The sequence below is a fragment of the Ptychodera flava genome, chromosome 2, assembly GCF_041260155.1.
Source record: "Ptychodera flava strain L36383 chromosome 2, AS_Pfla_20210202, whole genome shotgun sequence".
NCBI classification, from domain to species: Eukaryota; Metazoa; Hemichordata; class Enteropneusta; family Ptychoderidae; genus Ptychodera; species Ptychodera flava.
This window is the reverse complement of record NC_091929.1, coordinates 9,598,236-9,659,183: the sequence shown is the minus strand read 5'-3', so window position 1 is coordinate 9,659,183 and position 60,948 is coordinate 9,598,236. Positions and strand designations below refer to the sequence as shown.

At 38.3% G+C, this 60,948-nt stretch overlaps 3 protein-coding genes across 5 annotated transcripts; all 3 read right to left on the bottom strand.

Annotated features, from left to right (window-relative positions):
- Window positions 1-261: 261 nt before the first annotated feature.
- Window positions 262-16,383, bottom strand: LOC139152841 (ileal sodium/bile acid cotransporter-like). Of its 3 annotated transcripts, none has more exons than XM_070726209.1 (4): window positions 16,324-16,383; window positions 4,461-4,970; window positions 2,766-2,970; window positions 262-2,169 (listed from the first exon to the last, which is right to left on the bottom strand). In XM_070726209.1, the coding sequence occupies exons 2-4, from the start codon at window positions 4,946-4,948 to the stop codon at window positions 1,627-1,629; spliced, it is 1,236 nt and encodes a 411-aa protein (XP_070582310.1). In that variant the 5' UTR covers window positions 4,949-4,970; window positions 16,324-16,383; the 3' UTR covers window positions 262-1,626. The 3 variants fall into 3 exon arrangements, with proteins under 3 accessions (XP_070582310.1, XP_070582302.1, XP_070582298.1); XM_070726201.1 differs by lacking the exon at window positions 16,324-16,383 and adding an exon at window positions 12,880-13,075; XM_070726197.1 differs by lacking the exon at window positions 16,324-16,383 and having other exon boundaries at window positions 4,461-5,588.
- An 11,711-nt stretch (window positions 16,384-28,094) lies between these two features.
- LOC139152833 (ileal sodium/bile acid cotransporter-like) lies at window positions 28,095-32,456 on the bottom strand. Its single transcript, XM_070726187.1, has 3 exons — window positions 31,896-32,456; window positions 31,040-31,250; window positions 28,095-29,908 (listed from the first exon to the last, which is right to left on the bottom strand). The coding sequence occupies exons 1-3, from the start codon at window positions 32,303-32,305 to the stop codon at window positions 29,330-29,332; spliced, it is 1,200 nt and encodes a 399-aa protein (XP_070582288.1). The 5' UTR covers window positions 32,306-32,456; the 3' UTR covers window positions 28,095-29,329.
- Window positions 32,457-49,034: 16,578 nt separating this feature from the next.
- LOC139124288 (uncharacterized) lies at window positions 49,035-60,436 on the bottom strand. Its single transcript, XM_070690433.1, has 7 exons — window positions 59,681-60,436; window positions 56,270-56,477; window positions 52,720-52,752; window positions 51,828-52,418; window positions 50,427-50,459; window positions 49,902-50,144; window positions 49,035-49,623 (listed from the first exon to the last, which is right to left on the bottom strand). The coding sequence occupies exons 1-7, from the start codon at window positions 60,434-60,436 to the stop codon at window positions 49,403-49,405; spliced, it is 2,085 nt and encodes a 694-aa protein (XP_070546534.1). The 3' UTR covers window positions 49,035-49,402.
- Window positions 60,437-60,948: the final 512 nt, after the last annotated feature.

The window sequence follows — 60,948 nt, the reverse complement described above, 5'->3', positions numbered from 1 at the left end:
TGAATGAATACTAATTTAGTCGAATGTGATGTAATAGAGTACTCGCGATTTTTTTTCAATCATACCACGACGTAGTGCAGTTATCACGAGATTCACTGTGACCTAGCGAGAAACTCAGACTGCCGATCGCGTTCACTCCACGCATGCGTGCAAATCCACCTCTCAGAGTTTTCATTTCACACAAGCGAGAAGACCGTCGAAGGATCGTATAATTGTAGCATCTCAGTCACACCATTTCAAATACAAAGTAACATCAATGCATTTAAGTCTTGCTGAAATGACTTTATTTTACACAATTGCTGACTTGAGCCAAGTCTCACTATCAATTTATAATTGAACATCCCTTTGGTTATATTGAGTGCAAAAAAAACCCACATCAATGTTTTCCACAATTATACACTCTGTTCTACACGCATTCTTGCGTCAAATCTTACGTAATACTGATTCTAAAAGCGACAGAAAGATCAATATGTGAAGATTCAAAGCCTTTCAGCCTTTCATACTCCTTAAAACTTTACAGCTTTTCTGCAAATCGCCACACGTGACTCGGGGATATCCACAGGAAAAAAGTAAATTAAACAGTTTAACTGCGATGCACAAGAACAAACCTTGGAATCGAACGATCGAAGTGGGACAGAAGATGACCAACAATCATTTTATGACATGTATTCTGAGTCGAATCGGGACGAATTTACATGTATAGTTTTAAAACAACAAGATGTTCTTTAAAATAAACTTTTTTATGAACGATTTTACAATTTAAGAACCTTTCTCAATACAAAATAAATTAATTTCAACTTATTATTTCAATACGCTGTAGTCGAAATCTTAGCACTTAAAGTTCGCAACACGAAGTTTAATTAAGTCAAATTTTCATATACAAAATATTTTCGTGGCTTCATACGGTCTCAAGAGGATGACAGAGAGTGACAAGAAAGAAAGAAAGAAAAAAATGTCGCTCTGGCGGAGTTTGATCTTAGCGATCTGAAAACAAGGATCATCATCATCGTCGTCGCCGTCGTCGTCATCATCATTATCATCATCATCATCACATCATTATCATCATAATCATCATCATCATCATCATCATCATCATCATCATCATCATCATCATCATCATCATCATCATCATCATCATCATCATCATCATCATCATCATCGTCATCATCATCAATTATTATCAAGAGAGTCATATACGCAAAACCCGATAAAAGCTCATTCTGCTGCTGTCATACATACCACACATATAACACGCCATCTCGCCGATTTCAGAATCAATTAAAATGACAGACACGACTTTGTCCACGGTATCCTTGTACCCTCAAGAAACTCAGCAAACCTTTCTAAATATACCGCAATATTTCTAAAAATAACCTTCTCTTAAAAATCACTCTGATCGCTTTCAGAGCAGATCTGTGAATGTTCATCCCACTTTACAGAAACTGGTAAATTAATGCACCCAAGTAATTAAAATGTTTCATGATATTTCAATTTGTTTTGACATTCGATGTTTTCTAAGAAGAGACAACTAACTAGTTTACTATATGTCAATAATTATTATCTCAAATTCTAGCAATCAATCAGTAGCCGGGCAAGTTATAGCCTTGTCAATATTTCATCTGAAGTCTAAATGTTCGACTCGTTCAATAGTCGTTCAGTTTTTTCTTCATTGTTTTTTTCAAGGTCATTGTCGTGTTCCTTGACAAGAGAGCTGTAGATGATTGGCTCTTCTGGGTCAGCTTTGTGTCCAATATCTCCATTTGCTTCTTCCTTATTACCGGCCTCGTTTTCATCCTTCACCGGGGAGTAGCCGAGTTTCTTCGAGAAGAAGATTCCCACTGGAACCAGTAGGTAGATGGAGCTTGACTGAAGGGCTGCGTAGATGGTGATGAACGCGCCGATGCGCCCTTTATCGGCGGGGAAAGACAAGACTATGAGCGTAAAGGCGACGCCGATGTTCTGCAAACTCGTCTCCAGTGCAACGGTCCGTCTTTGTCGTGCAGGCATTCTGGTCACACAGGAAACCGCGTAGCTTAATACCGCCCCCACAGTCGGAAGAATGAAACCAATGGCCCACAATTCTGGATGCATGGTGAATACATGTGAATGCATGATAGCATCGAACGCAAGATTCATCCCTATGCCAATAATAGCGATAATGGCCAGACCCTGAAAGCAAACAATCATAGCATCACTTCGTTAACTATCGATAAAAAGAGTGTTGTTCTGCTATCACTCTGTCTAGCAAAAATGCTACACGATGATATCGTTTGGGCTACATACAAAATTGTATTCCATTATGCTACCTGTATTAATGATATTATGATGATATGCAAAACCTGATGACAATAATGAAAAATCACTTTCTGCGAATCTTTCATGTGGAAAAGTGTGTTCATTCTGTCAAAAATTTCAACCCCTACAACAAACAACCCACTGCATGGGACTGGGCAACCCGTCACTTGAGGGCGCTCGCTACGCCTCCCCTACCCGTGAGCGACATATTTTCCAGTCCAGTAATGTACAAGTCCAATTAAGAAAATTCTTTCCTTGTACACTTCTTCAGTAGAACCACCGACGTTGCTTTAAGTGATAGCTTTCGTAAATTAATGTTCCACTTATCAAAATGTCAAAACTGTTACTTTTACGAGGACAAAAACTATAACACTCAACTCCGATTGGGAGTGTGTTCAGATAACGACAGTTCTCGGTTGCCCCTCCCATCTCCGATTTCTTCGACACGAATAATCTATGAGGCTACCTACCCTGCTTATTTTATCAGCCGTTGGTTTAGACTTGTGTCGGATGAGGACTCCACAGACCACCGGGACAAGGATCATCACCAGGGTTATTATGATCTGAGTGTAAGGGATGACGGCGGATTCGTTGGTCCAACTGCGAGTGTATATGAACAACAACAGCGGCATCATTCCGAACGCCACCACAGTTGAACACGTGGTCATACAAATGCTGTGAGAAAGACATACAAAGAACAGTTTCATATGAAAAACAATATCAAGACTTTTTTAAACCAAATTATCTTTAAAAAATTTGAGAGAGAGAGAGAGAGAGAGAGAGAGAGAGAGAGAGAGAGAGAGAGAGAGAGAGAGAGAGAGAGAGAGAGAGAGAGAGAGAGAGAGAGATGATTGAAGATGGATGATTCAAATTAATAAACGAATAACATATGACAGAGCCTAGAGGGGGACCCAAAAGATTTACAATTATTGTGGAAAACATGCGAATTGTACTGATTTAGTGAACACAACGTTACCAGTCACGAAAATATGTTTTTAGACTAATCTGGGCATATTTAGGTAAACGCACTTTGTGAAATGTGACAAAGAATGTGTTGATTAGAAGTTTAATCTGCGCGAACCGCCGTTAAAATATTATTTCTTAGATAAACATAAATGCAGGGCGTTAATCACTGCAACTTACAAATATTACTATGTTCAGTGGACTGATTTCCAAGAATCCATTATCCATGAATTTGAAACTATCTGACCATTACGCAAATAGATCAAGACACGGTAATATAACAGCACTGATTGAAGATAATCGTCTTGACACTTTGGGAGACATTCTAGGCCCATGAAGTTACGGCTGGTATGAGTATACTGTATTCTTGGTGAAACACACAAATATTGACTATTTTAAAGTCTGACCGATTTACTGACAATGCACTGGGCCGACCCAGTTCTCTACCGCTACAGCACATACATGCTGAACACCCATTTGTTACAACCTACATACTCGAGTGAAGGCAAATTTGGAATCGCAAATGTAAAAATGTCTCCATACAATTTAGAATAATTACAACAATTACCGACTAAGTGGCAAATACTGAACAACTGGAAGTTCAGTTGTTGCACGCGTGCGCAGAGTATGATTGGTTCCTCAGGTACGATGCGTCAAGAATAGGTAATTGGTATTTGTCGAATTATCTAACTCACTGTACTCATTTCCACTACTCCATTCTGTGTGGCTGTTTATGTATTCACGACCAGGCCCTCGTTGCACCCACTCCGCCCCATGTCGGTGGTGTGCGGGTTAATAGGTGTTGCATGAACTTTCTCTACTTTATATTATACCGTGGCTCTCTTTTGTGGGCCAATGAAGCATTCGTCTTTAAAGCGCACTCATGAAAGCACACCATGAAATCACTTTCAAATGGTATCTCTTTAATCTGAGCACAATGTTTATGAGCCACGGAGCATTAAACTAGATAGAATATGATAGCCGATATGAAAAACGAAACAAAAGACCAAAAAAAAAACCACAAAGAAAACAAACAAATAAACTGGTACCGTACCAATTACGCTAAAATGTCTCAGAGAGAATACTTAATCTTATTTCGCGATTAGCTTTGTTTTAAATATCTTGACGAGTAGATGTGATCTTATTTTTCAAAGATGTATGTCTTTTGTGGATATTTAGAGCAATAGAAGACTTGTACTTACCTTAGGGACACATCACCATTGAGCCAATATGTCAAAATGTTTGATGTTGTACCACCAGGACAGCATGACATAATGAGGACCCCGAGAGCATAAGTAGCTTCAAGACGAAATGCGTGACAGAGGGCGAATGCTGTCAGTGGAAGAATGCCATACTGGCACATAAAACCGATGAAGATGCCGAAGGGTCGCCGAAGATGAGAGATGGTTTCTTTCACCGTGATAACACACCCCATGGCTACCATCATTGACAGGGTTATGATGATGGTCGTGACGCGTTTCGTCAGCTTGATTCTCTTGTAAGCCGTTAACGACAAGAAGCCGTCAGAGGCGGTTTCGTTGTCGGTGGCATTGCCGGTCACGTTGACCAGTGCCGTGGATAAATTGCCCAACACACCAGCCGCTAAGCTGACGGATACGTTATTCATACCATCGGCGTCGACCAAACCGTAAACTTCTCCTCCGTCTTGTGTAACATTCAAAAACTCCATGATTACCGTCGTTGATTTTCGCCTAAAATGAGACGTAAAAAATTAATATCTGGTGTCTAGTACCAAGCTTTGTAGTTCAGATCGTCGTCTACAGCGGTTGTCGTCCCGTAAAAGAGCAGCAAGTCCTTTGCCAGCGAAAATAAAATCAGTCACTTTCAATTTCTAGGGAGTTTGTAAGCAACACTCTAGCCAACTGCACCTCTCTCAGTCGAGAGCTTGGAAGCAGTAAACACGCTGGAGTTTAGTGCGATGTTTAAAACCACGTGACAAACTGTAGTAATTCGAAATTAGGTTCGATGATTATTTGATGACAATCCTTGGAAAATGTACTGGTTAGTGACCAATATCAAATAAATCAGAGGGTCAGTCAAATGTTCAATGCAGACTACGTGTACACAACCCCGTATTTAGCTCTGTCAAAGTTCATCTCTGCTCTTTGTACTTGTTTCTCTGCCATTGTTAAAAATGTTGGTCCACTCTGAATTGGACAACATTCATACAACAAAATAAGCGTTATGCGTTAGATGGTTTGTTTTATGAATCTCCTCAAAAAACAACAACTGCCATCGAAAAACTAAAACATTTTCTCTCAAGGAAATATCATAAAGTATATGTGTTTATCATCTGATAAACATCGACTGTAGTATATGACGTGAGTTCAGTGCTATATATATTTTGTTGTTTTGAACGGTATGTCAACTGTTCAACTTTCTGATTTTTATTACACTTTTTCTAGGGGGTCAAAAGATACACAAGCTATAAACAATCAAAGGGAATCTCCCTAATCGCCTACAAATATACTTGAAATCGGACTGTCCGCGAACTTGAAGGTAAGCCAATGTCATCACTATGGAGCCAGGCTAAATTTCTCCATGGCACCAAATCTGTGATTTTTTTTCGCGTTTACGTGAAGGTCAGTCGGAGCTGAGCTTTGACTTCAATCTGTCAACTCAAGTAAACAATGCTTGTATAAATTAAAGGTAGTTATGTACCATGCATAGTAATTGCAACCCTTTTTAAATATATGATGGTATCGGGTTATCTACAGCATAAAATCAATTCCAATAGCATATCGAGTGTGTACGCCATGAAACAAGTATAGTGCATTAACATTTAAACTTTTATCACCTATAGCTATGTTAAGTAGCGGTACGGCGTCACCAAAAGCTACAAATCAAATATCAAAATTTCAAAGTACGCGTTATCTATATGAAAAACGTGACTGCATAAAATTATCTGTCACCCACAAGAGAGCATTACTACAATCCCTTTTCCACAAAATTAACAGCAAATATGAACGAACGACGCTGGCAAGCCTATAGACCCAAATACCAACAAGAAAACGCGACAACACGTTTTTGAAGGTTGTGACTTGCAGAGAGAGATAAAGAGATCTTTTGTACTTTACTATCGAATACAAGTCTAAATTATTTAGATAATACGCGATCTGAAAAACAAAGGTCGAATAAATATTGCTTTGATGTGCTAGAGAGTACAGTCTAATATATATGATTGGATAATCAAACATCAGTACAACATGTCTCACACGTCGAAGTGCCATTTTCCTCTGACTTCACCTGAATGCCGACACTTCTAAACGAAAAATACAATAGCTCTCACAGCAGAGGTCATGTTCTCTTCGACCTCTTTACTGTTTACGTTTTTGTAATGACGTATCACTGACGTCACACGGTATTGTTCTCATGGTGACTTCCGCACTGACGCACAGTTAATGAGTCAAATGATTGACCGTTTTGATGTATGTATGTATGTATGTATGTATGTATGTATGTATGTATGTATGTATGTATGTATGTATGTATGTATGTATGTATGTATGTATGTATGTATGTATGTATGTATGTATGTATGTATGTGTGTGTGTGTGTGTGTGTGTGTGTGTGTGTGTGTGTATGTATGTATGTATGTATGTATGTATGTATGTATGTATGTATGTATGTTTTATGTATATATGCATTTATGTATTTATCATGCATACACACTTTAATTTATAAGATTTCGTCTATTTCGTCAATGTTTGTATGGTTATTGCTGGTCAGGCATCGATTCATCCAAGACATACAAGTACAGAAATAATATTCTGCCTTGTTAGAACAAAAACTGCCCGGCTGTCAAAGTCGATCAGACTAAGGCAACTGCATACCGAAACGATGAAGTACCTAAAATAGGAAAGAAATCCCAAACAAATGCACTCCGTCCACAATATTCCATAACTGATAAGGTTTCCATCACAATGGTCACGTAATACGAAACTTATCAACGGACATTGCGTAATATTCATGACTGATTAATGTATTAACAATCGTTTATTTCCTTTACCCGTACATGCTGGCAGGGAACGAACACTCTCATACATACACCGACATCCGATATCCCGTCTTTTTACCGGTATTATATTTGAGTGTAGGCAGACGAGGTCATTTCGTGACGTAACAGTACTGTCTGCGATACTTTCCAAATCGCAACAATTGCAGACATTGACGTAATTGTGGATTACCGGGGCTTTGAGGTTTTGTTTCTTTTGCAAAATTATGAAATGAATCGAAGAAGTACTCGTTTCTATAAACCATCTGTTACCCATTCCTTTGCATTGTAGTTTGTTATAACAGCCGCACATTTACTTTGGGTTTCGCTCATTTAGTTTTTGCTGAGTCACTTCAAGGGATACAGTCGTCGGAACTGCGCTCAAAGGTCGTATTGGACCCATACGACCAATGTAAACACTGTATCCAGTGTATGATTGTGATTGATGAAAGTTAAAACATATCTATAACAATCTACATAGTATAATTTAAATGTTGCAGCTATGATGATGAGGTGCATCTAGATACCGTGCACGAATTAAATAAATTGTTTGTAAAAATGAAACTCAAACAGGCGCAGTTCCGACGACTGTTTCCCTTTAACGTTAAAGTTGATTTAAAAAGAACATTAAAGCCTCACGAATTTAAATAAGTTTGAGAGAATGTATTAACTCAGGGGTTTGTATAAATTTATAATTAACTACCAGCTGGGAAATTTTGAACATGATAACGATTTATTTACACTGCGATTACATGAGTGCCCACTCATAAAATCGCAGTCACAGTGCGCAAAAGGCAAAAATCGTGGATACTGTACATACCTGCACTGGAATCTTCACAGAAATTGCACAGAGTACATCCTTGTAATGCATAGGGCTGAATGTTTTACACTGTGACATTGTATGTTCTTTTTCTTTTGTAATATTACCAATATTTGAAGAAATCAAAGTTTACACTTAAATTTGAAATTGCTTTTCCAGTGTTTCACAAAGAAATGATTTTAGTAATGAAGCAAAATCCTACATCCCTACAGACGGTAGAATTCAGAGAAAACCAGAGCAAATAGGTAGATATTTTGAGCTCAACAAATTTCAAGAGTTACAGCTAGTTGGGCTGTAATGTAAAATAACGGTTTAATGGTATAATTGCTAGACTTATTGGTATGTATACCCGTGCTGCAATATATGTTTATTCTTTTCCTTGAATAATTGAATTTTGACTGCGATGACTAGGCAAAAACGAAATGAATGAAACCCAAAATAAATGAGCAGGTGTTTTATCTGTAATTGTCGTGCCCGAATTAATAAGACCGGTTCGCGACCACACGATAGGCCCCCGGCGGTAACACGCATACGACGCTTAGGTACCCATGCTTGTTCCGCAAAATGTGAAAGCAACACTTATCCTGGAATTTTCAACTAAAAAGACATCCTTGTTTGAGAAATATGGGAGAACATTCGACCGAGAATCATCCCCTTATTTTGCCAAATCTAGGAGAGGGAGAGATAATTTCAAAATAGAGATATAAAGCCATGTCAGTGATGCATAGAGCATTGAGATTGTTTTAACGCATCAATGTAGTCAAATGTTATCGTCTGCACCAACTTATCTTCATTACAGTCTGAAGCAACATGGTAACTTTCTGAAGAAATAGCATATATACACTATTTCGAATCCTTCGACCCTTAAATTTGTTCAGCATTTTTGCTTTAAATCAACAATAATTTTCAGATTTGGCCGTTAATTATGGGTTGTACCATACCATTTAAAGAAAAATTTCCCGGGACCGACGCACTCGATTTCCTGAAAGCATGATAACGGAAACAGTGATACTTTTGGCATTTTGATAATCTGTTCACTTAATGCGTACACCAAGTCAGAACCAATCGTATGTGCCGACTAAACGTAGCTTGGACAAAGACGGTGAGCACTGACAGGGTGTGACCAGTGATTGAAAATCTGACATGACCAGCAAGGTGAAGAACATCTCGCTTTGGACCTAAATTACCTACATTAACAGGATACCAATCACAGAGACAAATCTGGACCTAGTGCCGTCTTTCATGTTATATGAATCAGTGGTATTTTATGGCCAAAAGATATATCCGTTCCAAACAGATATATCGACATGTATGAAGTTGCTGAATTCGTATATCACTTTGTTTGGAAATGTGATTTCACTGAAGTGACACTGTGCATTCGAGTTCCCGTTTTTAGCCCGGCAGATTTATCCGTCTTCAGAATGTCATATCATTCAATCGGGCGGGCATTTGGTCGAGGGGTGCTGAGGGTTTACTTTAGGTGATATGATGTGACGGGGGGAGGGGTTAAAACCTTCAAAGTGTTAAGGATTGGTTAACTCCATGTTACCAGAGCCCTGTTCTTGTTGGTAACTGTGTTCATTGTCATGTGCATTTTCCTAATATATGGTTCCATTACTGTAAGTTGAAGCCATTTTCAAGTTCAGACCACGTTAAAACGAAGGCGGAATAGAATGTACGGCGACAAATTTTAGATTTTTGCGATAAATTATCTTCAGTCACATGATTAAATTTGATTAGTCATAACAAACGGACTGTTTGTTACCATGAATATCATGCGTCGGCCGCTCTCTCGTCATCCCAACAAACTCTGAGCGCACCATAAGTGATTATTTTGTAGTAAAAATGTGGACATAGAGAGCAAAAAAAACACGACGCGAGAAATTTTCTTCGGAAAGCAATAACTGTAGAGTTTGACGGGATTGGTCAAGTGTAATGCTATACCCTCAGCAACTGTAGACAATAATTGGATAATTATTACATCAACACCCGCCTGAAGGGCGGAAAAGTGATAGTGATAAAACACGTTAAAGAGGTTTCCAACAACAGCTTACTGAGATAGGGAAAATATTATCGGATGTGAATCTAATAGGGTCTTTGTGTCATCTGGTATTGTACTATATTACCATGTCAACGAACTTGTCAATATTCATAGTAATCGATCTGCGTGTGATTAGAGAAACACATCGCGCGCTTACATCTGTAATCTTGACCCCTACTTTCCATTTACTAAGGTAGTTCGCGCCTCGAAGGTTAAATACTTGAACCTGTGCTCATATTTTCCTCAAGCAAACTTGAAACCAATCTCTCTCAAAACCAAGAATAAAAATCGTTGGTCACCGTAGAAATTCTGGTACAACGTTAGAAGTAAATTATCCAATGTTTAAGCTTACCGATATTTGAAATTCAAAATGGCTGCCATCCCTGTATCTCCACGGGGAAAACAAATTCCTGATTTTCACTAAACTAATTATAACCACTTGAAAACTTTATTTACTCCATAAACTTCAGAATGAAACCCAACAAGTGGTGGGGCCAAAAATATTGTAAAAAAATAGGATGTCCGAATATCTGTCCTCGAGGCATATTAAAATTTATTTGGAAACGCTTGTTCTGTCACACAGCGTGATTTGGTGTATTGAGTCTGCCTTCATGCACCTCTCAAACATGTTTGTAAGCTTAGACGAATCGGTGTAGATGAAACACGCCTTGTTGTCACCAACCCATTTTGCTCATACCAGCTTGCCCTGTCCTGTGTTGATGGCCACCGGCATGATAGAGTTACGGGTACTCATTTATCCGGTACCCTCTGAAGACACCAACCATTAATTATCATCGCTGATCATACATAATTAATTGATTGGTCATACCAAAGACCCGTGCAGGACAAAGGGTGGTATATTAACCTAATTACGTAACGTAATGGAGATAATCGACCCACTCATCACAGATTGTGTCAGTGTAATCCTTTGTAGTCATACACGTGAATATTGGAACCGCGGCAAACCGTGGCTGGTTCTTACAAGGTCGCAATTTAGTTACATTGAAATGAATGCCAGCATATAGCAATAGCCGCACAATGCCATTGTAATATCTTCCTATGTAATGAGTGAAGATGAAGCATGCGTTGTTGCCACCGCCCCACTTTGGTGACACCCGCTTTTCATGTGTTGACCAGGGCGACCGGCGTCAACATATGAAGATACAACTCGTGAATGATTCAGTAACGTGGCCTTTGACCATCCCGTTGAACAGTCTACACTTTCCAATATTCCCATCGATACTGAGCTTCATTGCTTTGTTATATTTTGTTTAAAGTTTGCTCAAAATTTCTATCAATAACCTGTCGTTGCCAAGCAAGCGTCAAACAACGAATAAAAACGTCGTTCTTTCCATTTGAAACGTAAATGTCAAAGGTGATGAGTTTAACTTCTCTTTCAGACGTGACTGCTGTATTGCGATTTTTCTACCATTTAGGTTTCAATTGTTTTATCATTTAGACAAGATCAGTAAGATGAGAGCACGACATGTTTGCTGATATGAATTTGGGGAAAACCACAGGCACATGGAGATTCCCTTTTGGTATGTCCGGGAAAAATGGAAGGTATAGCACGGTTTGCCTTTCAGACCGCGACTCTCATACAGAATGGCGTGTACGATTGAATAAAGAGTCTACAATGTATGTTGGTAGCTGTATTCCTCTTGTGTTATTAAATGTCTAAGTTTGAAATGTGCCGCCTGGGATTTAGTCATAGTGTCGGCTCAAGACAGTTTCTGTACGACTGTTGCATGCGCACGTATGTCAGAGTAGCGTATTACGAGCAAACAGGAGTTTTTGGTAAAAAATGGAACTAAATTGCCATTAGCATGAGTCACACTAGGATACTAGATATTTATCTATCGGTGGATAGTGGCTATTTAGCTGTACAGCAAGTAATGGAATACGTCGTCTTCCACTGGCTTTACGGTCAAGGTGCCAAAACCATGTCATGCCTTCCCTTTTACGTTCCTGTACACTGAAGACTACGAGCACCTGTGGGGGACCAGTCTACGCATGCACCTACCGACATGATGATAGTCTACTACGACAACCCGCAAAGTGGCTCCCGTTAACTGATAGCGATGATCACAATAAGTGCATCGATGAAAGCACACATATCCATGAATGCAATATAATTTTTCTCTGAGTCTATCGTTTGTTATGATGGTTCAAATGTACGTATAATGCAACAGATAGCTATAGTTTTGGTATTTCCCAAACTGTTAATAGCAGTTTCATTCTAGACTATTACTAACATTTGTCGAGACGACAAACTTGAAAACTTATCCGTTCAGTTTTTACACTACATCCTCGATTCATTTCTGACCACCAGGGATTTAACGAACATGGCAGAATTTGTGTTTTGTAGCACTTCTTAGTGAAAGACTGGTTTTCAACTAAACTAATTGATGAAACTAAAGCCAACTTCTGATACAAACTATCATTGCCAGTGGATACACCGTACCTTGTGATTATGTTTGGTAATATGATTATTATTATTTTTCTTTGTCAGGACATGACTCTTATAACAGACGCAATAGTAATTCGTCTGGGCCATAATCATATGCATTGTTTTAACGGGACAAATAAAAGGTTCTGAAACGCGTTTAAAGAAGAAAATCGTCAATATGAAGTTAATGAACTGAACAATGTTGCCGAAAAAAAATGTGAGGGAATACGGGGATTCAATCTTCATTATAAGAAAGACAAGCACACAAACAAACGAAATATTACTATAGGACTCACCTATCTTATTTCGGAAATCACGAAATGCATTGACTTCATAAAATCTTAACCCTGATGACCAATGTCCATTCTGGATGAATTCGGCCGCGATCTGAAGTAAAAATCCTTTAACGAGCATCAAAGTGATTATCATCAATGTCTTGAGCCATTATAAAACCGTCTCATGTTTTTTAATGTTTTATTTAAAACTTTCTGTTTAAGGGGAGAGCGTGATTTGGTTGAGTTGCTTGGATGGAAATCGGATAAAATTAGCTGCATCTCATTTGGCCGACTGCGCAGACTCAGTGTATGTACAACCGGTCGAGCTGAAATTAGCTTACCGTGTCTCCTAAAAGATAAACATTTTCATATAAAATATGAAAGCTAACATTACACTATTGGAGACTCGGGCTATATTGAGATGATATTTACTCCGCTCTAGATAACATAGAAACATATTCTAAAATTCGGCCAGCATTTTGCTGCATGATTCGACACCTCGTTCGCGCATTGTCTGGCGAGCTCGAAAAGGCGGGATATCCGGTTGGTGGGCCCTGCTTTCGTAACCTGCACTTTGTGCGGGTACTTTACCTCACTAAGTTTGGAAGAGTGGACGATAGGCCGTGCAGTGTCACGACAATCCTTGCATCAATATTATTCCAAAGACCAATACTGGGCGTAGCAAACCTGCATCTTCTATGGAAAATATTTTTATAGCCGTTGGATGACACCTTTCATTTCCAGTGAGATACAGGAAGAGCATTTCCACCTGTATTACGGTTAGATTTCCGCTATTTCAGCTTTTCCTTTCGTGATAACATTTGATTAATTATTAAAATGAGAAAAGACTGATGTGCCAATTGATAGGACATCGAGCATAATAACACGATCAACTCTCCAAGTTGACATGAGGGATATTTAGTTTCTAGTTCAAGACCCGAGATTCTTGACCTCATAAAGTGACTTGCTTTCACACCTAGATACTGGACAGGGCTGTATGTAATGCAACCTACGAAGCGGGATAGTAATATGGCCCTCCACAGTTTGGCAAAATACAGCTCTTCAAAGTGCCAATCCCAAACCTGCGAGACATGGGTTCCGCATTGGCGTAAAATATTAACATTAAATTATGAATCACACAGGTGAGTCGGTAATAACCGGAAGTTCATTGACATTAATCTGTATTGTTCTGACCAATTAGGATATTACCTTTCAGAGCCAGTCTCCTAAACGTATAAAATGCATGCAGGTACTGGTATAAATTTTGTTTAGATATGTAGTGATGACGTCACATATTTCCGTTTGTATTGTTTAAACAGTATATGAAGGGTTTCACTCTGTTACTAGAAATCGGTTCGTGTTCTAAGTTGCAATAATGAGTATTATTCATCAAACTTTACCTGTTTACACAAGGAGAAACAAAATGCAAGCAATTCTTGGGAGATTTGTCCATATTTTAGATGAATGAAGCCTCTAAATACGCGATACTTGCAGTAGAGCGCCACTAAACTGGATTTTTTTTCAACTTTTTTCTCACACTTTTCGCAGAGAAACGTTAAACTATTTTCTCTTACAATCAAGAAAACCATCATTGTCGATGTGTATGGTTTCAGAAAGGAGAAACAATCCAAATTTTACCACTACCTGAAATTCAAGCCCAGGTGTCAAGTTTATGTTGAAAAATTAAATGTCTGGTTTTCGCTAACCAGTAGACTGTACAGTCAAGCTTAATAAGGATTTCATAGAAGCAGCAGGCCCGCAAGTATTGTAATTATAAACGTTTTGAGTGACAAAATTCCTGGCTCTGCATTTAACCTCGATTATTTTTTATGTCCTTACAGTACAAATTTTCATTCCTTTCGCTGAATGTTCCTATCTCTGTAATACTTTCATGTTCAAATTTTTCTCTTATTTCAATTTTTTTATTTCTCTATTCACTTCATCTCAAAGACACGTAAACCTAGTTTATCTGTCGATGTCGCTGCATCTATTTCATTTATGCACCTGAAATGTCTTGGAATATTCTTAAGGAACGAGATATTTCTTCACAGATTTTTGAGCCCAGGGTAGCAATGTTTACTCTCGTCCATTCAAATAAAAGTCAATAACGATAAAAGCATTAAATTTTATTCGTAAACAGCAATCCGCTAAAAATTGAGTGGTTATAGGTCACTAGTCAATGGGACATCCAATGCCTCTGTGATTTTGAATATTTAAACACGCTAAAATGTCTCTTGCTATGACGAAAATGGGTAAGCGCTACATTGTGTTTATCATCGTCTCTTTACCTATGACTTAAAGCTTTCTCCGTTCAGAAACTTTGAACCCAAATTCATAAACAGATTTTGTCTCTTTTCTTAAAACAAAAGTTATCGGTTACATGCGTGCAGAAATCTGTCCATGGTTTGTATATTGTAGAGAGAATACGTGAAAAGAAATCGGTCTCTCTTCTCTGTGATTTACATCATTGTAAACTATTGTGCTGCGATAGTCGATATGATCTCTCAACTGTCGTGTTATTTATGCCCGCCAGTGCGAAGATCAATTCCACGTTTTCGAAGACAAGCTCTATGAAACAATTAACATTTTTATGTAGAGAGAAGAACACAGACAGACAGACAGACGCAGGCACAGACAGGCACAATACATCCCAACCTCCCTACACACATATACACACACAAATATATATATAATTTTTTTAATATATATATATTATATATGTAATTTGATATATATATATATATATATATATATATATATATATATATGTGTGTGTCTGTGTCTGTGTCTGTGTCTGTGTCTGTGTCTGTGTGTAAGTTGATTTATAGTAATATTAATTTATAATATATATAATTTATAATATATATATATATATATATATAATATATATATATATATATATATATATATATATATATATATATATATATATATATATATATATGTAGTGGAACAGTATTGCCTTTAGTATTTTTACTTTATAAAGAAACTGTACTTTAGAACCCACTGAGAAGGAACTTGCTTTGGCGTCTACAACGAAACTTTGTAGTAATGTAGCTGCTTTTTTGTAGTTAGAACTTATTTATACGCAACAGGACGTCTAAGTTGATTTATAGTAATATTAATTTAACGCCAAAATAGTACTGTATTGCATAAGGAATGCCCATATCTTACTGTCTTTCTTAGTAGATTCATAAAATACGCAATCATATAAATAAAAATAACAATTCCATGGATTACTATTAGCTCTAAATAAAGTCTGAACGACAACCTTTCGGGGACGAAAAAAGATCAGCTGTACCAATAATATCAGCTATAAAATTATTTTTTGTACGTGTTATTAATTAAACATTTGCCAAATACCTATTCTATAAGAGAATGTCTGAGTAAACAATTCTTAAACTTTCTGAGAAATACCATGTGCATCATGCCTAAACCGTTACGGCAATCTCAAAGTTTGCATACCTTTCACATTTACAGAGATCAAGTCGACTGCGTTAGTTACGCCCTCTTGTGCACTGAGTCAAATCAATGTTAACATTAGACGTCGCCCTCATAGTTGGCGTTACATGGTTTACCTGTCCGTCGTTGTCTTGACATTTTAGAATTAAAAACAAACTATTGGAACGACAGTAATGATGACTTGAAGCAAATCTGATGAAAAGCAAGTGTGTCAGACAAAATTTAAGAGTGGTCCTATGATAAGCGTGCCAACCCCAACTCCCAACCCCCTAGATTTCAATATGTCATTCTTTCACTGGCAAGTTCCTGGGCGCCCTCAACGCCCATGTGGAAGTCACTGATCGCACTGAGATTTATAATTACCCGCGATTGTTTTCTACCTTCTTGCCGGTTTTAATGGTGACGGAGTGGGATTCGCGTTGGACGACGACTCTAAAAGCTAATGAATAAGAGATTGTTACCAAAGTGACAATGATCAGACAAAAGTGGATAACACTAATCAAGAAATCGTGATAGAAGTGCTACAAAAATGACAAATGTTTGTTGATACGAATTCATGCCTCCAACAACGCCACAGCGCTAGTAATTGTAAATATAAAAGCACGCAGACAGACGTCGTGGTTAAGAACATTCACAGTACAAAAATCCATAGATGGTGTATAGATACACAGAAAGACCGGCAGACGGCCAGACAGACCGTGCAGACAAACAAACAGACAGACAGACGGACGGATAGACGGATAGATATATAGATAGATAGATAGATAGATAGATAGATAGATAGATAGATAGATAGATAGATAGATAGATAGATAGATAGATAGATAGATAGATAGATAGATAAATAGAAAGATAGATAGATAGATAGATAGATAGATAGATAGATAGATAGATAGATAGATAGATAGATAGATAGATAGATAGATAGATAGATCGATAGATAGATAGATAGATAGTGGAGAGAGAGATAGATGGAGAGATAGACAGATAGATGGATAGATAGATAGATAGATAGATAGATAGATAGATAGATAGATAGATAGATAGTTAAATGGATGGATGGATAGATATATGGTATCGTAGCAAGAAAAGGAAGTACGTGCGTGGCAGAACACCGCGTGACTGAAGGACAATATTTTATGATGTGTTTTATGGTGACGCTGGCCTTTGAAGAATATGCTGGTGCACTCATTTGGGTCGGATCAGTTCGTTGCGTTATCCTGGTACTCCATCGTTCTGAACACCGCTGGTTCTCTAACGTACTTTTGTATTGCGGAGTTTACAGGACATTGTGTACTATTAGGCGTTTGTTCCTATAGTGCCTGCCCACAATCAGTAAAACTTTGGATCCCATCTGTCTTTTCAATTACATATTTAAGCAATAAAGAACACCAAGCGACGGTATAACATGAAATTTTGACCAGTTTATGACATATATGTACGAGCGATAGCTAGTGCACATATGAAGTGAACTGGTAAAAATCGAGTGGAATACCGTCGCTGGGCGTGACTTGTTGCTATTATATCATAACAGTATATTGAAATTCTGGCATGTATCGTCAAGAAAGGATTTTTGCTCTTGCCCAGAGCTCGCCCGTGTACCAGCCGTGGTATATCGCGAATATACCAATCAGATCGCTGCACCAATATACTGGTATGATATAATTCATAATATAAATAAACTCAAACGACTAATGAAGGAACGACTCAGGGTCCGAAACGAAACCGTCAAAGGATAACATTTTCTCAGACATAACCGATCCGGTTTGGTCTCGCCATGGCTAATTTCTAACACCAAATAGCCGACACACAACACAATGCAGAGCATGAATACACTGTACAAAAATAGTCAATGAACGAGTGCACGTCAAGCAGAGCATAACACAAACCATTAAACCATATCTAAACATAATTTATTAGCAGATATGTGGAATAGTGTTGCCTTTGGTATTTTTACTTTATCAAGATCCTCTACTTCAGAACCCACTGAGAAGGAACCTGCTTTGGCGTCTCAAACGAAACTTTGTATAGTAGTGTAACTGCTTTTTTGTAGTTTAGAACTTATTTATACGCACCAGGACGTCTAACCTGACCAGTGTCTAGGGGTTTTTGGTGAGAACAGCCATTTTATCCAATCACGTAACATTTCGTGAAAGGTATTAATAACATTTGGCTGATCTAACAATTGTAGATAAAAATCGAGAACAGTAGTATTAGTGGATATGCTATAATCCCTACCAGGTCAGTTTCTGTGTGGGGAAAAGTTTGAATGTTATGACAAGCGATACGACAATTTTCTAACCAAACACAGCAAAGTGTTGGATATGTCTTGAAAGTTTTCAGCTAAACAAAACGAGTAAGTTTTTCTGAATGCTAATGGGAGAAAGTTCAGCCCAACCGCCATGGCACCACTTTTTACTTCAATAAGTTTGTTGATTCACTCGAACTGAAGTATTACCAATTTTTATAATACTGTATAACACTTTCTTTCTATTGGTCATTTTCCTTTAAAATGTAAAGTCGTGAGTTATAACTTTACCAGTCTGAGATCGATAAATTTTCTGAAGTTCAAATTTTGTAAGATGTCAGCGAAGCCGGAGATAACGTTTCCTTGTAAAATGCAAACCATTGTTTCAGATGGAAAATTATTTAGAAGGACAAGATGTAAAAATTGACTTTCCGTTGTTGAAGCCATTATATGAAAATACAGACCAATTTATTGGACAAGTTTTAAACTGCTGGTGTACTGTTGTCGCAACTCAGTTTAATGAAACCCTTTCACAGTGCACAAAAAGCAACTATCGTTATAAAATGACAGGAATTCTTGACAAAAGCCTGCATGAAATCGTCTAACCCGCAAACCAATCCAACTCCCAACACCCCAAAGTTGACTGGAAGAGTCGAAACAAGTCAGATCTTTGTTTTGTTCTTGTTTCTCTCTTCTTTAAATAAACTAGTAAGTAGCTTGTCCATTTATGGTTGTTAAACCGTTATATATCACAGTAGATTCTTGAGATAGATGCACTTTTGTCCAAATAGAGCAAAGAGTATACTATGCAGTTTATTGTCCCAAGCAAAGCGAACTACCTAAATCCATATCATTGAGTTAAAACTACAAGGCGTGACACCGTTACTGTGCAGTATGGGTATGTTAACGAGCTCCAAATTTATTTTGTCACATAGATTTGCAGGTTTTTCGATTTTTTGCGCATGCCCTGTTTGCTTATGATGGCACGATCTCAGGACACATGCCAGAAATTATTTCTTTGTTTCCATGGACACACTTTCTGCAACGTAGCTGACTGCCTTTTGTTTTATAGACGTCATTCAAGTCGGTGTGTGGTTCATGGCATTCACTGCATTTAACAACAGCATTGAAACTACAAGTAGTCATCTACATTGCTACATTGTTGAAAAAAATATAAATCGTTTCTTCAAATGAAATCTGCTCATTTCGATTCTTTCGACGCATCAAAGAAATATAATTATAGATGACGTAAAGTTACCCATTTACGATTGAGAGAGAGAGAGAGAGAGAGAGAGAGAGAGAGAGAGAGAGAGAGAGAGAGAGAGAGAGAGAGAGAGAGAGAGAGAGAGAGAGAGAGAGAGAGAGAGAGAGAGAGAGAGAGGAGAAGGGACAGACAGACAGACAGACAGACAGACAGACAGACAGACGGACAGAGACAGGCAGAGGGATGGGGATCTGACAGAAAATGTGTGTGTTGTTTGTATGTATTTATGACATACATGTAGTTTTAGTCCTATACAATATATGTCCACTCTTAATGCTTTGCATACAAGTCAGACTTCAAGTATTTATCCACCGTTTTCTATTTGTTTTCCAAGAGATTAAATATTGACTTGTTTGACATCAGCATAGAAAGTACTATATGCAAGACAATGGCAAACCCTTGTTCGTGACGAACTCAAATGGCAACCACCTTATATCTCACTTGTCACCAGCATGCCAAAAATAAAGTATAATGTCCCGTAGTGTAAACCTTTCAATTGAAACCCTCGAATCACATGCCGGTATATTTCTGTATATGTCACTATGTTTAGTCCCGCCATGTTCGAAATAGAAGCGCCAGTGAAGGAAGTGGCATAGAGATGGGAGACAACGGTTCTTACGCAGCGGAAATGAATACACACTAAACTTGTGAAACATAATGAAAATGTCCCTGTTCAACATCCTTCCGGAAAATATTGTGAACATTTGCAGGTTTAAAGTTTGCGTCGTCATCGTTCGTACGTAAAATGTGCAAAGTCAATATGAGGGCGCGGCACTGAATGATCAAATTTTAAAGCGTGGTCACCGTAACAGGTATACGCTTTTTTATCATCCAAAGTCTTTTCTTTCAGACTTATCACATCCAAAGTTACTTCAAATTAGAAGATCTTATAAACCTCAGAGAGGAAAAAATATTCACCTGCTTATTGTTGTCAAAATCGAAGATTTACAGTACGTGCCAAAAAAATGGAAACGTACGTACGGTATGGATACTGGTACAATACGGTTCGGTACGGTTCAGGTATTTATCTGGTACAAGTACATTCATGTTAATTGTATTGCACGGTACGATACGGTACGGTACGGTACGGTTGACGAAATTCTGGAGATATCTGACATAGACCCATGGGCCACCATTCACACCCTATCCGAACCTTGACGATAAGACGGCCTGAAAGATATGTGTCGTTCGTGTAACACGGTTTACCTGTTTGAAATAACTCCATAGTTCCGATATTCAATCCCTTTCCTATTCTGACGATATAAAAGTTGTACAAGTTATTGCATGTGTTGACTACATTTCTCGCTCGCCACATGCAATGAAACTTTACGCTATTTTTTCCACAGTTGTAACTGACGTAAGTTTCTAGTAAAGTCGACATGTTCTTAACAGATTCTACGGTAGTTCCGACATTCGATTGTTGTGAATGTTTGTGGATAACGATGTAATGTCGTGCAATTAGCAGCCAACCAAGGCCTGAATGTAACTTTGCCGCGAACACTGCGCAATGATTTCAGATCTGTTAATGGTAGTATTAATCACCATATTAGTCTAACTTAATGACATAATAACAGTGAAAAGTCAAATTGAACGAAGTCAAGCTTCAGAAGTAATTTTATTAACACCTTTCCAAAAAAATAGAAAGGCGGCACATTTGGTATTGTTTTGGACGAAAGCGGTGCTCACTGCAGATAGATGTTCTGAACAATAATCCATGTTTGAAGGAAAAGATAAGATATCATTTTATTTGCTGCACTGTAGAGAAATTTGCGAGAAATTGAAACGTTCCCGTTTTTTTCCGAGAAGTATGCGAGAATTCATACTATATAGCTCTGCATGCCGTTTCGATAATTAAAACCACTGTAACTGTAACTGTTTCCCCTGGCGTTAACACAGGAATGACGGCCATTTTGAATTTATGGTAACTTGTTTTTCTGGTAAATTTTTCGGTGACCTCCGACTTTTATCATCGATTTTAAAGAGAATGCATGGTACGAAGTTTAAATTTCCTTGAGGAAAGATTGAGAAATAGTCTTTAGTACGTCTTTAACTTTCAAAGCAGATACTGTAATTAAAGAATTAATTCTTTAGACGAAATAACTTCATACATATACACGGACGAGATGACTTTAATAAACTAATGTGCAGTCACTTGCAAACATTAGTGAGACCATTTGTAAGGCCTGAACAGTGTCAATCCGCTGATTTTGTTACAGAAGTATCTTCTGCTAAGAATGTGTACGCACTCAGTTCTATCATAGACCCTCGAGAAAGGTCTATGGTTCTATACGTCCTAAGATACAATGGCCATCTCTCAATGTCATTAGGGTTCCGTTATACTTATGCGATGTTGACAGGACTTCGTCGGGATGTTTAGATGTCCCGAAAAAATCGTAAAAGTACATCTGAACTAATAAGAGTCTATAAATGTGTATTCATGCCATGACTTTTACCGAATGCCACCTTCATACATTGTTTGCTTGTATCGCCGACCATCTTATATTTCGTTTTGTCAACAGCGTACAAAAATAATCGATATCATGTCTTCCAAAGTAAACATGATGGATAAGGGCAGGGTGGAAACCCTGAACTCTACTACCGTTACATTTCCAGATATTTTACTAAGATAAGCAAAGCCGTATTTGGGACAGAATCAGAGTTCAACTATATGTAGCATAGCGACACATAAACCGATTCATATGCAGCGAAAAATTCAAATACCTGAGAAATTTTGGAACGCAACTTGATAAACTTCTTTCCAGAAAAATTAAAAAAGAAGGAGATTAGATATTTGAATCTTCATATTTTTCAAATTTATCAAAAGTGTTAGTTGCCATATAGCTACGATAGTATTGCGATATTATTGCAATATCACAAATTACTCACAAAATCAAGTGTATAACTTAAAAAGAAAAGCAGATGAGCTTACATTTGCAGATTATATCAACATTATTTCACCATCCAATAATCCCAAATCAGTTTCAATCGTGTTACTGAAAGTTCACATCAGCCACAGTAGCGAAGTAGTTGTAATTTAAGTTAGGGAGCACGTTCGCAAGAAAAAGAGTGAACCTCTCCAAATTTCACGCAAAAAATATACAATGACCCTGCCCAAGACGTCACAGTCCGTATCAATAATATCGTAATTGACATATAATTTCTCATTTGACATCCGGACTTTCGAAGCATCGTTTCTGAACTGTACAGTAATCACCTGGGTGAAATTCAAATATCCAAAAATTTTCTCTGCATGTTCATTAAAAGGGGCACTTTGTACCCTTTTTATGAAAATTAAGGGGCAGAATTAACCTTTTAGGGGCAGTGTTAAAGTTGATTTTGCCTTCCTAGGAAGCGCTTGCTGGATATCATTACGATCGTCACCCATTTCAGTTGCGTCGTCTATGTTGCATTCAGCACCCGTACTATCATCGGTATCATTATGTTTGTCAGCTTGTGATGTGCTCAGCTGCTATCCATCTTCAGTCGATTTGTCCCCCACAGGTTTCTCCCGGCTCAGAATTTGACGTAGTTGTTCGATTCCCATTGACACGATTTGGTGCGATTTTGGATTAAAATCCATGAAAATCAGGGGTGATCAATCGATTGCGTTTCGTTGCGATCAAGGTCGTCATACGCGCGCAGCGTGCCTACACAATGCTAAAGCTGGAATTTTCCATAAGTCCGTCATTGATACAATGTTTCAACTTCTGCTTTCAAACTTTACCGCTATATTAAATCGTCAACCGCAACTACGTCGATGGCTATTCTCTGCGATGTGTACACTTTACGTCATGCACATCACCAAAGCTGGATGACAGGCGATATTTTGTCTTTTTCTAGGGAGTATTATGAGGAGAAACAACCAAATTCAAAGGGGGCTACACTATGCGCTCGGTTAACCCTCATATATATATACATGAACGTCTTTGCTTGCTGTGTATGGTTCGCGATTCCCGCGCTGTCAGTAACTTTTTCAGGGCAGACAATGGCTCGAAATGCGCAATTTGCGCAGTTGCGCAGTCGAGTGAAACACTGATATCATATTTGCTGTGCACATCTGCTCTTTCAAGCACCCTATTCTCATCAAGTACATTTGTATCAATTGTCAAACATTTATAAAAGCACAAATTTGGCTAGTTTGGATCGTAAAAAATATCCGTAGTTTCCTCATAGACTACAACATAGTGAATCAACATTTTGGTGAAATTCCAAAATCAAATTTACTTTAAAAAGCATGTACTTATAATCATCCTAGTCTCATCAAGTACATTGATATCGAGAATCAAGTGTCTATAAATACAGAGATTTAGCCAGTTTTACATTGGCAAAATACTGTTGATAATTTCGTCATAGACTGTATTATGTACAGTGAGTATATAAATACATAGATTTAGCCAGTTTTGTATCGGAAAAAAATTATCCATTAGTTTCCTCGTAGACAATTTACAATGTAAATCAACATTTCGGTGAAATTTCAAAATCAAATTTTTTGAAAACACATGCACTTGTAACCCACGTGACCCTAGTCTAATCAAGTACACTGATATCAATCGTCAAGTGTCTATAAATACAGAAATTTAGCTAGTTGTATATTGGAAAAATGCTGTTTATAATTTCGTCACAGACTGTATTATGTACAGTGAATCAACATTTCGGTGAAATTTCAAATCAAATTTCTTCTTCGGTATGTAATTACAAAGTCCAAAAGTCTTTGCAAACCTTCGTACACCATATTTTCAAAATTGAGCTATTTTTTCCTCTATTAAAATTTTATAAAATTTATATCGTGAACATTGCATGACACTTATTTCTCTTGGTCAACTTGAAATTTTTTTTCGTCAACAAAAGTGCTCTTTTCTGCTTGGTATCACCTGTTCAGACATAAGAAAGCCTTGTTTATAATCTGTTTTATATACCTTTTGGTCTATTGGGGTTTTTTTTTGCCGTAAATCCATACATACTTTCGTAAAATTTAACCCCTATCATTGATTGTAAAATTTTAACCCCTCCTAAAAACTGTTTTGTAAAAGTCAACCTCCCTGATTTCCACCGAAATGCTTCCTTATTCTAAAGCAACTCACATCATATTATCTTCAGACTAATAGCTGTATTCGAAAGTCACCTGACAGTGTGCACATCGTGGCCAACTCGAACACCGACACTGTCGGAGTACCTGATACGGGTATGGTGTTCGGCTACTTGGCTAATGGCTCTGAGACAGTTACGTTCTCTAAGCTGCCACATGCTGCAAAATTCTAATCGGCGTGCACGAAATTCTTTGCTGTCACCTCCTCAAAGAGACCTTGGATGAAATTTTTTCGGCTTCTACAGTGGATGAGAAACAGCAATAGTTTCTCAATTCCATTTTAAATCATTGATTTCACATGGAGGATGGATTTTAGTCTGAAGTTTCATACGAGCAAAGCTGGTTTTGCCCAGCAGGAGAACGATGTTTCAGGGATTATAAGTCAAAGTGATTTTCATATATAGACTATTACGAGAACAGAAGTGTGAAACATGAATTGCTGGTCTGCTGATGCTGTGTGTTACCTTGTCTTTCACGTGAAAATGCTATTATTTTCGAAAAATATTTGGGTATTGCTTTGATAAAACAGGCGTTAAGTTATATGTGCGTGAACCGATACTTTGTGTGCCCAGAACAGTTTATTGCATACATCCCAGGCATACTGTGTGTTCATCAAGAGAAAGATCGATGTGTCCTACTTTTCTACCATCAATTCAACGAGAGGTCATTGACAGGTCACGATAGTATGCTTGTAAATGCTTACCCGCATACAGGGAAACGTGTGTGCACCTCCATTCGTGACACTGTTTCAGCTCGGCATTTGAAATTCCAGTCCTGAAACAAAAGCAATTGCGATGTACTAGAATTTGAGAATTCAATGACCATATGCATGATATTCATGGCTGCCCGCATGCATGTGATTGTTCTGTGGTTCATTCTTGGGTTTTGCAGGCAAGTCATCTTTGAAGTACCATTTTACCCATCCATTGATCAGTTGTTTATTCTACACAGGTTCAGAAAATAACTTTTACCTAATAATAGAGTAGTTTAACTTTTCTTTAATTATGGTTGGTTCTTTCATTTTCTTGCTGGTGAATTCTTCACTTGAACCAGATGGCAACGTTTTTATTCGCTATGATGTTAAATGGTAGCATGTCTAATAAGGCGTGATACATATAACATACATAGACACAGTTATCCCTGTAGTGTGACGTGACAAAATAGTAAGACGGGTTACCGGATTTCCGTATACGCCTACTTCTGACGTAAGAAGTAGGGATATACGGTCAGCACTAAAATCTCTTTGTTGTCTGCTCCCTACGTTTGCTACTACACTGTACTATCTCGTCACAAGCCGTAAACAGCTGAATCATCGGTCGAAATTGACGTCGAATTTATCACCGAACAAGAATCCAATATATATAAAGAATATAATGCATCATAATCGACAGTTCATCTTGTCAGGCGACTGGTTAAATGCTTAGCAACGGCATTGCTGTTGAACTTTTGCGGTAGGTCGTACTAAAGCGAAAATATGCGTACGGCAAACGCGGTTTTCGGTAGCTTGTGCCACTTTGTCGACAGCTCGATTGGAGCCGCGCCCACTTTTTGCACACATTTACGACACAAGTATGAGCTAGATCGAATGAACGTTATATGGCAAATGTTATAAAAATTCCTTGTTGTGTTTTTTTTAACTCTGACGGTTTTTTTGTTTTAGTTTCATTCATAATTAGACGACGAAGAATGACAGTTTTTCCCTCTCAATTTCAAACAGCGTTCCAGGCGCTGAAATATATGCCGACATATGGTCTTCATACGGCATTGCACTCCTCCCGTCCTCGCCAGTTTCGAGCCATTTTTATTTTTCAAGGTGCATTGTGGTTGCATCGAAAGGAACATGCGTCTGAATATGACTCAGCTGGAGCCGAACAACTTCATCCGCCACGCTGACAGAATAAAGGTCCAAATTATTACATCGCACGGGAAAGTGAATTTTATTCGAATAAAAGAAGTGGGTCAATGCATGTGATATATATTAATCTTCCAGTATTTATCAATCATGTGACGTCATCGAAGACCCGTGTTTTCCCCAACATAGTTGTATCCCTCCTCCCGTACCGGCTCGGAGGGCTATATGTTTGGGGAAACCCTCGTCTTTTGATTACGTCACACTCTTTCGAAATACTGGGTATATATGTATATATATCTATATATATCTATATATATATATATATATATATATATATATATATATATATATATATATATATATATATGATTTGATTCAAAAGTTACTCTTCCTTGGACGTTTTCGATAGAAAAATTCGTCGTTGTTTTTTTCTTAAAATAATACAGACCAATCTGACTTGTTACAAATATCAAGCACTTTTTATTAGAAAAAAAAATGAAGGAGTTTCATGATCAGCTTAAGAGATAAAATGTAGCGTACACAGTGACAATTTATACGTGTATTTTTTCAAAATATTCAAAACCGACAGAGTTTCAGATATATTTCAATATCTGTGTAAATTGCAACTTGACTTCGCAAACAAAACAAAACACATTAAATATATCACCTACATGACGATCGACCTTCTTTCAAAACACACTTATAGTACATTTAACGATCTGTTGAGCTTCAATACATGTACATACGTCGTCACCCAAACTTTAACAGCCAAAATCGCCCTCAGCTGAAATTTTCTAGTTCTTTCTCAAGCTGTTGAAACATTTTGCGAGTTGTGTCTTAATTTGATGGCTGTAATATGGGTTCATTACATAAGATGTGCTCGTGACGAAATCTTTTCACCTGCAGCTTTAAGGGTTGACCATTCCGAGTTTAGAAGGGTGGAAAGTTAAAGCGGTAGACGCCTCTTAAGTGAAAGGCTTCAACTTTTGCTTACATTTGAAATAAAGCACTTTAATAATTACTCTTTTTTCGAAATCAAGACCAACTCCATGGGGAAAATAAATTTTTCGATTTTCACAAGCATAAGAATATGTTATAAACTCAATGAAATTCAAAATGAATCCCCACAAGATGTAGACCGAAATAGAATTGTTAAAGTATAAAAATCCCAGTACCTGTCCCGAAGCGGTTTACTACCTTTAAATAGAAAACAACTTCAGAGTAAGAACGACCACAAATTATGCAGCTGTAGCAGTCTTGTAAATATTAACACCAAGATTTTCCGATAAAAGTGTGTAAATTAGAAGGAAATGCGAGTAAACTGAGCAAAATCAGAAAACAATTTTTTTAATGTGAACAGAAAAAAAAAATTCGCATCCCCGTACAATCTTTATTTCAGGTTTGTATTACAATTTCAAGTTTACATTCAAGTCAGGTGCAGTTTATGTGCACTGGGTTTCATCACTCATACAAAATTCATGGGATCTTACATAATAAAAGAAAGCTGGAACAAAAGCGAAGTATATTTACAGATTAAAGTAAATAAGTTATGATACAAACATACTGTACAGCAGATTTACAATTCAACTTATTTCGATGTTATCCAAATTATTTCAGCTTGTCTTTGAATTTCCTGTTGATGTGTGGAAATTAAAAAAAAAAATTTTGTTTTGCAAATTCGATAAATATATACAGCACAGAATAGCAAACAGATTTATATCCTCTTTCGTCTACTTCCAAATATACAGAGAAAGAGAGAGAGAGAGAGAGAGAGAGAGAGAGAGAGAGAGAGAGAGAGAGAGAGAGAGAGAGAGAGAGAGAGAGAGAGAGAGAGAGAGAGAGAGAGAGAGAGAGAAAAGAAACCAATAATAATATATAAAGAGAAGATTTACCAATCTACCAGGGAGGAGAAGATGCGGATGAGACGTAGAGCAGAAGCATGCTACGACCTGAAAAAGCCAGTGCAACGGCTTCGAATGATTGGTTTAGGATTACGGTTGAACGATCAGGGCATTATATTAACTATATCAATTGAGCTAGAAATCAACGTGAGTGTGTATATCATTATTTAAAGTAAAAATGAATTGATGTTTGCCGTATGGAAAACAAATTAAATACGCGAACTGAAAATGTACTCATTCGCTCGAACGGTTTCACATGTAAAGTAAAAATTTGGCATTGCCGTGACACTGTCTCTCAGTGTTGCACTTGCAACAGAGATTTGGCAGCTGTATTTCAAAGTAGATTGTAAAAGTTGAATGAAATTATTTCTACGTGCATAAAGACATTCGTCAATTATATCCAGTATAAAATTCAAATGAAAGAAATTATTCCTACTTGCATAGGAGATAAAATGCATAAAGACATTCGTTAGTTTTATTGAGTATAAAATTAAAAAAACAACTAAAAAAATTGCGTGAAATTGAGTCGACGGTGATGAGTGACAAAGTCAGAGATCAGTAGCTAAGGCAGATTTTAAGCATGACGGAACTTACTGATTTCAAAATGGGACTTTTTGGGCAGTTTAGCTGGGAGTAAGAAGAAACTCCTATTTCAAACCTACACCCTTGATTCTCCCAAGTCAGCAACGTCATGAGATTCAGGTTTGCATTCGATTCCTATACTGTCTTTCCGACTGATTAGCCTGTAGGCGGTGTTCGGGTCGCCGATAGACTGCGTTACGCCGCCATTTTTCATCTTGGTCTCTTCGGGTGCTTCCATTTTCTTTTCTTCTGCGCAATGATCGCGAGGGACCAGCTTGATTTGTAACTTGTACTTGGACCAGACTCTCTGGTAGCTCACCGCCAGGGGGACGACAATGACCGTGAACGCAGACTGCGCCATCGCGTAGATCGCCGGGAACATATTCACCATGGGCCCAGCATCTTTGAATGACATCGCCATCACGGTGAGTGCCACGGCAACGTTCTGCATCCCGGTTTCTATGCCGACTGTACGCCGTTGTCTCTTGTCCATCTTACAGATGAACGCAAAGAGATAGCTCAGCCCGTAGCCAAGAAACGGCATAACACAGGCGGCGAACCACAACTGTATCGAAGCTTTGAAAGGTGCCGTTGATATCAAAGATTGGATAATCATACTGAGGACAATGCCGAGCATACCAATTACGCCCCCTATCTGGAATGAAACGCAAATTTATGTGTCAGAATTGAAGGTAAATGAGGCAATTATTGTCGTAACATAGACCCTGGAGGGGTCTATAGTTGTAATGATAGCATCCATGATGATGATGATGATGATGATGATGATGATGATGATGATGATGATGATTTTGATTTGGCAGTGACAGACTCTCAATCTTTGACTATGCCTTTCTGGTCTGCCCCTTGTGGGTCTCAGTTTGAAGCTCATTAATTAAATAAAGTTTTCACCGGCGTGGCTTTGTAAAGATCACAAATTAAATTTTCCCCAAAGGGTTAACACAGAGATGGTGGCCATTTTTAATTTCATGCGTCAGTAACTATCGGAAAGTTTGTTTCTTTTGCATCTAATTTCGCATGGAGATCCCTGATTTTTATTCTTGATTTCGAAAGAGAACAGTTTAAAGTTTTGTCGAGGAAAGTTTTAAACCGAGTTTAAATCTCTCAATTTCGAGGCATATGCTAGGCGAAACAAATTGTAACACCCGCTCATGTATTTTTGGTTTCGCTCATTTAGATTTTGCTGAGTCAGTAAACGTTTAGGTGTGATTAAAAGGAAAAATAATGTAAAATAAAATCTAAACGGTATATTTGCTTGATTTCTTGGTAGGTGTACCCGTGTTGCAACATGTGTTTCATTCGTTTCCTCTGGTAATCGAATATTGACTGTGATGACTCAGCAAAAAGTAAATCAGCGAAACCCAAAATACATCAGCGGGTGTTTTGTGCGACCATCTACAAATCCGTACGTTCTCTTGATTCGCATGCTCAAATTGGCATTCATTGCATGAATTCTGGGCGTAGACTGAATGTATCCATCCGTCTAATTGGAATCAAAATAAACGATCTTGACCTTTTCAACACAAGGTAACATTGTACTCTTGTGTACATCCGACAAATTGTTAAATTAACCCGGTATGAAGGTCGTGATTGTTGTGTTAACAAATGCAGAATGCCATGAACACGCTGATCATTTCAATAGGGGCTGAGAGACGAGTATTTCTCTCACACACTTGTCAACATCGAACTGTGTATTTTGATCATATCAGAATAAAAAACGCATCACATACAAACTTTCTTACTATCTCTTTCAAGGTTAGCTACTTACTCGACTGATGATGCCAGCTCTCTTCTCCCACTTGCGGCGGATGAACATGCCGATCATAACGGGCGGAAGAATGGTGACCAGAGCGACGATAATGTCTACGTAAGGGATGGCTGGCACACCCGAGTGATCCACCCATTGCCTGCTGTAGATGAACAGGCATAGGGGCATCAGGCCGAACGCCAGGAAGGTCGAACATGTCGTCATACAGATACTGTGAAATGAAGAAAAGAAAAATCAATGTCATTATGTACAAGCCTTGTCTGGTCTTCCATATCAGAGTTACTGCACTAAAATTGTTCTTCTCTGCGAATGATCGCTTTTTGCAGTCGCGTCACACCTTTCTTCACCTGCCCTCCGTTAGTTATCTTTATGTCTCCACAACCTATCCCACTTGCATCCCCCCCATTTTCTTAAACTTCAATTTCTTGTACCATCGCTCTGTCGTATTACTGAAAGCATCACTATTCTTGAAAATCATTATTAAGAAAACACCCAAAACATAGAATTTCCGAGACTAATTCCTAAGACGTCATTACTTTTGACTACAGTTTGTTGATTTTCAAAGTTCTCTTACAAACTCTACAAAATCGATATAAACATTTGAGACAAATTCACTTTAGTATAATACTTCGCAAAAATACCTGTTTTCCAGGGATTCAAGCTTAACAAAATTCTTTAATAGACATTGGGAATATAAAATATGAAAGTTGATTACATAGGTCTGACATATCTTGGTTGATCAACCATATTACATTGACATAGTAATCTTGAAAATTTGAACAAGCCAAATGAACAAAATAAGATGTTCCAGGACAAGTTCATAAGCAATAATGGTATTAAAATAAAAATAACAAACCTGAGTGTTATATCGCCTTCTAGGTAATACGTTAGAAGATTGGATGCCACACCACCGGGGCTGCATGATACGACTAACATTCCAATCGCATGTGCCGGATGGAGTTTCAAAATATGAGCCAGGGTAAATGCAGCGAGAGGTAAGATTCCGTACTGGCAAAATACACCAATCAGAACACCCCATGGACGCCGCAATATCGTCCTGATATCGTTCAAAGTTATGGCGCACCCCATGCCAATCATCATCGACGTGCATATTATTGTCAGGGTGATCTGGTTTGCAAGTTTCAGCTTCGCGATCTTCTCCGGCACCATCGCCCCGCCGGCGGCCGCCATCGTGTCGTTCACCGTGCCGTTCAGAGAAATATTCGTCGCGGCGAGTTCGCCGAGGTCGTATGCATCAGAAACCATGGTTGGTTGCAATGTTGTGGAGACGTTGGTTCTAGTTAACGACTTTCGCGTTGAAATTGTCAACCACGGAAAGCCCACACTACCAGATAGAAGGTAAGAGCTCTACGCCGAGCGACGGTTACCGAACAACTGTCAGCAAACACTTCACAACGGCGTCATTTTATCCTCTCTGCAAAGACACATTAATATGCGAAGTCAATCATAAGGATATGCAAATATGCGTTCCCCGTTTGGCCGACCGATTACCATATGCGGGTTGCATGGTAGCTTGGGGTATATTTTGGTAAGTAATTACCATTTTCGACTATTCAGGCTCATGACGTATTCCACTTTCATTGGCCCATCGGAGCCCTCTTGCAACAAACCTGAAACACAACGTGACACGAGCAGTTAAACTTAGGTGGTCACCCTAAAAGATCAAAGTTTTTGAAAGTTCCGTTCCCTAACAATACGGCCTCGCGCAGGTGAATATTTCAAGAGATATCGGAGAAAAAGGGGCGATATTATTGCGGGTTCATGCATTCTGATTGCTATCTGTCATACCCGGTGAATGGCATTCGGGACATGCGCAATCGAATCAGTTAATTGATGATAATGGCTCTAATTACCGTTTAAAAGCTTACTTTTACCGTCCGTCAAATTGCCTGGTATGCCATGGCAATAAACATGGAAGTGGCTAATTAAACTATTACATCAAGTACACGGACGTTCCGCCTTTCATATCCGCTTACGTTGGTATGATGACGATGATACAACATATTCATGACTCAAAAAATCGTTCTGCCTGTAACTCGAAAAGTGCTTAACTTAGAAAACACCCACCCGGAAGTGACGACATTAACCGAAGTATAAAATCTAGACATCTAAAATAAAAAAGAATTATGAAAAAATGTTGTGTACTCAATATTATTTTGTAATATATGTTGTAGATATATATTAGTACCCAAGCGAGGTATTTCAGGTATCCGAAAAAGTATACAAAGCGACAAAAAGTCTTTATTTGTTTGTTAATTTTTCATTCTAATGCGATTTTTATGTCACGAAATAGAGTACTACACCTGGCATGCCACGTGTCTGTTTGTCGCACGCTTGAAACCAAGCTGTAGCTCTATGCCAAACCTAATAGTGAAGCGTCCGTAAAATTTCAATCATAAAATGCACGTTTTCACAGGCCAGTACATACTAGACGCATCGTGGAAGGTGTTTTGCGCTCGACAATTGCAGCGGGTTTGATACTGGTACTATCAGAGTTCCGTGGTACAATCCATTAGTGTAAATGATATGAGATGTGTTTCGGGGTCTGTAGAGGTTACGAGAACTGATCTGAAGTAATACGGACACCAAGTAAATGGAAACCGGACTAAAAAGAGATTACATCGGTGATTCGCGAGGAAGCTAATCCTCGGAGCGCTGTAATTTTTGCCACCAAAATTTTACTGCCACATTTTTCTAATTTTTCTGAATTTTTCTGAATTTTTTTGATAATTTTGGACCAAATGGACATCACATTTCATTGGCTACAGTTGTATCAAAATTTTGACAAAAATCTGAAAAAATTGACTTGAATATATTTTGTGAAGGTGACAAAAATTGACTTTGGCGCTCAAAGGTGTTATTTTTCTTGTTGTAATGCAATTAATATTTACAAACGTTCCCACTATAAAAGATTGATATCGTCGTAATTTGTCATCGTACATTCTATGCAAAACGTAAAAGCCGTTGTGCATTTGGTACCAAACCCGTGCCCGTTTCTGCCACTAGCACACCATCTTAGGTGTGAATCACCTGTCTTGTCGCAACGCGTCACAACATTTTGCCGAGCCGTCACAAAAGCTTTCCCGCACCTCCCGACAAAGACCAAACCCCCCGACACACATTATCGCGCGGCACGCGTTTTGAAACAAATTTGTGGCCCAACAGAATTATGCTGGTCAGCAAGTACACTTGCTTATTGGACCCTCTTTCAAATTTCGAGACTCTATCCTTGTTCAGCCTTGAACTATTAATTAGTGAAGTTATGTACCAGAACAGTTTAATTACAAATGTTAAACCGATAACATGGAAGTGAGCGACGGCTTGACGATACGAATGACGACACAGTGAAATCACTGATTCTTGAAGATTCACAGTACCTTTTATATTGTACCAATATATATCAATTAATATTATGCCTCGTCGATTCTTACTTCTACTCTAACACCTTTGAAAACAGTATGTTGTTCTCCCGTAACATTTTGTACGCACAGCATTAGCTTCAACATAAGGTATAATGCGCCTCGGGGAACAGATGTTTGGACTGTCAAATATTTCAAACACCTTTGTGATCTATCTCTTGTCTGGGCCCATTTACATCTCTTGGAGTAAGTAAAATTCTCATTCTCCTATTTTTATGAAAATCGAAAATTTGTTTTTCCAATAGAGTTAATGTAACCCGTTGAGACCAAAATGAATTTCAAATATCGGTAAATGTTGAATCATTTGTTTCTATTGTACAAACATTTTCACGGTGATCCTTGATTTTCATTCTTGATTTTTGAAATATAATGATTGAACATTTCATCGAGGAAAGTTTGAGCAAAGGTTTAAGTAGTTTACTTTCGACGTGCGTGCTACCTTAACTAGATATACAGAAATGCTGCCAATGTATTATATTGATAATAGGTTTTCAGAGTATGTCTGAAAATTAATGGGTCCGAGATTAATGTATTGAGAACCATCATAAAGTTTTAAAAAGTCTATGCTAGCAATAAATCGTCAAACACAACCACGAAGTCGATAAGCTGCATAACCATAAATTTTTCTGCACTTAAACGGCTTACAAGAAGAACATCATTCGGCTGCTGTACAGCCTGGGACTAGGTAATTTCCTCTCTCCGTTTGCTTATGTTAACAACCTGCCCTGTTATTTGAACGCCTTGTTGCTGTTAGGTTCACAACAACGCACGTGTATTGGCACATGGCGAATTAATTTGCCGTTCTGTTGGTATAATTGACCACTTAATTCTAATGCACGTGTATGACAGAGGGTGTGCTCGTGAGAGAAATCTACACTGCCTGGTCGTTGAACTTGCTTACATTTCTGTCCGGCGACCAACGCACAGCACAAGGTTTGCTAATCATTGATGCGTTGTCGTGGATGATTAATCGATGTTGCCATGGTTTCTACGGAGACGCCTACAACACGCCCACGGAACTCACACTGAACAGAAACGCTTACTACCTTGCTTTCTGATGACCCGTAAAAAAAAGCACTGTACCCGGTCGTGTAAAACATTCACCGCCGAGCTTTCGATATTAACGCTGTCAGCCATTTATTTGTCAACTCCGATGCCAACAATGGTAACTTCAAGTTAACGCGCGGATTTTCTACACTTTCATTAGCTTCACCAAATTCTCCTCAAAGTCGGCTCTCGTTTATTGTAAAATGTTGATGACTGTATTGGCCGCCGCCGACTTTACATTGGTAGCGCCATAATTAGCACATACAACGTTAACCAATGCATTGCTTATCAACTAATTATAATTAAAAAGTCCTTTTGTTTTGATTGATCATCCTTTTGTCCTTGGTTCATCATAATAATTTTACGACCGGTATCGGTGGCTTTGAAGTATAACGTTATGATGGTAGCTGACAGCCCCTTTATGCTGCAGTGTTCTAAATCAAATATCTTCCTCGTTTGTCCAAACATGAAGGTACTAGCAGACCTCCACGGTTCTCGTAAAACGTCAAGGATTCATAATGTTAGTATGACCTTCAATCTCGACTCTCACCTTTTACTTGATTTTGTAATATGTCAGCCACAGAATAGTAAATATATTTAATTCATATTCAAAGGAGCGATGCGAGATTAAGTAAAATTATCGCGAGAAGAACATAATCTAAAACTCTGAAGGTGAAACTAAATCTGTGTATACACGAGTCTTTCTGCGTCACTCAAGGGTTAGTAGCTGTAAATGTTGATGTTTTTTCTATTTTTGTTTTTGACGTCAATTTTAATTTTTTGTTCCACTCCCCAACAAACACTTACTATTTAGTTTTGTCAGTAAGCTTACAGCTGGCATACGCGCGAAATGCACTGTCACTGTTCATGTTTGAATTCTCGTCTGGACCAGAATTCACTTGCCCACGAGAACGATGCAGCTTACAAACTGAATATCGTTTATCTCAGCATGCTTCGTGGAGTAGAACAAGAAACTGTAACTGACGAAAAAAAAAACAAACAAGTGAAAAAATCATCAAAATTTACTGCTGCAGACCATTCCGGTTGGGTTCAAAAGATCTACGTGAGGAGATCTACTTCTTGATTGGCCAAATTGACGGTGCAAATGATACCGCCGATGTCCGTCTATTACCTCCATGGTGTACCGGAACTTATTGTCAATACCGAGCTCAGCTCGGTAACTCTGAGCACAGTCCCTCCGCCGCCGCCGAGGGACTGTGCAAGGAAATTCAGAATATCTTCGATGGCAATTATTATGCAGTTCAGCCATACATTACAACTTTTTTGAGCTCTTAAGCAATGCGTCTACAGTTGAACCTGAGAGTATTTTGTCAACTAAATTTAAATAATTTACGGAAGGTCTACTCCGGTGATGATAACTTGTAGCCTATTAACTTTGCTAAACATTTGGAAACGACGCAACACTGGCTGACATTAGCATCACATCAAGCAAATTAAGGCGCTAGTTTGTGTTCGTTTCACAATGTCAAGGAATAAATTTGATATGTCGAGAAATAAATCTCTACTTTCGCTAATTTGAAGAGAATACTGTGCGGGGGTATTCACAAAATACCGGGATTTATGTCCAAGTACTTCGTACTGCTAAGATATTGTCCGACGGAGGCGCTTAAATACCAAAGAGAAATCAGAAAAGGAATCAGGTATATTTTAAAGAAAATTATTATGCACACCTTTGCAGCGAAATCCGACAACAAGAGTCGAAAGTAAAGCGTTTTGAGAACGCCCTGTTGTGTGCTGCGTCTCGCGATCACATCGCAGACCAGGAACGCGTTCAGCGCGTCAGATCAGCGTAGCGAGCGAAAATTGAACGCGCGCAGTGCTTTGCATTGGAAGACATTGTAGTTAAGCAGGATTATTTTACAAAAAATCACAAATTTTGACTCGTTTTCTCTCACTGCGTAACTAGTGATTGTTACAGACATAATTTTTTAGAAAAAAAACAGTGAAACTTGTCATGTTTTCCATGTTTTAACATAAGACTATTGGCAGGTCACGGGTCAAATAGCGTCCAATATATATATAACCCCAATGTTATTACACTCCACGTTCACTGATACCGAAGTTACTGTATGATGACACTCAATATGTGACAGACGTAGGTGTATAATAATGTATGTTATGCTTTATATTACAATGTTATAATTTGCGTATTTTACAAAGGAGAAATATTCTCCAACTCAGCCTGTGATTGGAAAATGGTGTTCTGTGTGTTCTCTTCACTCCACTCAAGATATTTAATGCATCGGTAGTGTACCAGCGAGATCCCATCAAATCTGTAACTCATTATGTGTGATGATTACATCGAGGTGGCGTTCACTAGTAAGAGATCGCAACCTGTTGAGCCTACCAGCACATGCGCTATATCTATATGAAGGGAAGCGTAGGTTGACTTCCGGCAACCCGCATTTTGTGGAAATTTGCATACGCGCGCAAAAGGGTACGGAGTGGAAAACTTTTCACGGCGTGAAAATGCCGACCCCTCTATAAATGCCGTGAAGCGATTTGACCTCGCCATGTGTCTCTGTATTTGATGGCGTGGAAAAAATGGTTGAACATACCGTAGGAGGAGAATATTGACAGATGAGTGCGTGCCTCCATGTCTGCAATAATTTTTTGTCCATTCAGATTCAAATAATTCAATTATTATTTTATGGAGTGACCATGGTTATTAAAAAATAATAAGTACATCTCAAATATTTTAATGTGTACCATGATCGAAGAAAAAAGACAGAATATTTTCGAAATATCTTTAAAAGGTTAGAGGTGATACAGACACCTTAACCTAGATTAAGCAGACACTCGTAAAACCGGGTTACAAGAACACCCCTGCTGGTAAATTTGCTTTGAAATTTCAATCACTCGAAGGTGGGTTCGAGATCCGGGCATGACCAGCTGTAAAGTAGATCATTAAGGGATGAACCTTTAGATCTTTGGCGGGGAGGTCAGAATGCTAACGCGAATGCATTTCGCGTTCAAAAATTTACAAACGTTTTTCTCTTTCGGATTTCACAATGCGAGTAATCTACTTAGTCCGCTAAATTTAAACCTTTTATCGGTTAACCTTCAAGTGAACATTTTTACGATGAGATTGGAATCAATTTTGAACGGTTTTTCTTTCTCTGCGGGTTTAATTTTCTGCCATGTGTGGAGCAGCCCATTCCTTAGGCTCCGTAGGAATTCATCGAAGAAAGATGATGTCAAGACCTTTAATGATGAATCATCGGTGCCTTGCCTCTGACTTACAGCAAGGCACTTGCTTCTTATAGCTAAACCGTTGCAAAGTTATAACGGGAACCCAATGCTCTAATTATAGGGTTTCTTCCTTGATGATTGGAAGAATACAATGGAATGAATTAAAAGAGCATTAGCTCATCCAAGCTTGAATTGGTTTCCTGTGTCGGATTGATGGGGACGTGGCCAGTACACGTGTTTTTTATTAATCAACCTAATATGATTACAAAAACGCAATTAGTTGTACAGAATATTCCTGGTACCTATGCTCTGTTGAATTGATTCAGACTTAACGAAAGAAAGCCTTACAGAAAACAATTGAAGGAAACAGCATTTGATGATATAATACTGGCTGTAGCCAACGCACGGACCTCTCTCTCTCTCTCTCTCTCTCTCTCTCTCTCTCTCTCTCTCTCTCTCTCTCTCCCCCCTCATGTTTTGTTGTTGATTTATCACGCGCTACATCGCAACACCTATCCCGCTATTACAGATATGAAACAAATGACAAGAGAAGGACGTAAATTGTAAAGACTGAGTGACGACGCAACTTTGCGATTGTCTTCTAAATCATTATACTGCAGACAAACACTGCCCTGTAACGACCGATATCTAATTCTGTGTACCATAGTTAACGTAATTCTACCATCAAAACTTTCGTAAATGTTTATTTTCCCTTTAATTGTACAGTGTGAAACGTATTAATAGCTTCGAAGGTTTTTTATATAACTTTGTAGTTTGTCTAGGGCTTGCCCTGGTTCTATCAGCAAATACGTGGATGAACTAGCTGTACCACCTTCTGTTGTTTGCTTTTTTCAATTCGTGGAAGAGAGTAACTACAATATACCGTTTGGTGAATTCAAAATTTTCATACAATAACAGGAAAAAATATTAAAGTTTTTATATATTTTCATCATATGACGACTTTTCTGTGCAAATGACACTACAAGAAGCCATAATGGACTAGCCAATACATGTATTTATTTTACATTCACTGTCTACTACCCATGACAAATAGATGTCAAGAAACGTTAGCTGTCGCGTCAACTTGAGTCACTCAGTTCTCTGTGCTATTACCCTAGCAATAGACTGTTGTTATTCCGTTTTTATCTATATCTTCGAAAGCGGTTGTTTGGTATTTTGTGGTATGCTAGTACATCCAGATGCAGGATGTACGGGTTCCGAAGCCGCAATACTGTGTCAGCAAGATCCGAATGTCCGTGATTGAAAAGACGAGCGAAGTGAAGGGCCAAAGCCAAAGCGGCTTTCAACAGCCTATAGTCTGACACAGCAACGGCAGGGACAGCAGACAACAAGGTAGCTTGTGAAGGACATTTGCCAACCTATTTCTCTCAGCCTGTGAATACGACGTTTAGTCGCTTCTCTTGGTAATCTCACTAAGATCGGATCAATATTCCCGCTAAAGGGATGAGTAATGAGCAAGATGAGATTACACATAACCATTATGATATTTGCATTTTAAGGACTGACCCGCAACTTAAATACCACATGAGGATTGGTGAACGCACATGCTGAACATATTCAGTAACAGGTCTGACGATGAAATATTTAGATATTAACCAATACGGTCAAGCTTGCAAGAATGCAGCGGGCGCTCCGAATTATTTTTCCATATATAATTCACCCCAAAAATATTCAAATAGAGTGTACATTTTTACCGGAACAGCCTTTATCTTGATGTTTGACGGGAAAGGAATGAAAGAATTCATCCATACATAGATGCGCCGCTGTATTCCTATATTATACTTTCAGTCGCTGAGCATTCAAGAGTTAGTGGCCACAAACTGGTGACGTCATACCTGCAACAGACAAAACACAAAAGAACCGTACGTAATAGTAGTATTTAGTGCGATTTGTTGCTGTACCAGTTGTACAATCTTCTCCATGACAGTACAAAGCCACTTGGAGAATCTCTGCACAACTCCACTTCAGTAAAGTGCTGGTTGCTTTGGCGTAAATACCTAGTCAGTACCCATGTGTCTCGATTATTGTCGTCAACCGTAATTTATTGTACTGCACGTACAGTAAAGATACAGCCCGTATCGACGTCGTAAACTGCTTGATAAAATATCTTCCATTATTTTTCCAGAAACCAAATTATCCCAAATTATCTGATGTTGAATTCAAAAACCACAGCCAAGAGATGATGAACATTTACATGGTATTCAACACTGAATATCACAATAAATTGTACAGCTTGCACAATAGAAAGCACAGTGACGAGAGTATCTGTGCTATTAGTTTCTAGAAGGCGGACATATTCCTCGATTATATATATATATATATATATATATATATATATATATATATATATATATATATATATATATATATATATATGTTACTTAAGTTTCATGCATCCTGCAATCTTCAGACAGGAGTGAAAGGATTCTTAGCAACACTCAATTCTACTTGTAGGTGGTGTTAAAATTTGATAAAAATATTTGTTTTATTGGCGATATCTTGGAACCAACTCAGAGCGTTAGTTTAACAGTGTAGATTTGCCAGCGTTGATAATGTGCAGCTTTTCTGATATACAAAGATTAAATCGCTCGCTTATGTTAGACTAGCTCGATGTTTTGTCAATAATTGACCACGAAATGTCAAAGACTTGGTCCTTACTTCTTAAGTTCCATACAAACTTTGACAACTCTGTACTGTTTTTGCATATATATATATATATATATATATATATATATATATATATATATATATATATATATATATATATATATATATATATAATATATATATATATATTCATTTTTCAAAGTCAAGAGCAAATATTCATGATTTTATTTGAAATTTCCAAACAGGGTACATTTTGGGCGACAATCACAATACTGAGGATAACCATATTTTTGAAATTTCATTCGCATCACTAACTTTATTTCTAGTTGCCGAGCATCAAATGAAGTGAAGATAATTAAATTGTGTTGGGTTTTTTCCACGCTTAGGGCAGAGTTTTACATGGTACAGTACAGAGCCTTGAACAACGCAAAACAATAACACTGTTCAGAAAATTTTGGATGGCATAGGGATAGCCCAGCTTTCCAGGTTCAGTTCTCTTGTTCATGTTAGATGACTGGCTTATTACGTCACAGGTTAAGCGGCAGTAGTTATGATGATTTTATCGTATCAGTTGTCGTGTACGCAAATGCTTCATTCTAATTGGACAAGAGCTCACGGTAAGCGTTGCTACCCATAATTCTCCTTGATTCATACAGACTGGGGAATTTGCATTTCTGACAGGTACAGTAAAGGGACTAACTAAGTTGCCGATAAATTTACCTTGAAAAGTGTGCAATTAAATCACCTACAATTATCGACTTCTTATTCAATTTACTCTTGAATTTAATACATGATACATTTGGAGCATACTGTTTATAAATAATCTTGAAAATTTTTCAAAAAGTAACACAATTGAATAAGCCTTTCGCAAACGGTGTCTTAGTGTAGAAATCAAAGAGATCTGTGGGTAAACTAACTCTTTGTGGAGCTCACGACTGCAGCCAGTGATAAAATTGGCCAAGTGTTATGTCGCGCACTTCATGCAAACCTTGTGAATAGCCGACTGTGACTGGGTTATTGCTTAACATTTTGAGTTGTGCAATTTTCCCAACCTAAAATATCGATGCAACATTTTACCAATTTTGTGAATTTTTATTTAACTTTTTGACAATTTTGGAATAAATGAGCATCACATTTTATTGGCCTCAGATTTTTATCAAAATTTTAGTAAAAATTGGGAAAAAATTGACTGGTGTATATTTTGATATAGGTGACAAAACTAGACTTTGGCGCTAAAATGTTTAAACCATGGTTAGATGATGTATAATACATTCAAGTTATAAGTAATGCGTGTTGTGTCATAATGGGGTATTGCACGTGTCGTACGCTGCCGTGTGCTCGCTGTGACTTGGCATTGCGTACAAAAATGATAATCGCCAAATAATAAGACGTAATGGCGCTGGTCTCGCAATGTTCTGTTTATGGCGCAAAACAGAGCTGACTGCATGGTAAGACGAACAGACATTCGAATTAAAATGGATTACCATGAGTGGAGTGGGTGTAAGAGTCTGAATGTGACTGGTATGTTAAGTCAGCTATCTGATTAACTGGCTTATGGTTCTGTTACGTCAGCTTCATGCCACTCCTACAATTATATAAGTAAAATTACTCATTTGTGCCGGTAATTGCCATTTCATTTTGAGAAAAGCTACCAGTATAGTAGTAGTGAAAATATTGTCATCTATTCCCAAACAGATGATTTTGTTTTTATTCACAGCAATCGTATATTAGACATGAATACAAGGTATATTGTAAATAAACTATCAAATTCAACCCCATCAGCTTATATCATTTGATGTGCTTTGATGTGCATTATGTGATTTGAAGTGCATTATTTTTGCTCTCTTTGTAAACAACTGTTTTCTCTTCTGCCACTAAAGTACGTTGAGATACGCATAGCGTGTATACAGGTTGCATTTGTGTGAAATCAAACTTTCAGTTGACCATGTGTCAACAATATCATTGCATAATTCCACACGATTTTCCGAATTTTCTTCCTTCGTGGGTAGTTTTGCTGGTGGACAAAATTGTCCCCGAGGCTGTCTGAAGCCCAGTTCGGTGATGCGTTCATTGCTTTGATTAAGGTTTGTGTGAGAGGTAAAACATGTATGTACGTTAAACTTTGCTTTTGAACTCTACAGCGTGTCGCGGTCGGATCGGTCATAGAAGAGAACGTCAGCTGTACTTTTTTGCCATTTTCCAGTATTTTGAAGCTGCGTATCTGCTTCAATTTCTTGTCAAAATTGCCAGTGGTTTGCATGTCTTGCTGTCTGTGGGTGTATTTTGGCTGACAAAGGAATTCTTGTTTGGGATCAGTCCCTTAGCTTGATTATTGAACCACACTTAAAGGGGGGGGGGGGGGGGGGAGATTTCGCAGGTGATTTCCCTGTGATGTCTTTGCTAAGTGACTCTGTGCCATACGTTTTGAGTTCGACTTCGATCGAGAATTTATCAAGTTTTTAGCAAGACATACACTTTATAATATTATATACGGCTCAGCCGTTGGTATCGCGCCAGGGGTTAAGATTGGCAATGTTATTTGTATTGATTCATGATAAAATAGAATTAATTTTTACTTGCTATACACGTTTATATGACAACTATGCCCAGTTTCCCTCTGATGAAAGCAGTTCACGTACGTACACGACGTCAAACCCGGCAGCAGTGCAGGTATAGATTTTCTGTATTGGGCAAAAATGTTGGACAAAAATTGGCAATTTTTACCATGATAACAGCCTATTGTGTTAAACAAGGGACTTATCATTATCATTGCAACGGTAACCTCACTGCCCACCTTCCACTTGCAAGCTGAAAACTATAGCGTTCCGTCTAAAAACTGGCAATTTTTGAATCTAGTTATTGACACAGGGAGCGCTTTTCTAAAATTCAGTCCCAGCATTCTTTGCGTATGCGCCCCCCCGTTCATATGCACGACAGTTTTCTCCCTTTTTCTATTTTTTGTGCGATCTTTTGTACCAGAGATATATTTTATAAATGGCATATTATAAGATAATAATTTGCACGTTTAATATTTTTTATTTACGAGTACTCAAAAAAACATGGCGGCGCCCATGAAAGTAGGGTACACTTCCGGTTACTCGCATGGTATATTATGAATATGCGCATGCGTAGTCAGTAAGCCGCTGGCGCGACTATTATTATATACCTTTGGCTGGAGAATAAGAAAATAGAAATATTCTCAAAAGTCCAAGATGTTGTCACTACAGACAACTGATTCGAAAGAATATCGACTTGTAGGCTTTCGTTAGACAATGTTGAGCAAAAGTAGTTCAATACTCGTATCTTCTTCACTTACACAAAAGGCGGATATGTATTCTCTAAACACACAGAGAAACATTTTGTACAAACATTCTCAAGTTTCTTATATATGTTTTCATTTTGACCAGTAAAATGAATGTGTGGCTTAATGACCATGACAGCGGAACTAGCAATCACTGCTGCAAGAGATCATGATTGTCAGGGATTAAATGTTTAACAGTGGTAATTCAAAGCATATCAATTCATCAAAATCTTGTGCAACATTTTTAGTCAAACTTTTGATCATATTTTTATTTAGATTATGTTTATTGGTAATTGATTGCATGAATGAACCAAGTTCAGCGGTTTTAATAACTGGTCCCCGATGCAAATATCAAAAGACTGGTGTTTCTAGAAAGTCGGTGCAGGGGAATTGTCAAACTGAATTCAGGACGAGCTTTCGCCGTAGGAAAGGCACGGATTAATATTTTAGGCAGATGTGACTTGTTGATCGATTTTAACTGTAATTGCCCCGACTCTACACCAGTTTTCACAGTGAGAACGCCAAGTCATGGTGAATTTCATAGTGAAAAAGAGAATTAAGCCACGTGGAAAAGTTTTCATACAGACTTTAGTGATCAACAATTCATATCTTATCGAGTGACTCTAGACCTACCAGCATATTGATACAGTAAGAGATTATGTTTGATACCATAGCCCTTACGTTATCGTCGTCAGGGCTGACACGAGCTAGAAGCCAGGAAACATGTAATGTTGAACTTGACGCTCTAAAATATTTATAGGGAGATTGAAGGTGCTATGTTTCGAACGTTTGCCTTAAGGTAGAACGCACCTCGGGGACAGACATTCGGACTCTCAAACTTTTACAATTCTCTTCTGATATACCACATGTGGGGGTTCATTTTAAAGCTCTTGGTGAAATAAAACTTTTCACCGGCTTTGTTTTTCGAAATTCGAAAATTTTTATTTTTCTCCATAGAGTTAACACTGGGATGGCGGCCATTTTGAATTTCTAATATCGGTAAATCTTGGGTAATTTGTTTCTCTAGTACCAAAATTTGCACGGTGACCCCCTATTTTTATTCTTGATTTTGAAAGAGAATGATTGAAAGATCCCTTGAGGAAAGTTAGAGCAAAAGTTTAAGTCTTTCACTTTCGAGGTGCATATTACCTTAATAGGGTCAGAGAAAATCCTAAAACAAATATAATTGAAAACAGATGTAAAAGTTCGAATATTTCAGCGTAAAATAAATTATCAACAGTATTTGTTTCGAACATTCTTTATGTTGTCGTTCTCTTAATTCCTACCGTCCTCATCTTCATTAACCAGACTAAATTTTGAGATGCATGATCCCCGGTCAGGTACGGTAGTCGTGCCTTCTTAGCGATCAACGCCTCCACGGACAATAGGGGATTCGAGATCCCGTGTGACTCCAACGTTTGGTTATCCCCCACGCCGCCCTGGAAGATATCCTATAATGCATTGCTGTAAGGCTAACGCCTAAACCGGAAATACGCTCATTTGGCGTCAAGACACCAAGGCAAGCGGATCGGCTTCGCTCATCCAATCTTGCCACACATGGCAAGTAATTGCGATAACGACGAATGCCAAGTCCAAAAATCAGTAAATGACATGCTTTATCCATCCCCACTTAAGTATGACACGTTCCGTAGTCAGTAAATGAAAATGGGGCCGGGGTACCCCAGGCCTCCCACAAGTATCATATTTTTCACAGTCCTTAGCGAAGCCAGTAGTTTTTTTCACAGAAACAAGTTGCGTAATGTACTCATTAAAACGTTGTCAGGTACATGTAACATGAAAAGTGACTGAGGTCGAAGTGACTAAGGCACCGGGATTGATTTAACCACAAACAACGGCAAGAGGGTGTGAATTACTTGGGTCGAAACGGACAGGGGTCGAGGTGACCTGCTGCCCCGGCCCCCAGCTGCAGGCCCAGCGGCCTGGCTATGTTTACATAAGGCGTCCTCATTTTAGAAAATCGCTAAAAGTAGGCAGAAAGAAAGCCCCAATTACGTGAAAACGCCTGGGGTCGATAGGGGTCGGCAGACAGTTTGTCACATTTCGTACCATTAAGAGTCGAATGATACTACATTGACCGGGTTGACCATATGACTTTCATCAAAAAACGTCCGGGAAAAAGTGAATACATTGGATGTTTAACCAAACTTTACAAAGCATCAATTTTTCGATCAAAAAAATTCATGCGTAGAACTAATGAAAATTCTTAAAAAAATACCACTGCCTTGTACATTAAGCAATAAAATGTCGTAGGCGTGAAAATGAGTTTACTAGAAAATACATAGTGGCTCTTAAAATTAGTTTGAAAATTTAGCGTCTTTACCGCGGTATCGCTAGATGGCCGTCATTTTTGAAGCGAAGATGAAGTGGTGGATTCTGGGATATCTTCCAGGGCGGCGTTGTTATCCCCGTTCTATTTGATTATAGCGCCCTCACATGCTTAAACACAACAACAAACATAGTCACTCGCACTCCCCAATAAATATTACATGACTCTGAGAGACGATAATACAGCTTTTGTATTGTGATCACAAGATGCCGCCTGTAGTAATAAGTCCTAATTGAATAACTCCTGTTCTCAATCAGAAGGATTTCATGAGATATAAGCGTCTGACCAAAATATTGCAATTAGCAACTTTCGAAGATACTAGTAATGCTTTGATTTGCCAATCTTTCGTAATCAAAATTTTCATTTAAGATAACTTCATATTTAAAGTTGAAAGTTTATAACAACGGTCCCCGATGTTATTTCTTGCTTGCAATCTTCTACATATTACAGGAATTTGATATTATGGACTAAGAGTGTTGTATAAGTAATACCCTGCCGTGATATTCGTAATGCGTAATGTATACATTCAAAATTCATGTTTTGCCTTACCTTTCTCTATGTTCCATTTTAAAGGGGCAAGTTTAAAAACATGAGTTTATACTCTCTCTCTCTCTCTCTCTCTCTCTCTCTCCTCTCTCTCTCTCTCTCTCTCTCTCTCTCTCTCTCTCTCTCTCTCTCTCTCTCTCCTGGTCCCCCAAGCATACAATTAATCACTTGAGGAAAGTAAGTCGATGGAAAGAATCGTGATATAGTTGCCCACGTATGCCTTTGTGCTTTACATTATATTGGAGACTACGTGTTCGCTGTTGTTTGACCATTACATCAAAGTATATTTAAACGTGTCCTTGTATTTTCATATTACTTTTTTATTCACCAACGGCTGTTACGTATACCATAAAAATATTTTCACGAAATCTACGTCAGATAAAAAAAGAGTGAAAACATTATTTTCTATCGAGATGTGTATGACTCAATACCAAGTCTCCTTTGGTAGGATTGAGCCAAATGGTGTGGAGCAAAGATGACGAACTCTTACTATCTTGCAAACGAGAGACGAGATACTGTGCATTGTTCCTCTACCGTGTAAAGTACTACCTTTGTATGGTACGCATGCCACACACCCACGTGCAACAGTTATTTATTTAAAAAGGCGCCACTTTCCTGTCTCACGTTTTCTGACTGTTTTCATGGTTTTCACATCCTTTGTTACCGTACTCTGACGAAAGAGAAGGTTAGCCCCAACGAAATTTTCAAGTGCGAAAGTCTGACGTCGAAATTATTATTTCTGCTTTCCCTAATCGCGATATATTTCTGAAATGAGCTGCTCGAAGTATTAAGTGATTTAATTCAGTTTTTTGAACAAAAACATTTGAAAATAGCATCTGAATGATGATAAATAACTGCATACACGAGAAAATAGCGAAGCTGTTGCATACAGATTGTGCAATCGGAATATTGTTCAAGGTAGTATGCTCCTCGAAAGTGAAATCCTGAAACTTTTGCTCAAACTTTCCTCAGGGAACCTTCCAACCATGCTCTTCCAAAATAAAAAAACCCAAAAAACCCAAAAAACAAAAACAAAACAAAACAGTGTCACCATGAAAGTTTTGATACTAGCGAAACAAATTACCAAAGATTTACCGATCTTTGAAATTCAAAATGGCCGCCACCCTTGTGTTAACGCTATGGAGAAAAATAAATTTTTGCATTTTTTGAAAATCTAAGACTGAAAATTTTTCTTACACCAAGATCTTTAAAATAAACTGTTCACAAGTGGTGGATCAGAAAAGAATTTTAAAAGTTTGAGAGTCTGACTGTCTGTCTCCAGGGCGCATTCTACCTTAACCCTCTTAAATGTTGGGAGTTTCATGCGTCAGACACCTGTTATGATCATCTGGCGTTTCTGAGAAGTGCTGATGTATGCTTAGTAAATATTGGGGGTGGCCTGAGTTGTCTCGTTGTTGAAATGGCATTATTGAGGACAAGAAGACAGCCGACTCGCATAGTTATGCTCATTAATGTTGTTTATTTACCGTCCTAGATAACATAAAAGGTGAAATAATTCTAGTGACCTCATTAAAAAAGTCACACGACGACTTAAAATTTCATACAAGGTACTTTTAAGTGTCGTAGTTGAGTGAATTGATGTGACTGAGAACTACAGATTATACAGCATCATTATCACCAATACAACCACTACCACCACAATATCATCATCATCATCATCATCATCATCATCATCATCATCATCATGACGTCTATACTATAATATACTATAATTTCTGTGTTTTCGATATCTCATGTCACTATTAAAGTTAACTAGCTAACAAACTAACTAATAACTAACTAACCAACCATAGGTATTTAATTATAATGTTTAGTTCACTCTAACCAGTCATGACCTGCAATTCGCAAATATTCAACATCTTCGTCTTATCAATCAGCTGAAGACTGACGTATCTTCCTCTCATTGGAGTCTCACATCCACATCTGATAACAATGGGCTGGTCTTTGAACATGTTTCCCACAACCATTTTACCACATACGGGGTTGTCTTCGAAATTTGCGCTGTCACCAACACGGATCTGAGCGTTCAGAATGCGCCGTCCTACATGAACACAAAATACCAGGGAATTTCCCAATCAATAGTGTTAGTCTAAATTTCACATTTTACTCACATAATTCAATTTACATATCCACATGTATACATACATACATACATACATACATACATACATACATACATACATACATACATACATTCATCAGCATAGGTATTTTTCAAGGCAACAGCGAAGAAAAGCTACAACGATGAAGAAATCGTGTATCAGCGACGAATGTAAGCCAAATTAACACTGCTCAAATGCAGTTCATATGAATACTTACTACAGCAGTCTCGTCGATTGAAGATTCTGATCTCATAAACATCAAACGACGATCCCAAATCTACTTTCCACCAAGGTTGAAGTTCTCTCCTAGTCCATGAACACGATTTACTTGCCTTCCACTCGCCGCCTGTGTTTCCATCCACTGCTTTTTCAGCACCGCCATCTTTATTTGGTTTGTCTGAGCTTTGGGTTGCCAGCTTTCCTTGAGCAACGTTCGATACTGGTACAGGATACACACACGCTAAAAATAATAACACACGAAGATATACATAATGTGATACTTCAATGGCACAAGCGTCTATAACTCATATCACTGATCCCTTTTCAATAATATCAAACATTTTTGTAATAATATAATGTGGGATAGATGTGAGGGTTCGTCTTGGTTTTCCTAAGCTTAAACCCCCTCTAATAAGTTTCAGTGATAAAGCCTGACCCTAACTGACACAGCTTGTGAGTCTTGTTATGCCATTTCATGCAATTTCAATATTTCATAGGTCATAATGTCGACATTTTTACTTACTCTCTGGTGATTCAGTTCCTTTTGCTGGTTTATCTGAAAAGAAAGATCGACAACATATGAAATACACTTGACCAATCATCCAAATTTTACATTCCGGGAACAAAGAAATTGCCTTTTCAAGAACAAAAAATGAGGATTCTATATTTAGTGGCACTATAAATAAAACTAATGTAATACCAGTTACACGAAATATGTTTAAGTTTAGGGATGCAATAAGAAATATTATAAGATTTTAAATGTTCAAGTACCTTGCTACTAAATCAAAACATGAGTACGACATGCGTTTGTGGATGAGTATCAATCATCCATCCATCCATACATACACAGACACGCACACACATCCACACATAAGGACACGCACATACATATCGCACTTACCTACCTACCTACCTACCTACCTACCTACCTACCTACCTACCCACCCACCCACCTACCTACCTACCTACCTACCTACCTACCTACCTACCTACCTACCTACCTACCTACCCGCCTCTCTACCTCTTCACCTCTCTACCTACCTACCTACCTACCTACCTACCTACCCACCACACCTACCTAACTACCCACCCAACTACCTATCTACCTACCCGCCTCCCTCCCTCCCTCCCTAACTACCTACCTACCTACCTACCCACCTACCCACCCACCCCCCTACCTACCTACCCACCTACCTACCTACCTATCTACCTACCTACCTACCTACCTACCTACAGTCATAGAATCATATCGAGTACAGTCATACAGTCACGACAGTTACACTGTCACGTACATTTACTTACAGTTACGTACCGTAACATACAGTCATACGGTTACGTAGAGAAATACATACATACATACGTACATATTTATTTTCTCTGAGTATCTTTACAAATATTATAAGTGGCATTTTTTTATCATCGCTTTATTTTTGCTGCAGGTTTCACGTTTGTTCTTTTGATAGAAAGGGGTGCAATTTAGACTTCCTATTATTCAACACGGAAACAAGTCCCCATGCACAAGGACGTAAGTCGAATGCGTTAGTTCTTATTTAGTTATTCATAAATTTCGACGTTATAATATGCATTTTTGAAGTTAATACGGGAGTGTAGGCATCTGTCACTTTCATTTGCCATGGACTCCTGGCTAACGTCATTCGTTATTGAAAGCATCTGCATCTTATTACATTTGTATTTGAAGTCACGCCATTGGTAATGATTTACGAACAATTTGGGGCAACATGAGAGCATTAACAAATTACGTTGACCCCTTTCATAAAAAAACAAAACAATCAAACTTATAAATAAACACATAAATAAACACTCAAACAGATTTCCAAACCTACATTATAAGTTGCCTTCTTATTAAACGGAAGCATCAGCTTCTGGCTGAATTTCATAATAACAGAATATATCATAAACTCACCGCACATACCGTCGCTTATACGAAGTACATCACCACCTATATAAAGATCTGAAACACCCCAAGCAAAGACATCGCCACCAATGGAACAGTCATTAAAGACTTCTGCTACTTCATCACCACTGAGAGTTCTAGACCATAAGCTGAACCCTGTTATACTGCCAAGAAGAGCTTGGCTTGCATCTAAACCACCTCCAACTTTGTCCTGCTCCTGTCCCAGTATAAGACTTCCTCCTCCGGTTATGGTTTTACCACTCTGCAATCCTGAACCAGATGTGTATTGGGCACCATTATCATAATATATCCAGGTGCCGCCATTTGAAGTCCATGTGACACACACGTGATGCCATTTGCCATCGTCAACCTTCAAGTCAGTGGTCTTTTTGGTTCCTTTGACGAAAATCTTAAGCCCAGAGGTTGTGTACAAGAGGAATTCGTTATCGTGGGTTGAAGCAGCATAAGACACCAGAGTAGCTTTTGCTCCATCAGCACTAGTTTTTACCCAGATACATGAAGTCAAAGCTGCAAGGGCTGGTATTTGGCCCAGGGCACTCACATATGTATCTGCGCTCGTCAACTCAAGTGTTTGGCCAGCTGCAGTTATGAAATGAGCATTGATATTAGACTTAAGATACTTTAAATTTGTTATGAGATGCAAGTTTTGATGCACTTATGGCACACATTTCACAATACTAATATTGCAGTTTTGCTCAATGATGTATATTTTTCTACGACTCTCTTATTGAGGGTTGAGCGATCTTTTCTCCAGTTTCCCTGGAGTTTGATTATGGAAAACTTATCATGCAGAACTTATCTAGTAATGGTGTTTGAAAAATATTTAGAGAAGATTAGGATTTGCATTCTGATTGATCTTAAAATTGACGTCATTACATACCTTCCTCAGATTGCTTGTGTACGGCTGGCTTATCTGCATAGCAAATAATGATACGGTGATGTTAATAAAGAAGTACAAGAGAATTCGCCAAAGTATGATATCTATGGCTGTGGAAAAACTGTTGAAAAGGTAGACCAAATCATGCAATTGTATTCGCTTGCTTGTGACCTGGTCACAAGGGTCAACAATCTTAAAGGGACATTATCTCTATCTTTTGACCTTTTTTCACCAAAATTGTTGCAAACGAGCAGTTGCCGATGTCGTTCGACTTATTGGAAGGTGTCTAAAAATGGTCAACTTAGACCAAACTTCCATCCAATCTTGCCTACACTGTGTAGAAAAACCTCGGGTCAGGGGTTTTAGGTGGGCTACCTAAAACCCCTGAACCAAGGTTTGGTGAAAAAAGGGTCAAAAGATAGCGATAATGCCCCTTTCAGAGGTGCGAGACAAATTTGTCCCCTTAACAACAATGAATCCTATACAAAACACTGAGCTCGTAACACCAAAAAAAGTATGTATTTCTTAAAGGTTAGATATTGGGAAAGGCTGAGTGATTAATATTCTGTAATTATTATTTATATAAGGATCATGTGACAGTCAATATGAATAATCTCTCAGGAATTCGCTTTTACCCTTCCCCGTAAAAATACTGCGATGTTTCCTGTCTAAATTAGGACCAGATTTTTAAAACATAATAAACTCGGAAAGTGTCTCGGAATTTGTTTCCCAGTCTTTCTTTTTATAATATACTCTAAATGTTGTGACACCGAAGATCAATCACCAGTCATATAAATTATAGCGTCATAGAAAACATCAAAGAGCTTCAAACAAAAATCGTAGACAGTTTCCAAGATATATAAAAAAAATTTTAATTATTCAAATTTAAATCGGAAACGGAACATCTTTGTATAGGGGAAGAAAAATCCTATGTGTGATAGGTTATTCAAATGTGTTTTCATTTGATCCTTATGTAAATAATAATATGATAGAAGCCCATGCCAAACAGTACAAGCGCGCCATATTCTGCTTATTGGGACGAGAACTTGCGGCGTTATCTGCAGCCATCCCCGCGCGAGCGTATAGCTTGTGCGAGGACAACAGAGTACTATAAGTATGGTATCCTAACAGTCTCGCCATTCGGTTCTGGTATTACTACATCTGTTACTGCTGAAAACAAAATAAAATGATGCCTGGAATGCGTTTCGCTGTATAAACTTAGACGGAATAATATGTATCAAGTTCTGATTTTGATTATCAGATTTGATGTCTGATGAGGTTTCTCATTGGCTGATGCGCCACATTCTCGATTCTGATGCTATTTGGGGCTGACAGTCAGAATATGTTTATAGCAGGAAGTCATCAGAAAATATGGTTCACCGGTTTGTTCACGCAGGTAATCGAAGGGCGTATGAGATAAATAATTGTTGACAACCCCCTCAATGTCACCTTTCATGGGGCTTTTGGATTAAAAGTATACTATGCGAATTTTTGTGTAATTTCTTTTACTTTTCAATACTTTCTTTTTGCAGAAAACATTTTCTAGTTATTCTTCATATGTCAATATATGTCTATATTCCAATGTTTTAACTGGCAAATACAGACGGTATATGGCCATGAGAGATGCTATCCTTGTCCTGTTACTTTCAATAACGATTAGGATTCATTTGTATAATTCCTTGTTTTGGCAAGCTGAATATTTTATTTCAAATATATACTCATTGGTAACAGTGAGATATTGTGCTTGAACATATATAATGAAAATAGTACCAAAACGACAACTAAGCTTATTGTGACCAATGTTAGTCTTTACAATCATTTGCTCTCCCGTTCAACATACCATTTCATTTAACAATCATCATTGGGTCATAAAACGGAGGTACAGAGTTACACATTTTCGTAAACAAATGGATGTTCCATAACTGGTTAAGTAACGTTTAAGGATTATTGTAATTGTGTTTGCCGATAGTTTTTCGAAAGGACATGTACATGAAAATGTTGTTGGGCAAAATTTAGATTAAAATGCCTGATAGAGTGTGGAAGGGAATTAGGCGAACCAAATTAATTTTCATAAAATTATGTATACATATGTATTCATATCAGCATATTGTAGAATTCGCCAATAGAGGGCGCACTGACTGTCGATCGAAGGACTGATAGGAGAAAGTACTGACGTGTGTAAAGAGATGCAGAACGTCAGCACTGAAATATATGACAAGAAAGTGACTATGCCAGTAAAAAATAACACATGAACTGAACATCTTCTGTTTTATGGAAAAACAAATGACATTTTTAGAGTTACTGGAGAGTATTCTGACATGAAGAGTTTATAATGTTTATACTAACAAGGCTACAGTTTGTAGCCGTGTTGCTGTAAATGACACTTGTAATCAATTAAGGCCTGTGCCTGCTTTGTTTATGTAAATATACATCTTGAACCAACACATGAACTTTCATAGGCTCGAATACGATATCCTGGCACATGCCATCGATTCAAAGGAAAAGCATAACAATACCATTGTCGGTACCATTTTTGCCGCGTATTTCACTGACCATAAGAACGTGATGCGAGTTTGCTAACATGGCACATTTTGTAGATGTATATGAGTGTCGCCGATGATTACCGCAAGTCCAATCGACTCTTGAACTCAACGTTTCACAGAGCCTGCACTCATTTTCTCCTGCCATCTGTTCCATAAAATCACAATGTTTAGCCATTTCCAAGGGCACGGCGGTAGCTGATATTGTCCAAGAATTCGGCGTTTCGACGTCATGTATAATGATCATGATAATGATGCTGAATGTCCGTCTAAATTTGTTTCTTTCTGTCCAGTCCAGGTTGCAATGTAATATTTATTTAGTCACATTTACTTCTATCTTTGCATCTCACACTACATTTTTAGTCGTCTACACAAGCAGTGATTTTTTGAAAGTTTCAAAATCATTCATCTAACTTCTGTGTAGGCTAAATAGAGCAAATTTCACTTTTATCTTGCACTTTATAAGTACAGTACAGTACTGAGATCCGTACATTTCATCACCCCCTAGAGATGTATCTATAGAGCGAAACGTCACACTCAAAAAATACATCACAGTTTAGACGATCGGAAATATCAGCGTGCTTCTCTCCAACATTTTTCATTTTAAGGTACACAAAATTGGATGTGAAAGGGGAATGAACTTTGAGTGGTTTATTTCATTCTTTGAAAGTAAAATTTCAGCAAACCAGAGAGACGAGGTACTTTGAAAATGGACTGATAGTATCGTTCAGAAACCTTTGTATCGTAAATACGACTATATCGTTTATAAAAAACATACTTTTTAACCCAAATTAATGAATGACTGTATTTCTATTTTCTTAATATAGTAATTGATTAGCTACAACTTTTGATTATTGTGGGAAAATGTGGACCAATCGAGATTGACATAGACACAGGCACCAAATACTATAACCCTACAAAAGTTGTTCAGGGTATTCCTCGTGAGAACTTTAAAAAGGAAATATCCAAACGGACCGGGTAGATTATCGAAAAAGTTATAAATATAAGCTTACCACAAAAGTTCCCCTTAGTTTCTGTTACGTCGCCACTTATATTGAAATCTGCAACATTCCAGGCAAAGATATCGCCACCAATGGAACAGTCTTTCCAAACTGCTGCGATCTCATCATTATTTAGGGCTCTAGACCACAGATTGAAACCTGTTATACTGCCAATGAGAGCTTGCGATGCGTCAAATCCACCTCCAACCTTGTCCTGCTCCTGTCCCAGTATAAGACTCCTCCTTCGGATACGGATTTACCACTCTGCAACCTGAACCCGATGTGTACTGGACTCCATTATCATAATATATCCAGTTGCCGCCATTTGAGGATCATGTGACACACACGTGATGCCATTGACCATCGTCAACTTTCAAGTCAGTGGTCACTTTGGTTCCTTTGATGAAGAGCTTGAGCCCAGCGGTTGAATACAATAGGAACTGATTATCATGGGATGAAGTAGCGTAGGAGACTGGAGTAGCCTTTGTACCAGATGCACTGGTTTTCATCCAGATACATGACGTCAAAGCTGATAGTTTTGGTATTTGTCTTAACACGCCCACATATGTATCCGAACTTGTCAACTCAAGTGTTTTTCCAGACTGTAATAAAATAATCCATCGCTATTATAAGCTCCCATTTTCGCAGGAAGGATCAGTTGATGTCCATATTTGGAGCGCATGGATAGTATCATCCGTAGTCCATTAGATTCTTGGAACACGATTGGAACTAATTTCAAAGTTTGGGATAATTGGATTTTCATATATTTCAAATTTCTCAAAATGTTAGGTGCCCTATACCTGACTGTTACGATATTGTAAATCACTCATAAAAACAAGTGTGTAATATGGAAAGAAAAGCAGATGACATTATATTTGTAGATTAAATCAGCATTACTTCACCATCCAAATTAGTTCCAATCGTGTTCTGGGACAACTGCCTATAACACCAATAACAAGGCACGGTCCCTCCACAAATGTCGAGGGACTGTGGACAAGGGTAGAGGAGAGGGGACTTTTAGCTGTAACTTGTGTACATATAAAAATATTATCTTAGCATATTTATTCTACATTCAATAATTTGTTGAGAGTAGTAAGAAATGCGATTACAATGTGACGGCATTAATTCTATGATACGACCACACATGCAAAGAGCCGCACCGTTAAACAGAATGAACTGGCCAATATAGCTACCTGACAGACGTAGAAGGCCAAAATAACCAGATCACTAAAATTTTGGTCATATGCTTCAAAACAATGGGTACGCCAGATTGCAATTTAAAGTTGTTCTTCACATAATCGTTTCTCTGTCCTGAAGCCAGTGTACAAATTACAATAGTTTCAATGACGTTGATTGAGGGTAAATATAATGCAATTTTCCATGATAAAGCTCCCAACCAGAATAAAAATGATTTTTCAAACTTGAAATGAAGTGAGTAATCAGCATGGAATGAATAATCATCATAGAAACTATGATAAAAATTTCATTTTATCGGGCTATTTATTTTTCAGACAGCACGTAACCTTTCAGCGCAAATCAATTCTCCTAATAGGCATCGTCCAAAAGGAAATAGATTTATACTGAGACATGCTTATGGAATAGCTATGTCCATTGGCATGTCCACTTGTCCCACTCCGTCATCTGGAGTGATCAAACCGTATCTTTGGCAAGCAACAGCCAGTACCACTTGACGTCACCATAACTCGCCTGGGGCCTTATTTTAGATTTGTTATCTCTCTCTCTCTCTCTCTCCTCTCTCTCTCTCTCTCTCTCTCTAATCTAAAAAGAACAACAGGTTCACACTTTGGTTGTTTCGTCTATACTTAGATGTATTTCTTGCGTACGACGTTTCGCTCTATAGCTAGAACTTCTTCTGGTACATCTAGAGTAATGAAATATACAAATCTCAATATACCTGTCAATCGCAAGGATAACAGTGGAATCTGTTCGCTTGAGCGTACACAGAAGTCAGATAAATGGCATTGCTTGTTTAGAAGATTTGAAAATGTAGCGTGTGATACAGATGCAGAAAAGAAGTGGATTTAATTATCAAAATATTACACTGCTATCTGAATCGAAAAGACATGTCATGCATACAGAAAAGAACCTACCAGATAAGCTATGGGACTCATCTTGATGATACCAGGTGATGGAAAACGGTATCAGTGAGAACAAAGGAAAACCTGAATTTATACAGTTTGGTAGGGCGTATAGAGGGCGCTTTACAGGTAAACGCAAAGTTATTTGCGAAATTCATCATCTTGTTTCTTGACTTGTATGGATACATTTCATTGAAACATCATCAATGATATGTTCTTTCTGATTAAAATGTAATGCTACAGGGGTGTATTTTTTATGACGTATCGTGGAAAGATGGTTATTAAAGCGAAGCCTAAGTGCAGTCTTGTTCACCACTGTATTGTTTTTTGCATCGTCTGCAAGTTATGAAATACATTATGTTGTTGCTGGTACAAGCAAGCCTGTTTCTTATAGAATAAATAGTGTTGTCAGTTGTACTGTTAACGTTTTGCGTGTTACCGCTCTGCTTACAGATATTACAACCCCTTGGCAACCCAACTTCCGTCATTGAAGTTTTAAAGTTATTGTTCACCAACAGACCCCTCAAGTTTGTGTTTCACGATATCATATTATCGACAGGATGGGAATGGCCTTGGTATATTGTTTAGATTTTTGGCGAGTATCGAAGTTTGATTGGACGATTGTTTTGAGGTTTGGTTGCCATAGATCGAAAATTGCTTGTTTTCTTTGTCTTGTTATTATATTGGAATAGCTAGGTTGTAGGGATGAATCTAGCGAGATGGTTTTGATTGAATTCTAGTGTAATTGGATAGCTCCGATGTACAAGATAGGTGTGGAGTTCCGAAAGTCGTTGGTCTCTCCATTCCGTTCTACAGTATTGTTACGACTGACTTTTCGTAACTTGTAATTGTCGATGGATCGTCACTCACTCAAAGTCACACAACCGAGAGGTACTACGGGGAATCGTAATACTTTCAGTAACTGGAACGTACACCAAGTAGTCAGTTTAACTCACCACTTCAGATCTTTATTACTAAGGCAGAGCGGCACCAAGTCCGTACTCAGGATACAATTATCGATCAGCAAAGACTCTCCCAAATGTCTCAATCATTCCCCTTTCTATCAAAAATTCATCGGCTTTTATACATTTCATCAAAATTATCACGTTTTAACTTCATGTGACATACGTTCATTGCACGTAATGTCACTCGTGTACTCACAACGTGAAAGAGTAATAAAACCATAAAAGTTATACAAGTTATGAAAGTCGGTAAAAGGTTAATGGCAAAAACTTCGTGGACCACCCTTAAAATTAGCGTCATATCTATTTCCCCTCTGTCCTTGACTAAAATTATCAAAACCATTTGAAAAATGGTCACGTACCGTATCTTCCCTAGGCGTTGCCGCTGGTTGAAGCCCCGTTGCCGCTGCTGATGCTTGCTGGCTTCCGTTCTTTTCTTCCATTAGTCGTCTATTCTGTTCGACTAACATCATCATGACCTTGGTTAACTCTGATTCGTGCGATGCCGTTGATCGTCGATCTTCATCCGGCAAATCGACCACCAGCTCCCCAGTTCTGGCGAACGCGAACGCTGCCTTGAAATCTTCGGGATCTCTTCCCGCGACGAACTTCATCAGCTTAGGGCGTAACCCTTGCAGGAAAAAACTTAAAAGTTCAGCGTCTGTACGACCATACCTGTCACACTTGTCTTTCAAGCGTCCAGCGTAGGCTTCTACCGTCTCGCCGATCCCCTGTTGAATACTACGGATTTCTCGGTCGTTCCTCCATCTCGGTCCCTGCTTCGCAAATCGCTCTACGAAAGTAGCCCTCAGGACGTCCCAGTTCTGTATGACGTCGTCAGGCTGAGACGTAAACCATCGCTCAGCCTCATCGGCCATAAGAAGACCGAATACATCAATCCGGTTACCAATCGCCAACCGTTTCAAGTTAGAGAACATCTCAAACTTCTTTAACCATTTGTGGGGACAGTCACTTTCTCTCCCAGTAAACTTCGTTGGCATAATATGGACCCCTCCATTATCAGTATGAAATCGCCTACCTAGATTGTCCATTTCTTCGGCCCGTTCTCTGCGGTCCCTGTCATGCATGTCTTCCATGCGTTGGAATGCAGACTCCATGCGTCGTTGAAGGCCGCCAATCTGGTCGTATTGCTGATCCACGGTGCCTCGGCTTGTTCTGCCATGTTGATAAGTCGTCGTTGATTTATTCGTCCGGATCTCAAAATCATATAGTGTTTTTCCAGTTACGCCGGATTCTCCCACCAATTTGTTACGACTGACTTTTCGTAACTTGTAATTGTCGATGGATCGTCACTCACTCAAAGTCACACAACCGAGAGGTACTACGGGGAATCGTAATCAGTAACTGGAACGTACACCAAGTAGTCAGTTAACTCACCACTTCAGATCTTTATTACTAAGGCAGAGCGGCACCAAGTCCGTACTCAGGATACAATTATCGATCAGCAAAGACTCTCCCAAAATGTCTCAATCATTCCCCTTTCTATCAAAAATTCATCGGCTTTTATACATTTCATCAAAATTATCACGTTTTAACTTCATGTGACATACGTTCATTGCACGTAATGTCACTCGTGTACTCACAACGTGAAAGAGTAATAAAACCATAA

Excerpts from the sequence above, each read along its gene's own strand:
- LOC139152833 (XM_070726187.1), bottom strand. The coding sequence starts at position 32,305 with ATGGTTTCTGATGCATACGACCTCGGCGAACTCGCCGCGACGAATATT. Across the intron at positions 31,251-31,895 it reads GAAGGCGATATAACACTCAG|TATCTGTATGACGACATGTT; the intron begins GTTTGTTATTTT and ends TTCATTTCACAG. Across the intron at positions 29,909-31,039 it reads GAGCTGGCATCATCAGTCGA|ATAGGGGGCGTAATTGGTAT; the intron begins GTAAGTAGCTAA and ends GTTTCATTCCAG.
- LOC139124288 (XM_070690433.1), bottom strand. The coding sequence starts at position 60,436 with ATGGAGTCTGCATTCCAACGCATGGAAGACATGCATGACAGGGACCGC. Across the intron at positions 56,478-59,680 it reads CAACGCCTAGGGAAGATACG|GAGCAGGACAAGGTTGGAGG; the intron begins GTACGTGACCAT and ends ATACTGGGACAG. Across the intron at positions 49,624-49,901 it reads CAATCGACGAGACTGCTGTA|GACGGCGCATTCTGAACGCT; the intron begins GTAAGTATTCAT and ends GTGTTCATGTAG.
- LOC139152841 (XM_070726209.1), bottom strand. The coding sequence starts at position 4,948 with ATGGAGTTTTTGAATGTTACACAAGACGGAGGAGAAGTTTACGGTTTG. Across the intron at positions 2,971-4,460 it reads AATGGTGATGTGTCCCTAAG|CATTTGTATGACCACGTGTT; the intron begins GTAAGTACAAGT and ends TCTTTCTCACAG. Across the intron at positions 2,170-2,765 it reads CGGCTGATAAAATAAGCAGG|GGTCTGGCCATTATCGCTAT; the intron begins GTAGGTAGCCTC and ends GTTTGCTTTCAG.